The 68,346-nt window shown below is 36.3% G+C and overlaps 6 protein-coding genes and 1 long non-coding RNA gene across 8 annotated transcripts; 3 read left to right on the forward strand and 4 right to left on the reverse strand.

The window, feature by feature from the left end:
• The first annotated feature begins 4,679 nt into the window (after positions 1 to 4,679).
• On the forward strand, positions 4,680 to 7,942 carry LOC130745995 (uncharacterized). Its single transcript, XR_009021988.1, has 2 exons — positions 4,680 to 6,243; positions 7,200 to 7,942. It is a non-coding gene; the product is annotated as an uncharacterized LOC130745995 (long non-coding RNA).
• A 3,758-nt stretch (positions 7,943 to 11,700) lies between these two features.
• Positions 11,701 to 16,702, forward strand: LOC130745996 (probable LRR receptor-like serine/threonine-protein kinase At1g05700). Its single transcript, XM_057598484.1, has 13 exons — positions 11,701 to 11,858; positions 11,994 to 12,534; positions 12,751 to 13,229; positions 13,339 to 13,477; positions 13,857 to 13,928; positions 14,058 to 14,129; positions 14,215 to 14,295; positions 14,664 to 14,848; positions 14,965 to 15,191; positions 15,279 to 15,405; positions 15,521 to 15,589; positions 15,853 to 16,042; positions 16,145 to 16,702. The coding sequence occupies exons 1-13, from the start codon at positions 11,753 to 11,755 to the stop codon at positions 16,554 to 16,556; spliced, it is 2,700 nt and encodes an 899-aa protein (XP_057454467.1). The 5' UTR covers positions 11,701 to 11,752; the 3' UTR covers positions 16,557 to 16,702.
• An 11,062-nt stretch (positions 16,703 to 27,764) lies between these two features.
• Positions 27,765 to 32,714, forward strand: LOC130745997 (probable LRR receptor-like serine/threonine-protein kinase At1g05700). Of its 2 annotated transcripts, none has more exons than XM_057598485.1 (13): positions 27,765 to 27,910; positions 28,054 to 28,594; positions 28,811 to 29,289; positions 29,386 to 29,524; positions 29,932 to 30,003; positions 30,125 to 30,196; positions 30,282 to 30,362; positions 30,704 to 30,876; positions 30,983 to 31,209; positions 31,297 to 31,423; positions 31,537 to 31,605; positions 31,877 to 32,066; positions 32,158 to 32,714. In XM_057598485.1, the coding sequence occupies exons 1-13, from the start codon at positions 27,841 to 27,843 to the stop codon at positions 32,567 to 32,569; spliced, it is 2,652 nt and encodes an 883-aa protein (XP_057454468.1). In that variant the 5' UTR covers positions 27,765 to 27,840; the 3' UTR covers positions 32,570 to 32,714. The 2 variants fall into 2 exon arrangements, with proteins under 2 accessions (XP_057454468.1, XP_057454469.1); XM_057598486.1 differs by having other exon boundaries at positions 27,768 to 27,910; positions 30,986 to 31,209.
• Positions 32,715 to 33,200: 486 nt separating this feature from the next.
• On the reverse strand, positions 33,201 to 39,285 carry LOC130745998 (vacuolar protein sorting-associated protein 26A). Its single transcript, XM_057598487.1, has 12 exons — positions 39,015 to 39,285; positions 38,737 to 38,796; positions 38,532 to 38,606; positions 38,094 to 38,168; positions 37,884 to 37,956; positions 36,853 to 36,897; positions 36,619 to 36,730; positions 36,396 to 36,462; positions 36,012 to 36,056; positions 35,361 to 35,416; positions 34,786 to 34,961; positions 33,201 to 33,836 (listed from the first exon to the last, which is right to left on the reverse strand). Exons 2-12 carry the CDS (start codon positions 38,737 to 38,739, stop codon positions 33,658 to 33,660), a joined length of 906 nt encoding a protein of 301 aa, XP_057454470.1. The 5' UTR covers positions 38,740 to 38,796; positions 39,015 to 39,285; the 3' UTR covers positions 33,201 to 33,657.
• Positions 39,286 to 43,058: 3,773 nt separating this feature from the next.
• Positions 43,059 to 49,176, reverse strand: LOC130745999 (polygalacturonate 4-alpha-galacturonosyltransferase-like). Its single transcript, XM_057598488.1, has 10 exons — positions 48,809 to 49,176; positions 46,524 to 46,558; positions 46,370 to 46,429; positions 46,147 to 46,269; positions 45,955 to 46,021; positions 45,817 to 45,863; positions 45,042 to 45,376; positions 44,573 to 44,930; positions 43,808 to 44,395; positions 43,059 to 43,698 (listed from the first exon to the last, which is right to left on the reverse strand). The coding sequence occupies exons 1-10, from the start codon at positions 48,900 to 48,902 to the stop codon at positions 43,423 to 43,425; spliced, it is 1,983 nt and encodes a 660-aa protein (XP_057454471.1). The 5' UTR covers positions 48,903 to 49,176; the 3' UTR covers positions 43,059 to 43,422.
• Positions 49,177 to 51,326: 2,150 nt separating this feature from the next.
• On the reverse strand, positions 51,327 to 54,930 carry LOC130746000 (histone deacetylase complex subunit SAP18). The gene is made up of 6 exons (XM_057598489.1): positions 54,704 to 54,930; positions 54,583 to 54,615; positions 54,389 to 54,499; positions 52,790 to 52,885; positions 51,690 to 51,761; positions 51,327 to 51,605 (listed from the first exon to the last, which is right to left on the reverse strand). Exons 1-6 carry the CDS (start codon positions 54,812 to 54,814, stop codon positions 51,570 to 51,572), a joined length of 459 nt encoding a protein of 152 aa, XP_057454472.1. The 5' UTR covers positions 54,815 to 54,930; the 3' UTR covers positions 51,327 to 51,569.
• A 1,362-nt stretch (positions 54,931 to 56,292) lies between these two features.
• Positions 56,293 to 60,673, reverse strand: LOC130746001 (uncharacterized). The gene is made up of 6 exons (XM_057598490.1): positions 59,590 to 60,673; positions 57,938 to 57,993; positions 57,618 to 57,848; positions 57,199 to 57,490; positions 56,888 to 57,084; positions 56,293 to 56,801 (listed from the first exon to the last, which is right to left on the reverse strand). Exons 1-6 carry the CDS (start codon positions 60,541 to 60,543, stop codon positions 56,648 to 56,650), a joined length of 1,884 nt encoding a protein of 627 aa, XP_057454473.1. The 5' UTR covers positions 60,544 to 60,673; the 3' UTR covers positions 56,293 to 56,647.
• Positions 60,674 to 68,346: the final 7,673 nt, after the last annotated feature.

Below are 68,346 nucleotides of genomic sequence, written 5' to 3' on the forward strand. Positions count from 1 at the left end.
TAAGGATTGTATCGAAGTCGATTTAAGTTATAGCACGACTAATATTCGCATTTAAAACCTAGGACAAGAACCTTAGGAAACAAAACTATGTTCCAGCTTTGGAACACTATAGGAATATAATTTCCAACAAACTTCCAGCTTTGGAACACTGTAGGAATTTAGTCCAAAAATCTTTAGAGAAATATTAGAACTTCTCTTTTTCCATATATCACAATCATTTCGAGGCGAAACTCTAGGATCTACGAACGTCCGATTTCAATCATCGGAAGTTTGCCGAAACCGAATCCCTAGTTTTTCAAAACCCTAGAATCAACCGTCAATGAAGACTTTTTCTATTCAGAGCTTCAAATGAAGATTCTACACGCGTACACCCATTTCTCTTGATGATTTCAATCTTTCTTCAGAAGGAAGTTTTCCATTCCGACATTCGATGCAAAAAGTAACTTATCGGGTAAAATAGTTTTACACCGACTTTGCATTAGTCACCTAAAATATAAGGAGACCTCATTTTAGTTTTGGAATTCTTTCGCCAAAACCTATCTTAGAATTCATGGAGAATGAAGCCGGAAAAATCAGATTCGCGAAACTTTCATTTTACCGCGTTTTGCCAACCTCTATATATAGCCAAGAAATGAGAAAATATCACAAATTTCCACCATTTCTCTCCAAAACCTGCGAATTTGCTAAGAGGAAGAAGGAAGAAGAGCTTTTGTTCATTTCTTGCTTGATCGTCGATCAATCAGTTGCTACTTCAAGGCTTCGAGGTATAGTCGCTAATCCTTACCTCTGATCGCTTTTTCCATAGCTTTTCTGTAGAGTTTTCTGAGCGGATAGTTTATGGGTTTTTGCAAAACTATCCTGAATCTTTCATTTCTGATTCTAAACCTCTTCCTTATGCGCCCAAGATCACTTCTGCCGGATTAGATTTTCCGTTATGTCGCCGGAATCAATTTGAGCCTAAAATACCCATTTTTGGAGTTTTTGGTGTAAAGCTTCAACCTTTAGGCTGAAAACTATCGCCTTAGCTTAGTGATAGTAGGATTAGTTGTCATAAACGTCGTTGGTGACGTCCCTGCAAAATTTTATTTTTGGGATTTCAGTTTTGAAAATCCTAAGTTAAAAATCATGACCAAAATACCCCTGCGACAGTTTTTGATCCGATAATTTTTCCGAGTTCAGAATACCCTTAGTTACGGCTTATGAAAGCATAGGAACCAAGTTTGATCGAAGAAAAATCGAGCCCCACAATTACCAAAAGTGGCCGAGCCCTATAGGGGAGGAGGAGGAAAATTTCCTTTTCCGAAAACTTGTCTTTCGCGCTAGATTATCGTACCTTAGAGTATAGATTACTTCGAGTAACCTTAGTAAGTATCGATAACTTAGTTTTCGATAGATTCTGATAGTATTTCTGTGGTTTTGCTCTAAAGGTGATTTTGAGGAATTCCCAGAGGAGCAAGCCTTTGATTGTGAACGAGTGTTAGGAGATCGTCCTGGAGAATCTACAGGTGAGGGCTTCTCACTGAATCTCTAGTTAATGCTTAGGGTCGATGTTTCGACATTGTTTACTGTTTATGCACTGGAATTGTGTGTGATTGGAAAATGTTTTCTGAGGCTTCGGCTGACAATGTAGATGATGCATCTACTGAATGTTTTTGATGAGTGAATGACATGCTAAGTGCTAATTGGGTAATTTAGGATGTGTGGTGCATGCCTTATATGCTAGGTGCTATGTGGTTATTGCTTAAGATATTGACATATGACATGTTGATTGATTATGATGAGTTAATTCTGCTTTTGCACTATAATCTGAGTTTCTGAACGGTGAGAAAAGCGGGCAGGTCATGCCGATTTTATTTTGAGAGTTTTGAGAAAGCTTGAAAGGACGAATGAGATTCGGGCCTTGTTGTGGTGTTGTATGGATCGAGACATTCTCTGGAGTCATTTGGGGATTAGGAGATCCCGAGAACTTATAGGATTCGCGATAAGACTAAAAGGATAATTATTTTGTAAAGAAAACTCATAAGACATTAAACAACCTCTAAATCTTTAAGTAATGGTAATAATCTCGGAAGGAAGCTTTGGATGCAAATCATAGTTTTGGAAAACGAGAAGTGTCGTCGGATCCCAGCATTGAGAAAGTTGAGGGGCTTCGAGTATGTAGATGTTGTGGTGCTGTTGGAGCAGCGTTTGTTGTTGTGCTGTTAGAGCAGCTATTGTGGTTGTGCTGTTGGAGCAGCTATGTTGTTGGGTGTATCTTCGACTTTGCGGCGCGAATCCGTATGTCCAAACCCGACGGGTTGGGCCGATTCGGCAATAATTTTCGACACGCGCGAATCCGTATATTCAATCCGATGGATTGGATCGATTCGGCGGTAGTCACTCAGGAACGCGTGAGTCCGTATGTTCAATCAGAGGGATTGGATCGATTCAGCGATTGCCATTTTACCTCGCGTGAATCCGTATGTTCAATCCGAGGGATTGGATCGATTCAGCGACAACTTTTCGACACGCGTGAATCCGTATATTCAATCCGATGGATTGGATCGATTCGGCGGTAGTCACTCAGGCACGCGTGAGTCCGTATGTTCAATCAGAGGGATTGGATCGATTCAGCGATTGCCATTTTAACTCGCGTGAATCCGTATGTTCAATCCGAGGGATTGGATCGATTCAGCGATAACCCTTCGACTCGCGCGGATCCGTATGTTCAATCCGATGGATTGGATCGATTCGGCGATAGTCATTGGACACGCGCAATGTCCGTATGTTCGACTCTTTTGAGTGAACCGACTTGACGTTGTCATTTGTTGCGTGTGCGAGTCCGTATGTTCAACCCAAGGGGTTGGATTGACTCGACATGCCTAATTGTGGGAGTTGCGTGTGCGAGTCCGTATGTTCAACCCAAGGGGTTGGATCAACTTGACATGCCTAATTGTTGGGCTATCCTGGGGATAAGTCCGGGAAACCGGTAGTTTCCGAGTATGTGATACTCTTTGCTTGTTGAGCAGTTGTGACCATCGGTTTGAGATGAGTCGGATGATCCGGAGATCATCATGAGTTACTATGTTGATGTGAAGAAGTGTCTTTTGTCGCAGAATCGACTTTACCTTAGGGTAAGCTTTTAGAGACTTTAATTTACCTAGAACACGTGGCGACGTGTCGAGTGAGAGTCGGAGACGTTGTTTGACTAACCATCCTGCATTCATGCATACTGATTTAGTTGTCGAGTGTGATTGTTATTTGTTAATCCTATTTGGAACATGTTAATTGTTATTATTGCTGTTAAGTTCATTATGGAAAATGCAACCCTAAGATGTTATCCCTAGCTATAAGCCTAAGTGGCTATTCACTTATCTATATCTATTGGTGCTATTATTTATGTAATTCTTTGGAGTTGACCCTCGCGTCTTCTGTGTGTGCTTTGGCGGACAAACGCCCTTTGTCAGATGTCTTTGGCGGACTGGTTCACGACGGTTCACCCTTCGGGGGAAACTAGAGTTGGGATGCTGGAACAGGAGCCCATCGCGATAGCGAGCGGAGGACGGATGGTGTACATAGACTAGGTCGTTCTGGATTTCGAATTCGGACGACGATCATGCCAGCATGTAGGATTGAGTGTTAGTGTGAGCTCCTCGAGATGGGATTAGTGTAGGAGTAGAGTCTTAGCTCTGAACATTATTTGTTTCATTCGGGACAGGGTAGTTTCCCACCTATAGCTTTTTGTGTGGTTTCTTTACGGGAATCACAGAGAGTTGGTTAGACTTAGGAGGTCTTGTTTCAGGCCGATGGGCCAGCTTATTCTCAGTTTTGAGGGATAGTGTTGCGGACACTTACCTTTAGATTTGGTTTGTACATTTTGCCTTCGGGCGCTACACTTTTCTTTCCGTCACTGGAGGTTACTCGTGACGAGGTTGTTACTTACAGCGGGGGCTGTTTATATATTTTATATTAGCTCTATTACTTTTCGCTTTTGGGTTTTAATTAATTTAGTCTTGTCTTAGTTATTATCGGAAAAAAAAAAATATTTCACGTTTTTCCGCATTAAGTTTACTTTTGGTTACTAAAGTGACGCCACCGAAATCGGGGTGTTACACCACCTGGGTAGGTTTCTCTATCAAGTTTTTGGCGCTGTTGCTAGGGATAAGTGTTTTAGGTTTATTTAGAATTTATTGTTTTTAGAACAACTTTATAGGGTTTCTTTCATGTCTGTTGATGAGCAGGTGCTACTAATTGTTTATGTCTACGTGAGCAATGGCAGGTACCGAGACATTAGCAGAGATGGAAGCCAGGATCATTGCCCAGGTCCTGTGATGCATGGGTACGACTGTTTTGGCCGCGTACCCGGTACGCATACGCTGTGGATACGTACCCGGTACCTACCCGTTCCAAAAAAAAAAAAAAAAAAATGGTTCCTGGCTCAAAACGACGACGTTTTGCCTTTTTTTTTTGCATAATTTATTTATATTTAAATATTATGTATATTTTATTATATATTATATTTAAAAAAATATACATATATCTAACATACCCGTACCCCTATTTTTTCAAAAATCGCGTACCCAATACCGTACCCGTACCCGTACCGTACCCGTACCCGTGCAACACAGCCCAGGTCACTATGGAACTAAAAGCTCGATTTGAAAGAGAAAGATTAGAGCAAGAATTGAGGGCAAGGATCCAAAAGGAGGTTGAAGCTCAGTATGCTCTGCAGAGCAAAGGAACAGGAATTATTACAATCAACTGGCAAAATATTACGCAAATCGAGATGGATGGATGGATGTTGAGACATGGGCTGAAAACACAACAGATCATGGTATCTTGACTTATATTCCCACCCCAATCAGTATTCATGTCGCCTCAAACGATGTAAGTACTGAAGTTAAAGATGATTTGACGATTCAAGTAGTTGAAGACAAAGAATCCCCAAAAGGAGACGTTGTCACTAATCTTGAGTTGGAAAGCAAGGAGACAGGGGAAGAATTACTGGAAGAGAAGCCTGAGTTATCCCATGTTGATGGAAGCTGGAAGCTGAAGACGGAATTCTGAGTCTGAGCAACTTTATCTGTTCTGTTCCTATGAGTTCAAAGCGAGAGCAAGGATAGAATCTTCTCCGATCTTCATTAAAATCAAAAGGGGAGGATTTTCTTAGTTATTATCTTGATAAATTAATCCTCTTTGCTTTGCTGTCTAATATTGCAGGTACTGTGTGGAAGCCACTGATTCAGAATATGCATCCTCTAGGTGATTGGATGCATATAGCTATAGACCCTGGCTGAAATTCTGAAACTGAACAAGTCCATCGAAGACTTTAACATCGGGCTTCTTGGGATACAACCCAAGGAAGGTTTAAAAGTATTTCGTGCTTTCTAGTAGTCTTTAATTCAAGGCTTAAATAAGTTTTTGGTCCCTAACCTTTACTAAATGTTTGGTTTTCGTCCCTCGTCGGAGTAAAGGTGAGTTTTAGTCCCTAACCTTTGTCAAAAGATTTGGTTTTGGTCCCTCCGGAGCTCTAGGTCAACGCCGGAGCTCTGGGAAGCTCATGTGGCATGACCACGTCATTTAATGAGCTGAGGTGGATTTTTTTATTTCTTTTCATTTAAAAAAATAAAAAATAAAAACACTAATTAACCTAACCCAAATCTTCAAAGAAAAACTCAGGATTCATCATCTTCATCTCAGGATTCATCATCTCTTCTTCTTCTTCTTCAAGCGCATGATCTCGTCTCTCCGTCAGGCCCGCACCGCACACCGTCTCTCTGTTCGCCGTTCTGGATCCACCTCAAAACCCACTACCCACTACCCCTAAGAACCCAAATTTCCCAGATATACGACCTCCACCACCCAAACTCTGAATAATCTTCGTTTTCGTCTTCAACCTTGAAGCGTGAACGCTTCATTCAAGCTCTGGCAGAACTGCGTTTTCGTGCTCTGGCAGATCTGGGTGGAGAATGTAGGTTTTGTGGGTGGAGAAGAGAAAATGGGTTTGAACATTGATTTCACGATGGGAGCAGAATCAGGATTCATTCGATTTGAAGAAAGTGAAGCGGCTCAAACATCTCGTGCTGCTGCTGTTATTTCAGAGAATGGGGGCTTGGTTGTGAAGAATTACATTGTTATGCTAGATCCAGTGACTGGTGAGGCTGAAAAAGAATACTGTAGAATAAATGAGTTGGGGGTATTTGTGTTAGAAATGGAACCAGAGCACTGCCAACACTTGTGAATTCCACCGTGAATGCAATAGAGGTATTTTTGCTAAGGCTGATTGTTCTTTGTGATTAATTGAATGGAATGTTCACAGTTTGGTACTGAACTGTCCAAGATTGCAAAACCTCTTCTGCTGATTTTTGACATAAGCCGCATCTGCTCTCTTTGTGTTTTCTTGGATTGCTTTAGTAGCTTGTAGGGATTTTACAGCTCTGTTTCTTCCCTCCGCTTCATTTTTTCTACTGGGATAGCACCTTGTATAGTTTGTAGCCTTTGTATAGCTGCTGCACTATTTCCTCTGTAAAAAAGAATCAATGGTGAAGAAGGGGTTGGAGATGGAGTGTCTGTAAATTTCTGGGTTTGGGAGTGTAAATGAGAAGAAGATGAGGAAGGATGATGGTGTAGATGATGAAGAAGAAATCTGGGTGAGGGTTTTAATTAATTAAAAATGAGGTTAATTAGTGCATTGTGGTGAGGGATTAGTTTAGGTTAATTGAGGTTTTTAATTAGTGAGTTAATTTTCTTTTTTTTTTAAAAAATAAATAAATAACACCGGCGTTGACCCAGAGCTCCGGAGGGACCAAAACCAAATCTTTTGACAAAGGTTAGGGACTAAAACCCACCTTTACTCCGGCGAGGGACGAAAACCAAGCATTTGGTAAAGGTCAGGGACCAAAAACTTATTTAAGCCTTAATTCAATAAATTAGTAATTTAGGATTGAGTCTTAATTAGTAGTGTTCATTATCTCATGTATGCTATGCCCCTATACTACACTTACTTGATGCATGCTTAGTTTTAGTTGAAGCTAGTCTTTTTGAATGATGAAAAGCATGATCAAAGTTCTTCAAAGTTGTGCACATTTTAATTACTTGGTGAAATAGGCAATGCATGATAGAATTTAACTTGAGTTCAGAAAAGGGTGTAACATCAAACACACCCTACTTTTGTTGTGAGTGCTGAGAGTTGTCTAATGATTCCTGACTCATTTGTGCAGGCCTAACTCTGTTTTGACATACATGTTGAACTTGGTAAGTTTAGTTGAGCTTAGAAGAGACTTGGTAGGTTTTCTTGAGGCCTCATCATTTTGTTGAAAAGCATATTCCTTAGTTGCCCCCTTTGAGTCTTAAATTTATATTTCTTTCTACCTTGGAACAACTGGAATATCTAACTTAGTGAGTGTTTGTAATTTTGTGTTGAGCAGGAAAAAATTGAAAGTTGAGTCCCTTTCTACCAAAAATTATGCAAGGAAATTGTGCAGAAAAAATAAGCAAAGTGCAAAAGAAAAAGAAAAAGAAAATGACAAAAGTCATATGCGCTTAAAAAGAAAAAGAAAAAAATCAAAAGCACTTAGCAAAAGCATAAGTAGAAAGGGGGAAAACTCATATTTGTTCTTAATAGTCTGCTTGAATTGTAATGTTTTAAATAATCACTCACTAAGGCTTTCAAACAATAATGAGCCCTTTGAATTCCCTTTTCTTGATTATCCTACCTTAGCCCAGCCAAGTTACATCCTTGATTCGGTCTCACTGCTCTTTTATTCTTTCTTTGTTTGATGTGATTGATAACCAGAGTCAAGGTTTTGTACAGGTTTGTCAGATGCACCCCAAAAATGGTAAGATGAGTGCTCATGTGAGATTTGATGAACTCTTGTTAGTTTTGTTATGCTTGCTTATTATCTTTGTGAAAGATTTGTGTTCAACTAATCTCATTTGTTTGATGTGCTTTGAGTCTCAAGAATTGACTAGTTGATGCTATTGGTAAGTGTGCTTGAGGACAAGCAATTGTCTTTCCGCTTGAGGACACCTTGAATTTTTCGAGATTGAAGGTCTAATGAAGTGGGGCTTGAACTAAAATTTATCAAGCTAAAATTTGTGCAAAATTTTGAGTGTTTCTAGAGATCTTCATATTTTTTCTCTGAAATTCTTGATTTTTAAAGATGTTAGCCCATGATATTTGACTCGAAACCCGAAAACCTAATACCCTTGATTTTTCGAGATTAAAGATCTGATGAACTGGGGCTTGAAGTAAACTTTATCAACCTAAACTTTGGGCAAATTTTTTAGTTTTTCTTCAGATCTCCAATATCAAGCTAAACTCTGTGAAAAATTTATAGCGTTTCTAGAGATTTAAATTTTTTTCCGAAATTCTCAATTTTTAAAGGTGTTAGCTCACGATATTTGACTCAAAATTCGAAAACCTTGGATTTTTCGAGATTGAAGGTCTAATGAACTGGGGCTTGAACTAAACTTTATCAAGCTAAACTTTGTGCAAAATTTTGAGTGTTTCTTGAGATCTACATTTTTTTTTTCTGAAATTCTTGATTTTCAAAGGTATTAGCCCAGGATATTTGACTCGAAACCCGAAAACCTAAAACCTTTGATTTTTCGAGATTAAAGATCTGATGAACTGGCGCTTGAAGTAAACTTTATCAGCCTAAACTTTGGGCAAAATTTTCAATTTTTCTTGAGATTTCCAATTTTTTTTCCCGAAACTCTTGATTTTTAAAGGTAACCCACGATATTTGACTCGAAATCCAAAAACCTTGGATTTTTCGAGATTGAAGGTCTGATAAACTAGGGCTTGAACTCAAATTTATCAAGCTAAACTCAGTGCAAAATTTTGTGCGTTTCTAGAGATTTTCAATTTTTTCCGAAATTCTCAATTTTTAAAGGTAAAACTCCCACGATATTTGACTAAAAATCTGAATACCTTGGATTTTTCGACATTAAAGGTCTGATGAATTGGGGCTTGAACTAAACAATATAGAGCTAAACTCTGTGCAAAATTAATAGCGTTTCTAGAGATTTTCAATTTTTTCCGAAATTCTCAATTTTTAAATGTCACGATATTTGACTCGAAATCCGAAAAGCTTGGATTTTTCGAGATTGAAGGTCTAATGAACTGGGGCTTGAACTAAACTTTATCAAGCTAAAATTTATGCAAAATTTTGAGATTGAAGGTCTAATGAACTGGGGCTTGAACTAGTTTCTTGACATCTACATTTTTTTTTCTGAAATTCTTGATTTTTAAAGGTATTAGAAAAAGACCAACAAAAAAAGAAATGTGGTTTCAATTTCCCATTTGGTTGCAATGACTATTCTTTTTTCATCTACTATTCGTTTATTTGCTCTCTCATTTCTTTTCTTCTACCTCTTCTTCTTCTCTTCTATGCATTGTGTGAATGTTTTAAGGTGTTCTACCTCGAGTGCACGGATAGATCATCAACTGTGTAAATTTTGGGGGTAAAATCGACGGTTAAGATTTGCACTGAAATCTGTTGAGAATTTTACTTCAGGAAAATAACTTGCCATGATACATCATACGCCACGACACATCATATCATCATACTCTCTGATTCCTCCAACATAGGTATGCATTCACCGCGATATTCTAGAAGTTACCTACTTTGGACTCCTTTGGTGACCAAGATATAATAGAATACAAGAATATTGTCAAGATTTGGATTAAGTTTTTTAATTTACTCCTGGAGTAAATGGAGACCTCCTCATAAATAATATGATAAGAAAGTTTGAATAGAGCCCTGATAATTAAGAAACCCATAATCTCTACTTTTTATGTTTACCTTTAATAAAGCGCATAGAGAGCACATATAAGAGTCTCTACTTTTTATGTTTACCTTTAAGAAAGCGCATAGAGAGCACATCTAAATCTCAGAAGCTAATAAATTTATAAAAGTTCAAATTCAGTAACATAAAACCAATCATTCTTGTGTTTTGTATGATATTTTGTAACAATAAGAATTACTCTTAAGTCTTAATGAAAAGGTGCATAGAGAGCACATAAATAGAAAGACAAAAATAGTATTGGATGTTGCTATTTGAAAAGAGAAATATTGTTAGACAAACGTGAATGTTAACACTTTAAGTGAGAAAAGAGAGAATTGATAAATATGATATATGGTGTATTTGTGGCCATATCGAAAATTGTAAACGCTTTGTAAAACATGTTTTGTATTTTTTCGTGGAAAATCTACAATTCAACCAAGCTTGAATTGGCTCTTAAGCATTTGTAATTTTTTCTTCTCTTTTTCCTCTTGTATTGGGTTGAAGCACCCATTGTGCATCATTTCAATATATATATCCAATTACCTAAAAAGAAAGAAAAAAGACCAAGCTTGGTAAAAGTTGACTAAAGAAAAAAGAACTAAGCTTGGTAAACCCGTTTACTTTGACCCAACTATGCTCATAATACGTTGAACTTAACCCTCTTAAAGTGTGTTTTCCTTAAGAAGAAATTAAGCAAGACTAGTATGGCTTATTAAAAAAATAGATTGAGGAATCGTTATTATGTTATTTATGAACTAAATTGGTTAGTTGTGAATTCAAAGATCCACTCATATTTAAATAATGTCTATATGCATAAATTAATCATGAAATGTATTAGGAGGTCTAACTCAACCCAAAAGCTGGCTCAAGAGTTAAGGTTTGCACAACTATATATAAGCAACTTAATTGGCCACATCCCTAACTAATGTGAGACTCTAACACACCCCCTCACGCCCATAGTTGGTCTTCTTGAGCGTGGAATGAAACGGGTGACCCAAATATGATAGGTCTCCACAACAAATGGATCTAGGATAGACTCTGATACCATATTATGAGACCTAACTCAACCCAAAAACTAGCTCAAGAGTTAAGGTTTGCACAACTATGTGTAAGCAACTTGATTGGCCACATCTCTAGACAATGTGAGACTCTAACAGAATGGAGTGTCGAACTAATGATGTCTAGAAAGTATTTTTGTAGTAATTTCTTAAACAACAAGTACTCTAGCAAATTATCATCTTCTTATTTAGAGAATAATTTCCATGTATTAACAGTGAAAATAAATTTTACGCAATCATCCAATCACATCCTCCATTAATAATAAAAAGATTTCCATGGCATCTTGGCTCTTGTTACATTTTATTGATAAAACAACGCAATTCATAAGATGTAAAAATCCGGTCCACACATCATGCTTTTACTTTATTTTTATGTGATGAATCATGTGGGCTAAGGCGAGGCGGAAAAAAAAAACAAAAATTACACTCTTTTACTATATAAATGGTATAAACAATATCTAACAAAAGTGAAACAAAATTATAAAGAAAGTAAGAAAATAACTCTTACAAAAATTACTCCGCTTAATAACATTTTATAGATGATGTTTTAACAAATTTAGTCATTCAATTAAAAATTTCAAATGAGTAAATCAAGTTTACAAAATTTCCTCTTTCAGGAAAAAAATTTACAAAATTTATAAAACTTTAGCAACTTGTAGATAATACACATTTTGAAATAAAAGTAAATATCGACTATAAGATTATATACCTAAAGTTCTGATCGATTTAATCAAAATTTGGTATGCAAAATTATGATTATCATAATATTATATAAGTCAATGGTTCAATTTGTTGAATAAATTTGCTAGGAAACGTAGGGGACAAAGAAAGCCTCTAAACAAAACCATCAGGCAAATTGACTAAGCTGCCAAGTAAACTACTACGTAATGAGACTCTAGCACTATAAATCATCTTACTACGTAATGGTACTCACATCTTGTCCCCCTAAACAAACAAAGATGGCATTGTTTTTGCATTTTCTTCTGGTATTGCTTGGGGTCCTCATGGCAAAAGCTGAGGATCAATCAGGTCTGATTATCATCATGTGAATGTTGCCTAAACTTATCTTACATAGTTATATGTTTCCAAAAAGAACTTCTCTTTGATTCAGTCTCTCATAGTTATAGTTATATAACTGAACCTCTCTTTGTTTCTGTCTCTCAGGATTTATCAGCATAGATTGTGGGCTACCTGAAAATTCAAGCTACACTGAGAAAACCACAGGCATAAACTACATTTCAGATGCTAAGTTCATAGATACTGGTGTAAGCAAGAGCATATCACCAGCAGAGAAAGTCACTCTTCAACAGCAACTAGCATATGTAAGGAGCTTTCCAAGGGGAGTGAGAAACTGTTACAGAATAAATGTAACCAGGGGTACTAAGTATTTAATCAGAGCTTCTTTCTATTATGGAAACTATGATGAATTAAATGAGTTACCACAATTTGAACTCCATCTTGGAGCTAATATTTGGGACACAGTGACATTCCCCAATGATTCACTCACCACAATCAGTGAGATTGTATACACCCCATCACTATATTATATACATGTGTGCCTAGTTAACACAGGCACTGGGACTCCATTCATTTCAGCCATAGAATTGAGACCTTTGAACAATGGTACTTATAACATTGACTCAGCTGGAACATTGGCACGCCTCCGGAGATACGATTTAGGTTCCATCTCCAACTCGGAGTACAGGTGAGAGTCTGTTGTATTGAGTCAGATTATAGGACATTTACATTATTTTGAGAAGTCTTGCATTGACATAGCTAAGTATGTCCTTATAAATGGTCGAACAACTCTCACCTCACCTGAGCTAGTTTTTATGGTAAAGTTAGGTCTAACCAGAAATTTAAAATGATATCACAGCCATATGACGAGTTAGACCCGAATTCTAATACATTGTGATTACAGGTTCAAAGATGATGTTTATGACAGAATCTGGGCACCTCTTCCTTTCAAACGGTGGACACAATTAAGCACTTCACTAAGACCTGATGATCTAGCTCAGAATGATTATAAACTACCAGCAGTTGTTATGAGCACTGCCGCGACCTCAGTGAATGCCAGCGCTCCATTTCAGTTCTATTGGGATCCAGATAATGCAAAGGAACAATACTACATCTACATGCACTTCAATGAGGTTGAAAAGCTTGCACCGAATGAAACTAGAGCATTCAATATCACCTTGAATGGTAAATATTGGTATGGACCTGTGGTACCTCAATACCAGGTAATAAATACCATATATAATCAAGCAGCTTTGACTGGAGCCACAAGGTACCTGTTTTCTTTAGTTCAGACAGAGAATTCTACCCTTCCACCCATCCTCAATGCCTTCGAGATTTATATAGTAAAAGATTTCTCACAATCAGAAACAGTACAAGATGATAGTAAGCCCTTTATCTGAACATATGCTTTTTTGTGTCATTTGTGATTTAAACTATGTAGGAATTGGCTTGAAATTCATTTGATCATTTTTTTCTGAATATGAAATGCTAGTTGATGCTATCACAAACATCAAGAACACTTATCGGTTGGCTAGAAATTGGCAAGGAGATCCATGTGGCCCTGTAGCATACATGTGGGAAGGCCTAAACTGTAGTTTTCAAGGCGATAGCTCCCCAAGAATCACATCCTTGTAAGTGTGTTTTAGATTCCCTGTTGGGAACCTGAGACAATTCCATAGACTAAAATTAAATTTCAATGACAATATAGATGTTTGGAAGTCGTTTTGAAGAATTGATCTCAATCCCAAATTCATTTAGTAGAGTAGCTTTTGTATTCAACATAATTAATTATGAGACTTTACAAGCTAGATTTCACAATATTACCCTACAAGAAGAATTTTTTTCATAAATGTATCCAAACATAAATCACTTCACTTTTTCCATAACCACTTTTGCCAAAATCAATTGTGACAACGCATATCCAGACACGCACTAAGTTTACAATTCTTAAAATCAACCATGTATATATTCAAGAACTCCAGCCTTCAACTGATAGTATTTTGCAACCAGGACTTTGTCTTCAAGTGGATTGACTGGGCAGATAGCATCTTCCATCTCCAAGCTCAAAATGTTACAGTACTTGTGAGGGACTAATCTCATTTGGTTAATGAATGATGGAATCAAATATATTCAATTCCTAATTTTTCCTCTTCTTGACTTCTTGAAGATTCAGAATTGTAATACTTCACTTTAATTGCGTGCTCCTTTCAGGGATTTATCAAACAATAGCTTAACCGGTCCAGTACCTGATTTTCTGACACAACTGCAATCACTGAAAGTCCTGTAAGTTAATCCTATGTCGGTTCATCAATGTAATTTTCTTAGTTATAAAAGAGAAAAAGGTGTCTCATTTGTCTTGTTTTAGCAGAAAGTTGGGGAATAACAACCTTACAGGTTCAGTTCCCAGTGGACTTGTTGACAGATCAGAAAAGGGTTCACTATCATTGAGGTATGCCTCATATTCAAAGCTATGAATGAATACACAATATATTTATTAATGTTGAAGATCAGAGTATCTTACTTTCTTAGTTATAGAATTATTATCATGTTTGGATCAACTTCTCTTTCCTCAGAATCAATTCTTAAAACCAGAAGTTACTCAAAACAGCTTCTCCCTAGAATTATTCTGCTGTTAGAATCAACTGTAGAAAAATTTCCAAATATAGCGACCCCTGTTAATGGCTTTTCTTACCAAAATTACTTTCTAGGAACTTGAAATTAAGTATCAACAACAGCTAATGATATATGAAAATATGTGATGGTAATAATGATCTAATCTAACTTTATACTCATCATATCTCATCTATATGATGCTAGCGTGGAGCAAAATCCAATTCTATGTGAATCTGGTTCATGCAACCAACAGACAGATGATCAGAAGAAGAAAAAGAAGAAGAAAAATAATTTAGTTATCCCACTGGTAGCATCAGTTTCTGGGATTTTGGTGTTCCTAATCGCAGTAGCAGCTATCATCTGTGGACTTAAAAAAAGAAAACCAAGAGGTAAAGCTGCTGCACTAACTATTCTTCAGTCTTCACAATCTTTCTAGCTAATCACACACTTTCTGATTTTATTAAAATCTTCAAATGACTAAAATATTTTCCCACAAAATTGGCAGCTGTGAACAGTCATATAGAGCCTAATACTCCATATGGGTCACATTTAGAATACAAGCAAAAACAATATACGTATAATGATCTTGCTATGATCACCAACAACTTCACTAGAATTATTGGTAAAGGTGGATTTGGAGAAGTTTATCATGGCCTTATTGATGACACTCAAGTAGCTGTCAAGGTCCTTTCTCCATCATCAGTACAAGGATATCCACAATTCGTAACAGAGGTTAATTAGTGCCCATTACTTGCACCAAGGTTTATGTTCAATCAAAATTGTGTTCATCATGACAAAAAAGTGGCTTTTGAGATGCAGGTTAAACTTCTGATGAGAGTTCATCACAAGAATCTGACTTCTCTTGTTGGCTATTGCAATGAAGAAAACAACATAGGGCTCATATATGAATATATGGCAAATGGAAACCTGGATGAGCATCTTTCAGGTATGCATATTCATTTTTCACATCACAACCTTATGAAACATTATTTTTCTATGAGATTCAATCTAACTTAACCAAAAAACTTTCAAAAGTACTAAATATTTATTTGATTGTACAGGGAAAAATAGCCCAGCAAAGTTGTTAAGTTGGGAAGATAGACTCAGGATAGCAGTTGATGCAGCCCAAGGTTAGCAAGGAAACTAATTATGTAAAGGAAAATGATTTATAGATATATACTTAGTGCAGACACCCACCAGTTACGAAAAATAAGAAAGGAAGAGAAGAAAGATAAGTAATGGATGTGATATGATGAATGTGATAAGAAGAGAGTGAGAGAAATGAGGTGTCTGTCATGTGTTTGCACTGTTTGAATGTATCATTACTAAAATATAAGTTTTCTTTCAACCATTTGATTCTTTTCATCTAATTATGTTAAGAATTTGATATCAGGACTGGAATATCTGCATCATGGTTGCAAGCCACCTATAATCCACAGAGATGTGAAAAGCGCAAATATTTTACTAAATGAAAACTTTCAAGCAAAATTGGCTGATTTTGGCCTATCCAAAAGCTTCCCTGCTGATGAAGGCTCTCATTTATTCACTGTTGTGGCTGGAACTCCAGGTTACCTGGATCCTGAGTAAGTCCTTCAATTAAAACAAATTTTATTTTATTATAAAAATCACTTTCTTTGAAAAGATTTTGATGAGAAATGTACTAAACTTCATGATATGCCTTGCAGGTACCGCTCATCAAACAGGTTGACAGAGAAAAGTGATGTTTACAGCTTTGGAGCTGTTCTTCTGGAAATAATCACAAGTAAGCCAGCTATAGCAAAAACTCCTGAGAAGACTCACATAAAAGAGTGGGTTAGCTCTATGCTTTCTAATGGAGATATAAAAAACATTGTTGACTCAAGATTACAGGAAGATTTTGACACTAGCTCTGTGTGGAAAGCTGTTGAAATAGGAATGGCATGTTTGTCCACCAATCCTGTAAGAACCAGGCCAAGCATGAGTGATGTAGTGATAGAGCTAAAGGAGAGTTTGGCTTCCGAATTAGCTCGAAAAAGGACTGGTGGTGAGATTGAAAATGATTCAATGGAGTTGGTCTCATTGAATCTGACTACTGAACTCAGTCCCCCAGCTAGGTAGTACCTTTGGATAATAAAGAAACCTACTAATTTCTCTACGCCGCGGCGTGTTTCGATTTCTGTTTGATGTACCTGAATGTATTGGAATTTGTACGTTCAATTCTCGCAGTTTGTTGATACAATGCACAAGTTTATCTTTTGTTTTAATCTGGTGTTTTGTTTATTGTACCATGATCATAAATCTGTAAGTTAATTTGCTTTGTATTGTTTCTCTTTGTTCACAGCCATGCATACTGTGTATATTTCTACAAAGGAGTATTATGTGAATTGCACTATTGCTATTGCTTTTACCCCTCGCTGAGTTATTCTTTGAAGCAGTTGATGATGGCTTGTTGGATTTACAACCAATTATTGGCATTTTCGTAAACTTAATAGCTACCTTATAACAAAATGAAATGTTTAGTTGACTGTAGCAATTACTATAAAAAGAAGTTTAGAGATTGTTCGTTCAAAAAAAAGAAGTTTAGAGATTGTATTAGGAAAATCTTTGACTCAGCACTAATTTAATGGGTAAATAGCTAAGTTGGTCCCTGAAAGTATCCACCGCCTTCAATTTCATCCCTAAACTTTTAAAATGACGCCCGTGGTCCCTGAATGTGCCAAATCTCCCTCATCAACAGTCCTTGGGTTAAAAAAAGTTCACAGCCGTTAACGGAAGGCTGAGTTGAAATTTTTTTTTGTCAAGACTAGACTTATGTGGCATTTGAATGTTGTGAAAGTTTTTAAAATTTCGATTTAGTCCCCACGGTTAAAAAGAAATCCTTTTTCTCCCCATCTTCCTCTACCTCTCCACACCACCATCACCCTCCCTCCATCTCCATCTTCTTCATCCAGATTCAATAAACCAAACAAACCAGCCACTCATCCAAAAATAATACAACACAAAGCTCAGCCATTTTTTCTCACCTAGACAACCTAGATCTGAAACGAATTAACCCAGATCTAGCAGTTGTTCTCCACCTTCCTCAGCCACTCATCCAAGCCACTTCTCCGTCCCTCTCCTTTCTTCTACTTCGGTACCCATCGGTGACTGAGTGCCTGGAAACCAATTTATCCCTAAAGCAACCATTTTACCAATTAATAAAATTACAAACACGTTTCAGATTCAATAACAACACCAAAACATTGAAAATTTCCAAGCTTTGAACGAAAAAACCAAATATAGCAAGAATCCACAAACCAAAACATTCAAAATAGATGAAATTTACAATACCCACGGTTGAGGAACGCAGACATGGACATTGTAGAGGCCTTGTTGAATAAGAGCTTCAACAAGGTGCGTGAGGCCAGGTGATTCAACCCCATGACTGATGTTCCTGTTCAATTTTTTTGCAAACGCTTTCACCAACCAAACAAACATTCAGAGGATTCAGAAATACAAAAACTGATTATGAGTTTTATTCATCAAATCAAAAGGGGATCGGTGGAATTTGGCTTGTGAGAAAGAGGAACCCCATCGAACCCACCCATCCCCAGAACCCCATGGAATTTGGCTTGTCTCTAGAGTTTGGGGGTCAACAAACATAGAATCCCATAACACAAAATCGTGAACAAACTCAGAAACTCATGAGCAAACCCAGAACACATGAACAATCCCAGAAAAATCGTGGACAAACCCACAAAGTCGCCCCCAACCCCCTAATCGCAGCAATCAGATCTAGCAATCCACTATGGTGGTCGTTGAAGACATGTTCGAAGTAGAAGAAGAAGGTTAGAAGGGAGGAGATGGTGATGAAAAAGAAGAAGATTAAGTGATGATTTTGGTTCGTTTGTGGAAGTGTACTGGGTCCCGTGGTGGTGTTAGGTGGAGAGAGAGTAGATGAAGGGAAGAGAGGAGAGTGAGAGATTAGTGGATGAGGGTGAGAAGAAGAAGAAGAAGGATGAAGAAGATGGAGATGAAGAGAGATGATGGTGATGGGGAGAGGTAGAGGAAGATGGGGAGAAAAATAATTTCTTTTCAACCATAGGGACTAAATCGAATTTTTTAAAACTTTCTGAACATTCAAATGCCACATAAGCCTAGTCTTGACAAAAAAAAATTCCAACTCAGCCTTTCTTTAACGGTCGTGAACTTTTTTTAACCCAAGGACTATTGATGAGGGAGATTTGACACATTCAGGGACCACGAGCGTCATTTTGAAAGTTTAGGGACGAAGTTGAAGGCGGTGGACACTTTCAGGGACCAACTTGGCTATTTACCCCTAATTCAATCTCCGCTTTTAGAGTGTGTACCCTATCACTTTTATTTTCATATTCTTATTTTCTTTTATGTTTTTGTTTTTGTGATTATATATTAATAACAATTATCAATTGAAATTAAATTAAATTAAGATGTTTAGAGCTACAAACAAGAGTTTATTGGAGGCTAAATACAAAAACTAGAGAGGAAAATGTCGTTTTTTTTTTGTCCAAATCAAATTAACCAAGTCTCTATTTAGACTGTTTACAATGGGGCTGTTGAATAAATTATTCAACAGTTGGAGCCTTACAATGGGGCGTTGAATCACATGTTGAACATTCAGTTAGTTGAATTTTTTCAACTAGTTGAATGAATAGGAAGTGGGGGTCACTTAATACACTTGACAAAATCTCATTAGTTGTTGTGATTTCCAGATTTTTATCTCATCCTAATTATTTGGGGTCAATTATTTCGTAGTAAATTAATTTTATTTTTGTTTTCACCAAAATTCATCATTTTTTCCTAAGACTATGTACAATGATTTTTTCATTCAACACCCTCATTTTTCACTTTTTACCCTTCACATCATCTTCTCTCTCTTCCACCTAATAATTTAACACATATTCAACTTTTACTCACTACAATTGTTTTGTTTAATAAAATTCAACACCCTACCCCACCACTTTTATTTCATATTCTTATTTTCTTTTATGTTTTTGTTTTTGTGATTATATATTAAGAGTTTTTTTTTCTTTCTAGTTTAGTAATTTATTTTAGTAATTTTATTCTTGCAAGTAAAAAAAGACAAGATATAGGGATAGTCATTATTAAAATAAGTGAAATTACAAAAAACTTAAAATGGAATACAATACACTAAGCAAACAAATCTATTTAATCACGAAACATTCCAAACTTTGTCCATATGTGTTTGACTAGATCTGCTTGCAATTCGTGAAAAATGATGAATTTTGGTGAAAAAATAATAAAAAAAAAATAATTTACTACAAAATAATTGACCCCAAATAATTAGGATGAGATAAAACTCCGAAAATTACAACAATCAATGAGATTTTGTCATGTGTGTTGAGTGAGACCATTTACTATTCATTCAACTATGTTGAATGTATTCAACATGTTGAACATTAAGCACCTCATTCAACTACCTCATTGCACCCATTAAACACGGATTCAACACGTCCATTGCATATGATCTTAGAGAGATATGTAAATAAAAGCGAGAAAAGTAGAAGCTATGATAAGTAATATGATGAGAAAACAAAAGAAAAATACTGAGGAGAAAGATATACCTGAATATATTAAAAAATTTCCAACTCCTCTTAAATTTATGTATATTATGTATGTGAAAATTTATAATTTTACTATAGATTATAAATTAGAAGTTCTTTAGTCTAGGTCACCCTAAAATTAGAATGCTAGCTCCGCCACCGCCACTTGGCCTTCCCTCAACATAGGTGGATGGCCTTCCTTGATGGCCGGCTTACACAAGTCATCTTCACAGCTCTGTATCATAACGGTCCAATCCTCAATGGGTTAATGAATTTTTCTTGACTCATCCATTACAAAATCGATCAAACTCAATTATTTGACACCCCTAATTATGAGAATAGTCAGGATCCGTATAATTTAAAAACAAATGCACCACTTTGATAATTATAGGACTAAATTACACCACATATCGTGTAAAAAAAGCCTATATGTGTACCGTGCACCATTTCAATAAAAGAGACATATATACTACTCACGTATAGCAAAAAAAAATTGGCGCACTTCAGCCCAACCTCGATGCAAGGAAGTTGCTTGGCGGGTGGTGTCTCTTTTGCTTCCGGTTTGAGACTGGCTACGGCGGAAGGGCCTCGATGTGGATCCCATGTGCCCGTTGTGCGAAGGTGAGGAAGAGTCTGTGCACCACTTGTTTCTGATATGCCCCATTGCCCAGAACTTCTGGTTTTGCTCTCCTCTGTCAATTCGGGTGGACAGGTTCAACAAGAAAAAACACACGAATAGCTTAATTAAATGTGCATCTCACATTAAATCTTAGACATTAATAAATTTATAATAGTAGAAATCCAATACCAAAAAACTGACCATTCTTAATTTCGTATGATATTTCGTAACAATAAGAAGAATAATTATATATTCACATCCTTATCGTTGAGGTGTGAAGAGGTAGAGGAAAAGAGAGAGATAGGAAGAAAGGAGAGAGAAAGTAAAGATGCGATATGTGATTTGATTGATAGAAAAAAGAGAAGTAATAGAAAATGAAGGTGAAAAAAGAGTGGAGAGATGTGTATATATCATAACTCCAATAAGAATTACTCTTTCAGAAAAAAGAAAAAGGTACCATAGAGCGCATCCATAATATATAGAAATAGGAATAGTTCAGGGTCCCACCATTCCAAGTGGCATTTCACTAACCTATTTTCACCATAATCCACGTGGCAGATTCCAGGGCATTTTATTTTTCCTTTTTTCCTTTTTCATTTTTTACTTTTTCTCTCCCTCTCCCTCTCTCGATTGTGAAACGTTCAAACGCTCCAGTTCAGGTTCAATTCGCGTTCTTTCTTTCTTTCTCTCTCTGTATCTCTCAACTTTTCTGCTTCATCCTCATATTTTCACGTTCTCATGGCTGCGCATCGTCCCTCACCATATCTGTTCCTCTGCATTCTTCTTCGTCTTAGCGCGGCGTTAAGAAACGCAATCATCAAATTCGATCTAATTCCAATGCCATCGCTCTTTCCCTGATTCTCAATTCAAATCCCTTTCTCACTACCGCAAAACTTACCTTTAGCGACAAACTTGTAGCGGCAATCACTCTTTTGCCCTGTGAAAACTTCACATTTCACTTTGTTTCCTTCTATCTTGATTAATAGTAGATGTTTCAGCTTTAATTCCTTTTTAAAATCGAGTGAGTGACTAATCATTAAAAATGTATTTTTAGTTTTAGTCCCTTGAAGCTTGTCAATTATCCCTATGCCATTTTGTGCTTATAAATTGTGTGGTTCGGAAAATTACAACTCTTTTTTATTACTCTTATGACATGTAGTCTTACATTAATGGTATGTATATAGATCGGTAGAGATGGTTTATTGCTTCAAAGCAATGGTTTTAGTTCTAGTTATTTTCGGGGGATCTTTGGTTTTGGCAGCTATGAAATCAATTTCTGGCGGTCTAACACGGCCACAAACGGCGACAACAAAGACATTGCCTACTATGACATTTAGCGGCAATAATAAATGTCGGCAAGTATGTAGGATGATGACTTTTCCCGGCCGTTCCCGACGTCTTTACCGGCGCCCGGTATGTGTTTGGCGATAAAGGCAATAGCAACAATATTTATTGCCGCTAAAGGGAGTTTTTATTGCCGGTAAAAATCATTTTTGTTGTAGTGTCTTCACTTCCGTTGCCTGCCATCTCACTCGCCGGATGTTTCTCAGTCTCATGCACCGCCACTGGAGCGTGCCATCTCAGTCGCAGACCGTCTCAGTCACCGCCGCTTCTCTCTCTCCCCTAATTTTGACCCGCCGTTGTCACGTGCTCTGTTACCTGCGTCAGTAAATTTCTCCACAATCACTCCTTCAGGTAACTCAAATTTCTCTATAATCCCTCAAATTTCTCTTCAAATTAGGTAATTTCTCCCTTAAATTTCTCTTAGTAATTTATCCCTTAAATTTCTCTTCAATTTATGTCATTAATTTATTCCTTAAATTTCTCACTTAATATCTATTGTGTGTATTGCAGTGTGATCAACAGAGATATTTGTGACCTGCAATTCAAGTTCAAATTTAAATTTGAATACAAGATTGAATAATTACTAAGCATAAAATCAAAATCAAATATGTTAAAGCTTCAAAATAGGATCAACCAAATTATTCATCACTAGAATTATAATGGATTTACTTTACTGGTGAACCAAATAGATGCTTTCTCAAACTTCTTTGACTATCTGTGTCTATCAATGCTTTCACATACTTATATTGTCTTTATGTGTGTTTGGACTTTGGATACCATTAAATGAGACATCAATGGACTTTCACCTTAATAGTGTGTTCTAACTTCTAATGATCCAATGACGTTAGGGACACGATGAGACTATTGTTCATATGATCAAAAAGAAAGGTATATTATGGATGAGGAATCTAGCAAGGCAGTAGCTTACTGATCTGGCTTAAGGTATGTCTGTTGTTTCATTATCTCCAATGCAGAAATGTTGCTCTCTCTGATTGTTGTCGTCACTGCCAGTTTTTTTTGTATAATGTGTGTTCTAGTTTTATAGGCTTTCTATTTCTTTTGAAACTTCATACTGATTTAGATGTTTTCATTATATTTGGGCGCTTGGTTCATTTTTTCCTATGTTGCTTTAAGGTATGCATAATTTTCTGGAAGTGAAAAGGAAAGCGGATAAAAAAGAAATGCTCAGTTGCTTCAAGAATCTGAAGATTGTGGTGATGAAGATGACATGAACTTTGGTAAACAGGTATCGTATCTGTCTCTACACATACACATAACCATCAAGGGGTTTTATTTTTAAAACTAAAGATTCTCATGTATCTAGAAGAAAGGGACTAAAATAAGATACTAGGAATAAAATGTAATTACTAAAAATATGTTAACTGAATACCAGAATATAAAATAAAAGTTAAATATCAGTGTAGTTGTAAATCTATTAGTCATAAACAATTACGGACATGGAAAGGAAAGGCTTCTTTGTATATTAGTGTCAGCCACCTAACTAAATAACTGAATACTTGAATTTTAAAACTTATGGGGTATATCAAGATATACTTAATTGTATTGTCAGTTTCACCTTCTATATGTTGATTTTCATGTCATCTATCTATGTTTCTTATTCTATTTCAGTATCAGCTTCTCTGAAGTGTCTTGATCGGGAGGAGTTTGGAAATGGTTGTAAAAAAATTAATCGCAGAAGATATAAAATAAAGGACATGTTCAAGAAAGAAGGTGAGGGATCAAATCTAAGGTACTTCCAGGTTTTCGCTCTTGATAGTTTAATAGTTTGAGAAGCTATAATTTTACTTGACTGAGGGTTAAAATAATTACTCTGAGTTCAATATGCAGTTCCTGTAAAAGAGTTTACTACAAGATACTACTCAGCTTAATGAGTTTGTTGTGTTTCATGTTAGCTGCCTATTAGCCTAACTACTTGTTGCTGTCTCTTAAGTTTTTTTGCTCTGATGAATCATTATTTGTTGAAATGAGCTCATTTGCTCATGCATTATTTCTCAAAATTTGTCTGTTGCTCATTCTCACATTTGATTTTATGGGCTCCTCGGAACAAGATATGTTAAAGGAATCAAGATGCAAAATATATTGGAAAAGAAGAACGATAAAAATCATGTCAAAGGGATTTGAGCTGCATGTAAGGCTGATGAGTCAAATGTTGATTTAGGGAGTGATGATTCTCTCACTGTTTATTTTCTTAATCATTCTTTCCTTTGTTTATACCTGCGGATTTGACCCTATCTACACCCGGAGCCAATCTCCTATCGATCCTGCCACCACGCCGCAGTATTTCAGTTATTCATGTTAAAGTTCCATAATTCCATGCCTATTCTAATTTGGTCCTTTTCTATAGCCTACCTCCAATTAAAGTTAAATATATCCAAAATAGGAATTTAATTAACAGATTGAATCTCAATTCTCAAGCACATAGATCAATTTGTCATAACCAGGTTCTCAGAAGCAAACTGAGAAGACTCGGATGCAATCTAATCAATGGAGGTAGGCTGTAGAAGATTTTGCTGATATGGTTTCTGCAGGGAACAATCGGAAATGCACTGAGATATTTGTTTTGGGACAATATACTTTGGTCTTAAAGGTGAGCATCAATATTTAAAGGCTGCTTTTGCTATTGCACCTTGCTTAAAGGTGTTGGTTCGTGTCATCTTTAAGTCTTAGAATTGTTAGAGTGTCTAGTATTTCTTTCACTTTGTTCATGATAGACTTTTTATCTAATGGTGTTGAAGAAGTTGTGCTATGTTTTTTTTTCACATTTCCTTGAGCAATACATCAGAAAAATAGCAATTTTTCCCCTACCCCAACAAACTTTCCTTCTACCCCAACAGGGGCCTTCTAGAGTAGTGGGGGGTTTATGCTTGTTGATTGATCTGTCGTGTAATGACAGTGTTTTGGGGAGAATATTGATCTGTTGTGGTGTAAAATCATTTCTTTTGTTCTATGTATATTCTCTATGTATTAAGGATTAGAGTACTTACCCTTTAATGAATCTCTTTGGCTTATAAGTTTTTTTGGATTAAGGTTATCTGATTTTGATGTTCTGGGTTGATGTTGTGTTCTGGAAATTGAGTGATTTTAGATTAGGGATTTTATTAAGTTTTTTATTTTTTATTTATTTATGCTTTAATATGAGTTGGAATTAAAAAATAAAGTTTTATAATTTTTTAATTAAAAAAATTATAAAAGTCACGTGTAATTGATAATTGAAGTCTAGCTGCATTTGGCCTTAACTGAATTAAAAAAAAAATTTTAGAGACCCAATTTGATGCAAAAATTTTACAAGTCCTGGAACTGATTCCTTTTACAGGGGCCTTCTAATCCAGAAAAATAGCAACTTTTCCCCTACCCCAACAAACTTTCCTTTAATCTAACAGTAAGGAATCTCATAATCTCATAGCCCCCTCAAAATTCAACCCAACAAGACAGGGGTATGTCAAAGCAACCTAACTCAAATCCCCAATTTACAAACTAACTTAACCCAACTCAAAATCAAAGAAAAAATTGAAACTTTAACAAAGATGAGGAAGATGGTTCTGCCATGTAAACGGACCGAGACGTTGTTCCCTCTGGTTCAATGGTTATGTGGGTTTCAGGATCCAGTTCTTGGGTCTTCTCTCATATCTCCTTCCTCAACTTTTTCTTTGAAAATCATCTGATTCTTCTTTGAAGAAAGCATGGAATAAAACCCAGAGCCACTGATAAGCAAAGAAAAACACAGACCTCTTACAAACCTTGCAAGACCCAGCCGTACCCGAGCCAAAGTCACTGTCGCGAGTTTGAGCCCAGATCGAGACCACTACACCTTCATCTCTTTCTTCTGATGTTGGGTTTGCTGAGGGTGGGGTGGGTTTATGGATTCGGTGGTGGCTTTGTTAAAGGCACCACAATCATTCAACCATGGCCTTGGGAGAAAGAGAGGAAAAGAAAGAGAAAGGGGAAGATGAGAGAAGGTGAGGGGAGAGGAAGGGGTGGCGGCTGAAGATAGAGAACTAGGGTTCTGGGGAGAAGATGGTTCTATCTTCTTCCACTCTAGGGTTGAAATTGGGGTTGAATAATGAAAATGAATTGTCAGTGCTTAATTTGGGATTCTTATATTAGATTAGGGATTAGTATTTGATTAGAGTTGGTTTTTTTTAAGTTATTAGGTTAGATTAGTTTTTTTTTAAGTTATGAGTTGGAATAAAAATAAAGATTTGGAATTAATTGTATTAAAAAAACGAAAAAGCCAAGTGGAAATGTTGAGTGGGTTAAAAATCGAGCCACATCACCAGTTGGGACACTTTGGCCTTATTTGAATTAAAAAAAATTCTTAGGGACTCAATTTGATGCAAAATTTTTACAGGTCCTCGAACTGATTTCCTTTACAATTCCAGGGGCCTTCTGATGTATTAAGCCTAATTAAAAGGTATAAACAATATGACTTAATTGCACATTTAGTTCCCCACTTTTACCTTTTTATAATTTTGATTCTAACAAAAATCAATTGAGGAACACAAGAAATTGGGAGTGGTCTTTGATGGTGATGACGGTGAGCCGGTGAGGTAGTGCGCAGGCTGGAGGTTCAGGTCAGGCAAAACCATTCTAATTTCTTGTAGCTTTTTTCTTCTGAAGAGGAGGGTTTTTAAAAAGCATATTGCTGCTCTGAAACCTGCGTTTTTTCTTATTCAAGAGTCAAAAATTGGGGCAGCTTTGTGGTATCTATGGCTATTTATTTTGTGGATTCATGAATTGCAGAGGGAGGCATTTTGGCTTAAACTAGCTTGTTGCACAGGGAAGAATTGTTTTGAATTGGGGTAACGTATTGAAGGCTTTTTTAAAGGAAGGTCAAAGTTGCTGCACTTTTGGTTTACTTTTCTTTGTCGGGTTCTTTGTGTCACGTCCAAGTATTTGTAACTTTGTTGGGCATTTGGCACTTGGCCAGGATTTTGAAATGAGTGGTTATTTCTTGTTAGCTCTCTATCTAGCGTATGTTGTATTCTTTTTTCTTCATAGGACTTTTATCTTAAATGAGTTTTTATTTTAAAGTTAAATCAATATATAGATAAGAAATGTTGAGAAACATGACTTCTTCTCAACATAGGTATAGTAACCTATCCAGCAAAACCTTATTAGTAACCTTAAATGAGTTTTTCTTAATAAAGTTTTAATAAGGCTCCTACCGTAGAATTAAGAGTGCGGATTTAAGGTCTTTTGTTCAATGCACTTCCGCTTGTACTCTTTCATAAAGTATCTTTTGTTGTTAAAAAAAAAATAAGTAAATATCAACTATAAGAATATATACTAATTTAATTAAAATTTGGAATACATAATTAAGACTTTCAAATGAGAAAACTAAGTCCACAAAATATAATAAAACCTTAGCAACTTCAATCTGATAGATAATACACATATTAAAATATAAGTAAACATCAACTATAAGATTATATATGACAAAGTTCTAATTTAATTAAAATTTGGTATACGCAGTTAAGAGTTTCAAATGAGTAGACTTAGTTTACAAAATTTAATAAAACCTTAGCAGCTTCAATCTGATAGATAATACACATTTTAAAATATAAGTAAATGTCAACTATAAGATTATATACGACAAAGTTCAAATTTAATTAAAATTTGGTATACGTAATTATCATTATCATGACATTATTATATAATTTAATGGTTCAATTTATTTAATAAATAGGCTAGGAAACGAAGGGGACAACCAAAGCCTCAAAACCAAACCATATGGAAAGTTAACTAAGCTGCCAAGTAATTTACTACGTCATGAGACTCTAGCACTATAAATCATTATACATGGTACTCACATCTTTGTCCCCCTAAACAAACAAAGATGGCATTGTTTTTGCATTTTCTTCTGGTATTGCTTGGGGTCCTCATGGCAAAAGCTGAGGATCAATCAGGTCTGATTATCAAAATGTTAATGTTGCCTAAACTTATCTTACATAGTTATATGTTTCCAAAAAGAACTTCTCTTTGTTTCAGTCTCTCATAGTTATAGACTTATAGTCATATAAATGAACTTCTCTTGGTTTCTGTCTCTCAGGATTCATCAGCATAGATTGTGGGCTACCTGAAAATTCAAGTTACACTGAGAAAACCACAGGCATAAACTACATTTCAGATGCTAAATTCATAGATGCTGGTGTAAGCAAGAGCATATCACCAGCAGAGAAAGTCACTCTTCAACAGCAACTAGCATATGTAAGGAGCTTTCCAAGGGGAGTGAGAAACTGTTACAGAATAAATGTAACCAGGGGTACTAAGTATTTAATCAGAGCTTCTTTCTATTATGGAAACTATGATGAATTAAATGAGTTACCACAATTTGAACTCCATCTTGGAGCTAATATTTGGGACACAGTGACATTCCCCAATGCTTCACTCACCACAATCAGTGAGATTGTATACACCCCATCACTATATTATATACATGTGTGCCTAGTTAACACAGGCACTGGGACTCCATTCATTTCAGCCATAGAATTGAGACCTTTGAACAATGGTACTTATAACATTGACTCAGCTGGAACATTGGCACGCCTCCGGAGATACGATTTAGGTTCCATCTCCAACTCGGAGTACAGGTGAGAGTCTGTTGTATTGAGTCAGATTATAGGACATTTACATTATTTTGAGAAGTCTCGCATTGACATAGCTAAGTAAGTCCTTATAAATGGTCGAACAACTCTCACCTCACCTGAGCTAGTTTTTGAGGTAAAGTTTGGTCTAACCTGAAATTTAAAATGATATCACAGCCATATGACGAGTTAGACCCGAATTCTAATACATTGTGATTACAGGTTCAAAGATGATGTTTATGACAGAATCTGGGCACCTCTTCCTTTCAAACGGTGGACACAATTAAGCACTTCACTAAGCCCTGATGATCTAGCTCAGAATGATTATAAACTACCAGCAGTTGTTATGAGCACTGCCGCGACCTCAGTGAATGCCAGCGCTCCATTTCAGTTCTATTGGGATCCAGATAATGCAAAGGAACAATACTACATCTACATGCACTTCAATGAGGTTGAAAAGCTTGCACCGAATGAAACTAGAGCATTCAATATCACCATGAATGGTGAGTATTGGTATGGTCCTGTGGTACCTCAATATCAAGTAACAAGTACCATATATAGTCCAACAGCTTTGACTGGAGCTACAAGGTACCTGTTTTCTTTAGTTCAGACAGAGAATTCTACCCTTCCACCCATCCTCAATGCCTTCGAGATTTATATAGTAAAAGATTTCTCACAATCAGAAACAGGACAAGATGATAGTAAGCTCTTTATCTGAACATATTCTTTTTTTGTGTCATCTATGCAAGAATTGGCTTGAAATTCATTTGAACATTTTTCTGAATATGAAATGCTAGTTGATGCTATCACAAACATCAAGACCACTTATCAGTTGGCAAGAAATTGGCAAGGAGATCCATGTGGCCCTGCAGCATACATGTGGGAAGGTCTAAACTGTAGTTTTCAAGGCGATGGCCCCCCAAGAATCACATCCTTGTAAGTGCACATCCTTGTAAGTGTGTTAGATTCTATGGGAACCTCAGAATCAATTCTGATAGAGTAAAATAAAATTTCGATGACAATATAGATGTTTGGATGTCATGTTGGACAATTGATCTCAATCCCAAATTCAAATATGCTATAGAAGCTACCGAGAGTAGAGTAGCTTCTGTATTGAACATAATTAATTCTGAGATTTTACAAACTAGATTTCACAATATTACCCTACAAGAAACATTTTTTTATAAATGTATCCAAACAGAAATCACTTCTGCCAAAATCAATTTATAGAAAATGAATTGTGACAGCGCATATCCAAACACGCACTAAGTTTACGATTCATAAAATTAACCATGCATGTATTCAAGAACTCCAGCCTTCAACTGATAGTATTTTGCAACCAGGACTTTGTCTTCAAGTGGATTGACAGGGCAGATAGCATCTTCCATCTCCAAGCTCACTATTTTACAGTACTTGTGAGGGCCTAATCTCATTTGGTTAATGAATGATGGAATCAAATATATTCAATTCCTAATTTTTCCTCTTCTTGAAGATTCAGAATTGTAATACTTCACTTTAATTGCGTGTTCCTTTCAGGGATTTATCAAACAATAGCTTAACCGGTCCAGTACCTGATTTTCTGACACAACTGCAGTCACTGAAAGTCCTGTAAGTTAATCCCATGTCGGTGCATCAATGTAATTTTCTTAGTTATGAAAGAGAAAAAGGTGTCTCATTTGTCTTGTTTTAGCAGGAAGTTGGGGAATAACAACCTTACAGGTTTAGTTCCCAGTGGACTTCTTGACAGATCAGAAAATGGTTCACTATCATTGAGGTATGCCTCATATTCAAAGCTATGAATGAATCCACAATACATTTAATAATGTTGAAGATGAGAGTTTCTTAGTTATAGAATTATTATGGTGTTTAGATTAATTTCTCTTTCCTCAGATTCAATTCTGAAAACCAGAAGCTACTAACAACTGCTTCTCCCTAGAATTATTCTGCCCTTAGAATCAACTGTAGAAAAATTTCCAAATATAGTGACCACTGTTAATTTCTTTTCTTTCCAGAATTAATTTGTAGGAACTTGAAATTAAGTATCAACAAAAGCTAATGATATATGAAAATAATGGTAATAAGGATCTAACTTTATTCTCATCTATATGGTGCTAGCGTGGAGCAAAATCCAAATCTATGTGAATCTGTTTCATGCAACCAACAGACAGTTGATCAGAAAAAGAAAAATAATATAGTTATCCCCCTGGTAGCATCATTTTCTGGGATTTTGGTGTTCCTAATCGCAGTAGCAGCTATCATCTGTGGACTTAAAAAAAGAAAACCAAGAGGTAAAGCTGCTGCACTAACTATTCTTCACAATCTTTCTGGCTAATCACACGCTTTCTGATTTTATTAAAATCTTCAAATGACTAAAATATTTTACCACAAAATTAGCAGCTGTGAACAGTCATGTAGAGCCTAATACTCCATATGCACAATTAGAATCCAAGCAAAAACAATATACATATAATGATCTTGCTATGATCACCAACAACTTCACTAGAATTCTTGGTAAAGGTGGATTTGGAAATGTTTATCATGGCCTTATTTATGACACTCAAGTAGCTGTCAAGGTCCTTTCTCCATCATCAGTACAAGGATATCCACAATTCGTAACAGAGGTAATTAGTGGCCATTACTTGCACCAAGGTTTATGTTCAAGCAAAATTGTGTTCATCATGACAAAAAAGTGGGCTTTTGAGATGCAGGTTAAACTTCTGATGAGAGTTCATCACAAGAATCTGACTTCTCTTGTTGGCTATTGCAATGAAGAAAACAACATAGGGCTCATATATGAATATATGGCAAATGGAAACCTGGATGAGCATCTTTCAGGTATTCATATTCATCTTTCACATCACAACCTTATGAAACATTATTTTTCAATGAGATTCAATCTAACTTACCAAAAAGCTTTAAAAGTACTAAATATTAATTTGATTGTACAGGAAAAAAAAGCCCAGCAAAGTTGTTAAGTTGGGAAGACAGACTCAAGATAGCAGTTGATGCAGCCCAAGGTTAGCAAGGAAACTAAATATGTAAAGGGAAATGATTCGTAGATATATATACATAGTGCAGACACCTACCAGTCACCCAAAATAAGAAAGGAAGAGAAGAAAGATAAGGAATGGATGTGATATGATCAATGTGATAATTAGAGAGAGACAGAGAGAAAAATGAAGTGTCAGTTAGGTGTTTGCACTATTTGAATGTATCATTTCTGATATGTCAGTTTTCCATCAATCTTTTGATTCTTTTCATCTAAGTATGTTAAGAATTTGATATCAGGACTGGAATATCTGCATCATGGTTGCAAGCCACCTATAATCCACAGAGATGTGAAAAGTGCAAATATTTTATTAAATGGAAACTTCCAAGCAAAATTGGCTGATTTTGGGCTATCCAAAAGCTTCCCTGCTGATGAAGGCTCTCATTTATTCACTGCTGTGGCAGGAACTCTAGGTTACCTGGATCCTGAGTAAGTCCTTCAATTAAAACAAATTTTATTTTATCATACAAATCACTTTCTTTGATGAGAAATGTACTAAACTTCATGATCTGCCTTGCAGGTACTACTCATCAAACAGGTTGACAGAGAAAAGTGATGTTTACAGCTTTGGAGTTGTTCTTCTGGAAATAATCACAAGTCAGCCAGCTATTGCAAAAACTCCTGAGAAGACTCACATAAAAGAGTGGGTTAGCTCCATGCTTTCTAATGGAGATATAAAAAACATTGTTGACTCAAGATTGCAAGAAGATTTTGACACTAGCTCTGTGTGGAAAGCTGTTGAAATAGGGATGGTATGTGTGTCTACCAGTCCTGCAAGAACCAGGCCAAGCATGAGTGATGTAGTGACAGAGCTAAAGGAGAGTTTGGCTGCCGAATTAGCTCGAAAAAGGACTGGTTGTAAGATTGAAAATGATTCAATGGAGTTGGTCCCATTGACTCTGACTACTGCACTCGGTCCCCAAGCTAGGTAGTACCTTTGGATGTTGGAAAAACTAATAATTCCTCTAAGCTATGGTATGTTTCAACTTCTGTGTGATGTACCTGGATGTATTGGAATTTGCATGTTCAATTCTCGCAGTTTGTGGATACAATGCACAAGTTTTTCTTTTGTTTTAATCTGGTATTTTGTAAAGAGCATTGCTAAACAGTACGGAAATGAAAATAACGGACATTTACAATTATGCTAAAAGCAGATCAAGTTATTAATTTAAGAAATCAAAACAGGACCAAGTCATTACAAATCAACAGCTGTAATGCATTTGGCTGTTTCGTTAAAAAATATTTTAGACTATTAATCATTATCCTTTTGCAAATTGTACCAAGCCACTGTACCATGATCACAAATCTGTAGCTTAATATGTTTTGTATTGTTTCCTTTAGAAGTGAACCTGTTCAAAGAGGATTGCAGAACTTGAAAATCTTATAAATACCATTTTCTTGTACTTTCACGTAGATAGGAGTACATATCAAGAATATCCATGTGATGGGCATGGATGAAAACAGGATGGTGCATGTTTGGAATCTTAGGCTTACAAAGGTTAACCTTCGTCCCCTTAGGTTTATGATTTTTCCCGATATTTTGAATGAGTGGGAACGCAGGAATGACAAAAAAAAAGCAAATTCAATGCATAAACAAACCAGAGTCCTGCATCAGATTCAGTCTGCTCAAAATAAACTGAACAATGAATCATTATGTTCGTGATGTGAAGCAATGCTGATAAGAAAAACCAGAGAACTAAGGTATCACAATTCACATTCAAGTACATAGTTGGTTACCAGTTACCACATTCTCATGGATCTTAACAATCCAGTACAGACAACAGATGCTTCCTGCGATGGTATGTCTAACAATTATAGAGCAGTGCCAAGGCACGAATATGAGATCAGTCAATATATATCATTGCAAGTTTTGAATTTCAAGCATGTTGGAATACCAAGCCATTTTACCCCTTTGAAAACAGGACTCGCATGATTCATTTCCAAATTCAAGAGCTCACCGTTGCAATCTTCTTTTATTTTGATAATCAAACTTAATATTCATTCACTGTATGATAATTAATCACGAAGTTTCTTGCAGCCTGTACATTGTGATTTCCTGCTGCTTGAAGTACCGCCTGTCCTCTTCATCAACCAACACAAGATTTAAAAAGTACTTCACACTGAATTTGTTATTAATGTTATGGTGGGTTGGTGTCAGCTCATAAGGACTGAGGAACAGTCTGATTGGGATTGATTCACCTGTAAAAACAAAAAGTGAAACTTTTTTATATAGTTGAAGTCCTGCGGCCAAAAAAATTGCCTCAACTAATTTGAGTTGCTAATGGCAAAAACAAGATATAATCCTCCTTCCTAACTTTTGTTTTTTTTTGCTTGCTTAAGTTCTCTCATTTTAAACGAAGGTCATTTATATATGCAATATAAAACGCAAAACCAGTGCAACATCTTCACCTCTCTGGTAAAGGAGTGAGAACACAAAGGAGACTATGTCTCATGAGACCCCTAATCTTTATTTCACAAAACTGTTTTATATGAAATTTTTATTGATGGATCCAATATTTACTATTGCTCAGACACAGAAAATTTATTTTATTAGTTTCCCCAAAAGGATATCAAAACATAGATGATAGATCTAATATTGCAGGCTTAATTGCATTTTTTGTCCCCTTAGTTTGGACTTTGGACCGTGTGTGATTTGAGCCCCCCCGAGTTTTTTTCGAGTTGATCAAGTTCCTCTACTGTTAAAATTAAGAAAATTTGATCATTCTCTGCATAAAATCATAAAATCTTCATTTTCTTGTCAAATATTGCAGGATGAGATTAGGGTTTGAAGAGAGGAGAATTGAGAATTTTTTATTTTTTGTTGAAATTTCATACTTTGACTAGTGAGTTTTGATGGGAATAACATCTACAATGATTAAATTGATTATAATTTGTGAAGATTTCTCTTAAAATGAGAATCTGGGAGTTTTAAATAGAATAATAGTGACAGAGAACCTTAATGGTAACAGTTGAAAATTCAAGGGGCTAAATCTGCTCAAAAATTTATTGGGGGGCTAAAATAACATAGTCCAAACTAGAGGGATCAAAAGCCCAATTAAGCCAAATTTTTATTATGGGATCAAAATTAATATGTATACAGAAACTACAAAATCAATAGTTTACTCATCCAATTTCAAGGTTAGCCTACCTCTGACAGGAGCACCATCCATCAACTCAAATTTAGCCAATGTTTCTGTCTCAACATGGGTGTTGGTCCCAGATCCTGTTGATTCTCGACGTCTAATCTCAAGATCCATGTTTTTTATCTTGATTCTGACAAGTAAGAAATATATCTTACCAATAATGACATCTTTCAGATGATACCTGAAAAATTGAAAATCCAACATATAATGTCTGATCTAATTCCCTTTCACATGTAAAATATAAATTAGAGTATGTCAAAAATATTCTTTTCAAACCAGTGTATAAAAAGCCTACAGTGTTAGTTTTAGACAAATATACTTCTGGCACAGATACCTGCCTAATTATCTAGGGATTATTGGCTATACTCAATACGTAACACGCAAGTTGGATTGGAATTAGAAATTTCCAGGCCAGTACAACTAAACAAGATTAAGCTACAAATATATTTCATATCTGAAGCAGTAAAGAGAAACGGCATAGAACACAAGTTGGTAGCTGATAAGATAAATAACATGATAAAAAAGGACATAAAAGTGGACATAATTCAAGACAAATGTTCAACCAAAACATTCAACTTACTTGCTTTTGTTGTATTCGAATTCAATGTGTAGACAATCTTCAATTCCAACTTCCATCTGTACAAGGTAATAATATCATGATAAATTTAATAAGAAATAGAAGCAGCCAATAACAAAGTAACAAGGCAAAGCACAAGTCAATAAATAAATGTGCCTGCAGAAACGATGCGGACCCAAGCCCAAAGTCACTTAAATGCATGTGAGGAGGGGGATAAAGGTGTGATGCACCTGATCAGTTCTAGGAGGGAGAATAGCATAACTAACTGCCTAGTTGCCAGGGGGAGTGTGTGTGTGTGTGTCTGTTACAATGAGGGAGAGAATAAAAGCAAGGGAGAAAGCCGTGCACTCTCAAATTTTCCTAGGAGGCTCGTTTTCTTTTACACTTGTATGCAGACCTATATCAAGCCCTGAACTCAGTTGATTCAGGCCTATAGTCAGTTAATACAGAACTATCTTTCTCAAGATACCATATTTATGAGTAATTGAAAAGAAGGTTGGTGACACAAGTACACCTATTCATTGGATAGGATCACTACTGTTTTAATTCATGGAAAGTAGTGAGCATGAATTACTATCTCTATGCAGCTTATATGATGGCAGTGAATTTGAGCTAAGCAGCGCTAAAATTTACTTGCCATGTTATTGAGCTCACCTTGATGCTATTGTTAATTTGCGGGGGTGGAGAATAGTTGCGGACCTGACCAATGATGATAAAGTAAGTTGATGAAATAAGATAATAAACTATACCAATGAATTTAACATATACGCACGTGAACAGACTTTGTAAAGGGGTGATAGGATGGTACTCAGGGGAAAATATAAAATTATAGGTGTGCCAACTGGAAATTAATTTAGGAGTGATATGATCATATAAACAAGCTTTTTTGGGTGTGGGGATAGCCATCTCTAAGTAAAAGTAGTCTCTACAACTACATCCAACACAGTATTATCCAAACGGATTGATTTGATAAAGTAATATTCAACCCAATATCCAAGACCATAAATCATAATTCTATGTTACCAATTGACAACATACCACAAAATCCTGGTACTCTACTATGCTTCCTGCATAACCACGATTAATGGTCACTTTCAAGACATACCTGGAAATCACAAAGGCAAATAAACTTCACATTTATATTGTATTCAAGCTCCCCATTTCTATTAATTGCAAAGCAATGTTCCAGAATGACAATAAACAAAAAAGCACATGCACAAAACTTTAACTGAGAAGTCCATGGATCTTCGAGATTTCACACCTAAGCCTCACATTCACCCCATTGTATGTCTCATATGGCATTTCAACAGTAGAAAATTCAAAGGGATATGTTTTCCTTTCATAGATGTCTCCAGGAACATCAAGTTCTCGTACTGCAAAAGACAGCAAAATAGAAATTATTTCCTAGCAGTAAGTGATTCAGCATTAAATGAAAGGTTAACTGCAATCACGTAGAATACTTTAATTTAAGAATGAAAGTGACAGAATCAGTTACCGAGGGAAGTAAAGTCATAAAAGTTTCCTCTGTCAAAATACATCTCTGCAGAGAAAAACAAAATTTAGAATGAACTTTGTATCAGTAATGAAATAAAAAAAGATAAGTCATAAACAGAAAAAAAATTCCAAAGTAAAAGGAATAACAATTAAATATGTTTGATGACTGGAAAATCTTTTTCCTTTGCCAGTTATTACCAAAAAAAATTTAGGTTACAGCATTGTAAAATTAAAACTGAAGTGCCCAAGTTTGAGCATGATCCTCAATGTCATGAAGATCATTTCAGTTTCATCTACAGATCCTTGAGAAAAAATGGGTCAATTGAAAGAAAACATTTTCTATAAGGACAACTTACACACGGTACTATAGGTGCTGTTAATACTTTTGCCCAATCAAAATACAAAACACGCGGATTATTACTTCCACATAAGCCATTAACTAAAATTCACTGACCCACTCCGTTAAATCCCCTCTATCAACACTCGCCACAGTTTTCAACTCCATACATACCTCCCAATGAAGCTGTTTTTGTTTATCAATGGTCAATTTAACAACCTAACTTAAGCATACAGGGACTGCTTCCGCTGCAGTGTTACAGTTAAAATTCTCAAATTCCTTGTGTGTATTAAGAAATAAGTTCTTCTGCCTTCAATTATTAGAAATTTCAAGAAACACGCTTGAAATCAATATGTAAGAAGGGAGGGAGGGGAGACCAGTAATGAGCTTCATGATACAAAAAGCCAAACACAAAAAATAATATAATTAAGAAAAACTCCTTTCAGAAGAAATGGAGAATCATATACTTGGAATGACAATTGATAAGGTAAACTACTAAACTCCTTTAAGCAATTACACCAAAATGCTATAAAGTAGAATAGAACAGTGCCATCATAATATGCTCATCACAAAGTATCCCAGCGAAAAAAGTATTAAACAATAATCTTTTCTTCTCCTCCTATCTATTTACCTCTACTTACTTGAGAGACACACAAAACACATTGAAGAGATAGAAAGATTAGTCAAGTACAGACCTATCTGTCCAAGGAGCTCAACTTTTATGCCATTGTGATCAATCTTCTTCCCTTGCATTGGTTCTATTGTAATCTAAACTTGGTAGAAAATACACAATTAGTCAATACAGTAAGTGTCACAAGACACGATATTTCAAGCTATTGCAACAACAACACCGTGTCTTTAACATAATAATAAATTATCACAAAAATTAATAACTAAAAATATACCTTCCCAGCAATGTTTTCTTGACTTTGGAAAAGTGGCACTGAAACTGCTTGACCATTTTCCTTTTTAAATGGCACCTACAAACCACAGAAAGGATATCATAAAACCGCATAAAACATATACAAATCACTGTAATGATGCGGCAGAAAGCCCAAATAATTTAGATTTGAAATCATTAGTAGTACAATGATAAATATCAAAAGAAGTTAGAACTATGAACTTTCACTGGCATCGTCCTTGCACTGTTGCTAATCGCGGGTCATGGAAAATAGCGGAAAGCCAAACATCCACCATTTCAAGCCCTCATGGCGGAAAATAGTGGAATAGCGATAAGCCCTCATAGCGCTGCAATAACCGCTATTTGACAACACTGTATCCTTGACAAAAATCATGAATGCAATTGCCATAATTGGGGATAAAAAAGGGGAATGGGGGTTCACCTGCTTCCGGTTTTTCCCATCGTTAAACGTGATCACGACATTGCATGCCGGCTTGAAAGCTCCAAGAAGGTAATTCTACAATTTCCAAAAAAGGTAAATCCGTGCGGACAGTCACAGCCATCACCATATCAAGAAAGCACAGGTTAGAATTCATGCACAACAGGTATAGAACCAAAACATGAACACCCAACAAAACAACTCTCACCATGCTGTTGACAATTCAGTACTCTTCTTTCTTTCTACCTCAGAACACACACAACCACACCTGTGAAACAAAAATTTCACACTATAAGCTCAAATTCAATAGCATTCACATAAACCTAAGCTCCTAGCCACAGATCTCAACAGAAACACCCGCAACAAAAAAGAAATCAAAATCACATACTGGTCAAATGGGTATCAGAGATCATACTCAAAATTCAAATTTTTTTCCTAAATTACCAAATCCTAAAAACCGAAAATTGAACGAAATTGAACCGATACCGTTTCACGCGTGCGCGATCACGGCGATAATTTAGGTTTCGCGGATCAGCTAGAGGAAGCGATGGAGGAATTGGAATGGTGATGGGGTACGACGTCGTTTGATGTGATGAGAAAGAGATCGAAGAAACGCATAATCTGAAGCTGAGAAAGCCCTAACTAACAGTAACACGACGGAGGAGGAAGAAGAAGTAGCGGTCGCATATTCTCATTGTCCTGTATTTCCAGAGGTTAAACGCATCGTCGTTTCATTCACTATTTTTCTCCAATTTCAAACTTATTTTTCTCTTGTTTGTTGTGGGTTTGTATTTTAATTTAATTACATTCACTTAGAATAATCTCAAAAGCTCTTGTAAAAATAAAAAGAATAATCTCAATTTTAAACTTGAGAGGATCATAATTCATTGAAATGTTCAATAATTTCATTTCGGTACATTCACATTCTGTTTTTTTTTTAAATAATGAAAGTGAAAAACAAATTGCATTAAACCAACACAACAACACAAATCAGAAGCAAGAAAAGGACTAAGCTCTACTAGGAGCAAGAACTAGATTAGGTTTTTTTTTTGGAAAGCCTAAGAACTATATCAGGTGAACAAACTACCAGCGCAAACCACTAGAAGCAAGCTTACCAGCACACGTATTATCCTCTCAACGAATATGCTAGAAAGACATGCATCACGATCGAGTAGAAATATTAACAATCTTCATCAAAAAGCTTACAGATACGACGTCAAATGAGTAGAGTCCAACATTGTAATAGCATTCAGCGTGATGCTCTTACAAATGATTATGTCAATAACCCAAAAGTGAAGACCATGCTTAATAGCCAAAAGCTCAAACAAAACAACACTTCGTTTGAATATATATGTGAAAATGAGCGGAAAGAATATTAGTGAAAATAATATAAGAGAAAAAAATATAAATAGAAAATAGATGATTTTTATGTTTTTTTAATGAAATTAAAAAGAGTAGAGAATGAAATGAAAAATTATAATTAAAATAATTAATAATTCATGTTAAGAAATAAATAATTAAATTTATTATTTATCATATATATCAATTAAAAATATATATTTATTTTTGTTAAAAAAATTGTAATAACTTGGATGGAAGAGAGCCCTGGGAGTGAGAACAGAACAGATAGTCAGAGAAACATTAGCTTTGAAATATAAGGGCATATCTGTAACAATGGTTTGATATTTAGTTTACTTCTCATGTATAGCGAGAAATAGTATGGTTTTCCATTCATGTATTTTTCCATTATCAACCAAACGAATAAAAAATTACTTTTCCTGTCATTTTACTTCTTCTCCATTTCAAAAAAATACTTCTTCTCATTATCCATTCACTCATATACTGTCTTTGGATAAACGAATATTTTTTTGGATTGCAAGAAAAAGAGATGGAAGATGTATATGAGCAAAGACGTGCATTTTATCTGAAAGACTATATTGCCCTTATCATTTATGTGTATTCCTTTCTCCCTTTATGCCTAGAGTAGTAATAATGACTACGATAAATAACAATATAAATACCTTTTATATTGTAGATCTCTACTCTTTAAAGGTATTTTAAGAATAGCTGACATATACTTCTTGAAAAGATGGACTAAAAATGCAAGGTCGGTAATTTATGAGCACATGCAAGCATGCTTAAAAGAAGGTTCTAGCGCTAGCGGGATTGATTCAAAGAAGAATGGCGATGATGCCATTGTTCTTTATCGCAATGCCATTATGAAGTCATTCTATAATTTGGTCTTGGAAAGTCAAGAACACAAAGAAGCGCAACAGATAATGTGGAATTTGCTTGATGTGGGAGTTGAGCGTGTGCATGAATGTCTTAGTAAGCTGAATTTGAATTCAAATGTAATGGTCAATGAGAACACGAGTCCTCAGAATGAGGATGCTGAGCATGTTGCAATTTCCAACCCTCTTTCTGCCAAAACTAAGGGATCATCTAGTGCTCGGAAGAGAGGGTTTTTTGAAAAAAAATAAACGATCAACGACAAAAGCAAAGCAAAATAAAGGTGATGTTTTCATTGGTTTTTTTATCAATTTTATTCTATATATCACCTGTACAGCTTTGCTAATTTTCACTTGTTACATAGCAACGAAAACAAGACAATTTTGGTGCAATTAGTTCTTCCATGAATGGACCTCACAATGTTCCTTGTACTTCTCCATATGCACCTATACATGTTTATATATTTTGACTTTCTTATTTGTTTTATATTACAACACATGCTAACAAATTTCTTTTTATATACCCTATAATAGGAATATCGTCCCTCAACTTCGGTTTCAAATAATGCCCCAATTTCATTCACTAGCATGTTACAAGGAGCGTGCACTACTGATTATTTAAGTCAGGATTGGTTCCCCCCAAATTTTACTTGCCAAGATAGAAAAGAAACCAGAAAAAATTAAGGAATAGTTGTAACTATTCTATGGTTATGGCTTGTTTTTATTTTTAGCTATTTTTCCTATTTTCCAAGTGTTGAATATGTGACTGGACAAGTATTGATTTTGATGCACTTATATTGGCTTATGCAGGTTTGCAAAGCACTTAGAAGGCCCCATAAGTGATAATGCAGTTGGAGAAGAATTTTTATGCAATTGGAATCCTTTGTCAGCTTGTTGATATTTTGGTGCAGTTAGTTTTGGTGGAAAGTCAATTTTGGTGGAAATCCTTTGTCAACCTGTTGATATTTTGGTGCTGTTAGTTTTGGTGCAGTGTTAAATTTTGGTAGAAATCCTTTGTCAGCCTGTAGAAGAATTTTGGTGCAGTTGGAGAAGAATGTTGGTGCAATTACTTTTGATGCAGTTATTCCGATACACAAAACTTGTTTTTGATAGAGATGTTTTTGTTCCCGTGTAATTTCACTTTGTTTCGTTAGCTTGATATAACATTCATTCTCACTTGGTTTTAACAGTGATTTCTTGTTTTTTCATTACCATTTTCTTTTAAAATCCCCTGTTTTGTTAGCTTCCCATAATTCCATATGAATATAATAACAAATATGTGCTGAAAAGTAATAAACATAGTGATAAACAAAAATTATGGAGGTAGTTTATTGAAACACAAGTCATGTTGCCACTACTAGCTTGTTACAATTTATTATAGGGAAACCGAAGCCTCCTACGACATAATAGAGCCTAAAAAACTATGGCATATTGTCATCATTTTCCCCAAGTTTAGTTTTTGGATGCCAAGACTTGTATGCACACAAAAATCCTATGACGAAAAATTGTTTCATGGTAGAAAAACAGCACATGGGCATAATAGAATCTCGTTTGGGAAAAAATCAAACACTTAGAAGGCACCAGTCTTGAATACACACAAAAACAGAGTACCATTGACTGTTCTATCCAAAACAGATTTGCAGCAAGAGAAGAGAGGGAGGCGAAGAGTGAGAGTGAGAACAACTTTGTCATCGAGATGCAACCATTCATTTTTTACTCCCACAAATCCTAACACATCTATTCTACCGTGGGTTACGAGTGGCATGCTGCGAACGGAGATGCGGCGGGCGTGCGATGCAACGTCAGAGACAGAAGAGATGGTGGGGCGATTAGATCTTAAAGTGCACGGCAGAGACTGTGGAGAGGACGAAGATCTGAAAGTGCTGCCCAGATGAAGATGATACTGTGAAAGAGAAGAAAGGTGAAGATGAAACGGGAAACAGGAGAGAGAAGGGAGAGAAACGTGGATCTGACTTGGAAATTGAATTTAAAAACTGATTTCATAAATTCTAATTAAAATGAGATGTAAATTTATTAGTGGTTGTGCTTAAGAGTGATGTGTTGGGCGTGTGTCCACCCAAGAATTTCTCTTAAAAGCATAACATTCAATGTACTTGTAACTTAAAAAGTCACATCTTCCAATGAATATTTTCAATTCCTTAACTAGAGTCCTGCCTTAGAAATAAATCACCAAACCGGCAAACTCAGGCATGTTCCATAACAAGACAAATATCATTCTTGGAAAGTCCATGATTGAGAGATAAGAGTTGGTATATGCAAATAACAAATAAGCTCTCAAAACTAAACAAGAAAAGTTATTTTTCAAAGAATACAGAAGTATGATATTTAAATTCTAGATCCTCTCTGAGCATCAGAATATTGTACAATGAGGAATTTTTTTTTTTTATAGCAAACAAGGTATCCTGCTTCTGTACCTTGTTTCAAATGGGTGAGAGTGGTGTAAACAAATTAAATGAATTGAAAGTAAAAATCTAATATGGAAAGAGATGACATGAGAAGCAAGTAAGCATTGGCGCTTCTAAGTTCCAAGACAATGATCACCATTCTAGCAAGACACGGTTAGTTGAAATAGCCAAGCCAGAAAAGGTGTAAGAAAACAGGGGAGACCGGAGCAATTTAAGGAAATCTTCTTTGTATATTGAAGACTATTCATTTAACTTACAGTTCCGAAGATAGGGATGATTGTATTTGACATATTTAGTCCAGTAACGCCGATACTTTGTCATCGCAATATCTAACCACGGCTTCATATTACCATTGTAGTGCACAACTGCTGCATTCTCGATATCTTTTCGATCAACATTAGGATTATAACCCAAACCAAGTACATGCCAAGATTTTTCTAGCGGATGTGTCATCCCATAGAATGTCATTAGCCCTGGAGGTAATGTTCCCAGCTTCCACAGCACCCTATCTTCATTCTAAATCAGACAGAAAAAAAAGCTATGGTCAGTGAAAGATTTACTGTACTCGTCTATTTGTGGGAGAATAGACACTTGATGAAAACCAATGCTATATTCAACTGCTCACCATATTCTGCCACTTGTGATATATGCCAGTGATATCCTTCTGTTTCCACACCTTCAGATCAAACATGTTCATCCCGTATGCCCAACCACAAGCATTTGGATCAAAATTTCTCGCAATATGCGGATTTGAAAAGTTAAGATACTTGTCAAATCGGTGAAAGCTCTCACCACATGTTTCAACTGCACCATTTACTTTCCCCTGAAGATTCACCCTCCACAATCCAGTTAAATCCTTCTGAACAACAATGTCATCATCCAGAAAAAGGATTTTATCCAATTTTGGATAAACTTGTGGAAGATAGAACCTGAGATGGTTGAGCATTGAGAGATATTTTGGGTTTCTATATTTCAGATTGGAAGCACCAGAAGAGAGTGTGGTTGGATGGCCTGCCTTGAAATAATACTCTTTCATTGTTGCAGATTCAAGCTGCCGTAGGACAGGGCAGTAGGATGAGTTCAACCACTTGAAATCATCAACATTTTCAACATTGATTGTAGCTTTTCCAGGAGGGTTCAAAAGAAACCACATGTTCATGGCTCCAAAATTTAGTTTATCGGTAACAAGGTGAAAAACATGCTTTGAAGGATCCTGCAATGTTGAAGACAACAACATAAAGACAGTGACAGCTAGGTTTAATGATATAATTTATTAAATCATGTAGGTCCTAGAGTTGAGGCACAAATTATTTTCCATCTATTAAAGGAAATAATGCACATGAAGGAACAATGCCCAAACACTGTTATGGTAAAAAAGAAAGTCAGTCACCTTTGCATTCATAATAGTGGAGTTGACAACAACAGATGCGGCCAAGACATTGTCTGAAAACAGTGCATAATGATAAAGACTGGGATTCTCCAAGTTCTCAATCCTAGGGAACTTTCTCTTTTCAGGAGGAAGAAGGTAGTAATCTATGGTGAGGCGCATAGATAAGCAATGAATTCCATTTGGTATGGTCTTGGCAGCCAACTGACTGAGGAATGTGCTCTGTTTCTTCAAGCTTCTAACTTGCTCATCAGCGGTTTGCAGCATTGCTCTCAGTTTTTCAGTGACCAACTTGCAGTCATACAATTGCGTTCTTGCTTTTGACAGAACTTGGCCCATAGCCTTTATTTTTTCATGTGCACTAGAGATAATTAGATTAGACATTCAATTAGTTAAAGCAGAAAATTCAGAGAAAGGCATTCCAGATGCAGATAAATAAACCTTTAGAACATCATTACACAAAGCTTAGAACCTGTGATTTAGATCTGCATCAGAACTTGCATCACCTAAAGCACGTCGACTCTCTTTGAGCCGAGATTGCAGTTCTTGGTATAGTCCAAGCTTGTTCTTCATCTTTGCAATACTCACATATACCTTAGCCATAATGATCTGGTCCCGCATCAACCGAACAGTGGAATCAGCATTCTCATTTTCAATTTCTTTCCTCCAAATACTGTATTTACCCAGAACAGCTGACTCAACAGATCCTGAGCGTTCAATTGCTTCATTTTCAAGTTTTACAATTACTTCATTATCCATTTTCACCAATTCAAAAGCACGCTTTTCCCGCCTTTTCTCTAATAATTGCTGCATAAAATAATTATAAAGAACATGAAACAAGTTAAATTCCATATTTTCCCGGGGGGGAGGGGGGATTACTCAGTCAAAATGCATTTTTAATCTTAGGGCACAGGAAGAACTAGTTGTGTTTAGAACATGCGACAAGTAATTAACTAAAATGAGTTTATTTTGAATAGCTTTGGGTAAAATTATAGTTTAGAGTAAATTTATGAAAAGAAAATAAATAGTTTGACTAAAATTATAAAATTCCAATGTGTGTCAAAATCTATTCTGGACAAAACGTTCTCCTAGTTACGTTACAGATGAAGCCATCCATGACAGAAAAGGAAGGCAAAAATGTGCCAGAATGCATAAGCACAATACAAACTGAAACTAAAACTAACCTAAGGTAGACCAAACAAGTTATATGTGAGTTCAAACATAAAAAATGCCAAAGAAATGCTCACCCTTCGGACTTGCTGTACTGGACTATGTGTCCACTGAGCCAGACCATCTGCGCAAATTGAAAAAAAAAGGAAATAAATAGAGAGTGGATTAAGCAAAAACATAGACATATTTTATAATATTATATAATAATATGATACCATCTGAAGACTGGCCTTCCGTCACCTTTGGTTTTCCTTGTCTGACATATGTTGTTGGTTGGTTTAGCTTTAATAAAAAATTAAACACGGATTAACGTTTAGCAGAAATAAAAACAGTTATGGAGTTTTTTTTTTCAAAAAAAAAATACAGGAATTGAAAGTTCCATGAAGAAGTACATCAGTCTTCCAAACCTCATATGTAGCATTTGAAGTCTCTGATCCAACAACTCTCCATGAAGCAGATAATTTTTTTCTGAAATTGTCAAGACTCAAAGGCCCCATATCATCTGTGCTGGATGCAATAAGATCAAGAACCTAAAATATAATATTTATTAGAAACCAATAAATATCCTTACGTAAAAAAAATGAGATGCCTAATATGGATCAAGAGCAAATTTTATATGAATGTGCTTGCCTCTTTCGAAAAAAGTGATTTAAGGTCTTGTAATGTCTGCCATTCTCTCCATTTTGCAACCTGAGGCGGCGGTCAACAACTTAAAATTGAGGCAACAAGGGGAGAAGATAGGAGAAGACAGAAGCTATAGCAAATAATGCACAAAACAGGTTACCTGTTTACTTGGAACAGATGAAATATCATCTTGATCTGCACAAACCAATTGAAGTAAATAGATTAATGTCATGCCGTGTCAATATAAATATAATATATTATCAAATACTATAAGAAAAAATAATTTTTTTTAAATAAAGGAGAGCTTTGGAAGCCCATGGCTTTTGTTTAAGTAGATGGTGTGCATGGGGTAGCACTTATTGTGAAAAGGATTGTAGAATTTTGCATTAGGTTGATAAGCATATCAAATTAAGCATAAAACTTGCTAAACTAAAATGCTGTGAACATAAAACTCCAAAAACTAAAATGTGGACATGAGTGTCTTACATGATAATCTAACGCATTTGGTTCAGGTAAGTGACCAAATCGAAAGTTTCCATGCTTCTATTTACAATATAATAAAATGTCAATTAAATCAATCCTGACAAAGAGAATGCTCCACACTGTAAACCTCTAATAACAACAGCCCATAAAATTGGGAAACAAGGATGAAAACTACAGTAGAATTCTTAGAGGAGATACATTGATACAGCATAAGTGATGCAAACCATAACATCCCAATTAACCATTGCAGGATGTCCTTTTTTTTCAGGTTACTGCCATTACTGGAAGTCATATACCTATGAAAATTGATCCTACCAGTAACCCATACATATGACCAAATCCAAAACAAGAAGGGGAGTATAGTCTGGGCCCTGTAGGAACTCGGAAGAGAAAGATGTTAATCATTCATTGGGGGTCAAGGGCCTACATTGCATCCTGTGTAAGCCAAGACAGACCTATTTACAAAATAAATTTGGCCATTGCTTTTCTAAAAGCCTATTTAGCTAAAAAAAGACTGTGTGTAAAAACTTCTAACATATCAGAAAGACTTATTTAAGTAAATTAAAATAATATATCTTAATAATTATTATTCTTTTTATGTTAGAATTTTATTATAATGTCTTTGAAATTATATATTTTTTGGCCTGTTTCCAGATTTGAGCATGTTGACCTGTATAAAGATTTGAGTCTAAAGCTTATTTAGAAATATATTTACAGCCTATTTAGATATAGGCTTTATGCCTATTTAAATACCTTCATCAAATTTAGGCTTTTGAAAAAGCGGCCTGAAAAATTTTACTTACAACAAGCTAACAGGCTAAGCTTAGATATTAAGTTTGGGAAGCAGCCTATGAGAGTGTGCTGTAATAAAGAAATATGTTATTCACAATAAATAGTAGTGCCACACTCATAGGAGTAAATCCCGGATAGCGGCGCATGCCGCATGGCGGCTGAGCCCAAAATGAATAGAGCCATAAAGCGCATAGCGGAATGACCACTATGCTGAGTTTTTTTATAAAGATTATATAATTTAACTATTTACACATATAAATACTCAAACTGGACAAAAACTACTAAAAAATCATGGCACTCATAATTAAGTAATTAACAATAAGCAAAACATACAGGTACCAACAAACAAAGGTCAATGTAACCAAGGAGTCTAAGCCTCTAACCTTAAACTTAACTGCCTAAAAACATGAAAATTCAACTAAAAGTTTCGTAAACAGGAACAATCAATCAATAATCCTCTTTTAGATCCAACTCTTCCTCTTTATCACTTTCGCTACTATCACAATGCTATATAACTTCCTCAAACTGTATCCTATTCAGTTTGTTTCTGAAGCAAAACCCCCCCAAAATACCCCTCCAAATATACCTTACATTACTTTTTAGAGGGTATTTTTTCGTGTTTTTCAACCAGTTCCACCAAATAGCGGCGCTATTTCCTCTGCTATAGTGGCCGCAATCGCTACGCTATAACTAGAAGTGGCAAAGGGCTGCTACGCACCACTACAGTGTTATAGTGGCTTATTGACAACTCTGCCACACTTAAACAGGATATTTAGATTTTGAGCATCCATCTCTAGCATAAGAATCAAAGATCTAAAACAACATATTGAGTGAGATTCATGCATCAGTAAGCATTATTGAGAAATATACCTAGCATGTCATAAGAGCATAGTTCAAAGGTCATGCATGACATTGCATTAAATCGCCGTGGCATTAGGAAGGATGCAACAATCTTCCTTATCAGAAATAATTGAGTCACATTGCACTTCATCTGATTGCTAATCTCACAAAGCCCTAGGATCTCCAAAACTAGGTTTCTTGCCACATTTTCTTATCTCCCAAATTTTAATCAAAAAATAATAATACTACCCCTACCTACTTAAACCTTGCCCTTACAAAAATTGAAAACAATCAGTAAATTGCTGAGAGGGAAATAAGCAGTGAACTGACCAAAAGCGTGAAGCCCTGGGCCGAGGAAGAAAATCACTGACGCAAAAACGCAGAGGAGAACGAATCCCTTGTGAAGCCCTCGCTTTGGCGACATTGAGAGGAATTGAGAAATCGAAGTAGCAATTAAGCTTGTTAGGGTTTCAGGCTATTGAAAATCGATCATCTCAAGGATAGTCACAGTGAGTGGTTGCAAGTTCCAAACTGCCACCGTCACAATCACAATGTGAGAGAGAAAGCGACGGTGGTGGTGGTAACTTTCTTTTTCTCGTGAGTTTCGTTTCGTTTCGTTTCTTGCTTTCACTGTGTTCCTTTTTCTTCACTCGTCTTGTTCTTTGCTTCTTTCTGTCGCTTTCTTTCTCAGCAATCAAATCAAATTATGCGAGGCAGGTAATTCTTATTTTAATCCACGCTGTTTCTCAATCAGATTACGGCGCTAATGGAGGAAGGAAACGACGTCGTTGTCGGGTGAAACCAAAGATATGGAATGGAAGTTATTATGAGATAATCTTATGGATGTTTTTATCGTTAAATTTGAAATTGAGATAGAGAAGGAGCATGTTATTAATGGGTTCCATGAATAATTTTCTATAATTATCTCGTGTTAAATAGTGGTCTTCATATTTTGTTGCTTCAACCAAATAGATCCATAGAACCCTAGTTTGGGTACGTCTCTCAAGACTAGGGCATCCACTCGATGATGAAAGCATCTCTCTTGCGACTGAAGTCAGGACATGAATATCGGTCAAAGTAGATGGTGACGAAAGCATCTTGCTGACGATAGAGGAAATAATGGTGGTACCGCTGCTTCCTAGCCGCATGTCCATAAAGAAGATGATGATAACCCTACGCAACGAAGCAAAAAAGGTGGTGATTCTAGAATCATTGGAGAAGATTCTATGATGATAATCAACAAGAAGATAAAAAATACAAATGAAATGATTTAGTAAATATATTTTTCGAGGATCTACATGGTGATTGAATAGTTATTTCAAAATTTTCATAAAGAAAAATCTCGTGACAAACGTGACACGCATAAGACAAATTTCATTAACATTAAAAGTCAAGGAAAATCATAGATTGCTAATAAACAATGATACAATTCTATTACTTATAAGTCCACGAAGTCTGCTGATATGGTAGGACTAGGAGTTAATGAGGGACAACTCCACATAGATTTTGAAGAGGTTGACCTGTTACGAAAATGTCAACGTCAGGATGGCTCCAAGTCAAACATGCCAAAATTCACTCTGTCGCCAAGCTTGAAGAAGTTTTCTACTGCGCAAAAGGAAGCCATTGCCTCCACCCTCTAGATAAAAAGAAGCAAGAACTTGTGGTTATTAATAAGGTTATGCAACCAGCTTAGGATTCTAGGGGCAAAAGAGTTGCTTAAGCACATGTGGCAATACGGACCTACATAATGTTAAATGGCCAAGCTCTAGGAACGTCTTTAGTAGCTAGAAACCTATCAACATTGTTGAAGCGAGGGTCCATGGTGGTGGTATTTGGATAATTGGATTCTCTTGCAGGATAATCTCAGTATCTCTACACAAGTTGTTGATGTCCATTACCGGTTTGTTGTTACCTCTATTTATAGGGCTGCCAGGAAGTGGAGTCGGAGTTTCGTTTATGCTAGTCCTATCTTGGTTACTTAGGAGGAGTTATGGACTCACCTTTGTAGCATTTGCAATTCTATCAATTGTTCGTGGAGCTTTATGAGTGATTTCAATGAGATTCTTTTCCTTTTTGAAATGTCTAATGGTTCCTTTTATAAAAGAAAGAGTAACCATTTTTTGTTTATGCTCGGTTATTGATCTCTTTTGGATCTTGGAGCTAGTGGCAATAAGTTCACATGGGTCAAGAAAACACAAGTTTGTGTCTCTGTGCATAAATGCTTGGATCATGTGCATTTTGATTTGGACTCGAGAGTTGAGTTTCCCGAAGTTGTTGTTGAGAGTTTGAGGCGTTCTCATTTTGTTCACTCTCATTTGCTTCTTCGATGTGGTGGTATGCCTCATGACTAGTCCAATAAGACCTTTCAAGAAGCTTGGATGTTGCATCCAGAATATGGTACAGTGGTTGATAATGCGTGGAGGAAAGTAAGCCATAATGTCGTTGATGCTCTCTCTAATGTTAGAAAGGATTCTCTTGAGTTTAATTCTGATATCTTTGGAAATATATTCTAGAGAAGTGGATTCAAGAATTTTTGTGTTCTAGAGAAAGCTATGCGTAGGTCTCAAAACTTGGTTTGTTTTGAGAGGAGTCTACAGAAAGAGCCCTGTGTGGTAATGAAACAAGAGAAGCTCCTTTGGCTTCATAAATCTTGAGAAGAATGGGTTTGGTTTGTGATGAAAATACAAGATTCTTTCACACTGCCGTGAGGAGGAAGTGTAACAAAAATCACGGGTTTGAGTTGGAATCACAAAATTCAATTACTCTTTGCTTATTAACTTGCATTCTACGCATCTTTAAATTCTCCATTTAACATTAACCTTTTCTTTTTATCTTATGTAAACAAAAATACAGTGAAGAGTCCATGATAATAGGCATTAAGGCTGTAATTGTTTCTTTTCTGCCACAGCAGAGAGGGCTAATCAAATAGCAAATCTCTCATTTTTTGCAATCAAAGAAACTAGACCTATTTTTTAGTTCATGTGACATTAAAAACTAAACATTCAATACATAAGTCTTTTAACTCCAAAATACAAGGGCCTTCACACATACGCAGCCCAAAACACATAGTTACAGATGCAATCATAATAACCTACACAATAATAGACACATCCAAGTAATCACCAATCTGCATATTCACGAACAAAGTCAGAAACAGAATTTGAAATAATCAAGTAAAAATGCAAGAAGAAGAAGAAGAAGAATTCTTTACCTCAAAACCAAGGTCAGCTAAAGCCTTGCCATCATCTAATCTACCAGTACCAAACGATAATGTCTTGCCCACCTTCATCAAGCAATCAAGTATGAAGACAAAGTATGAGATTGATTCAAAATGAAAGTAAAAACTCATGATTACAACAGTCACTTATAAGAGGTGATCTTGAAGGGCAGTACTTTATGGTTTGCGAAAATATTGAGGTTTCTTTGCATTAAAGACTTCTCTTGGTACATTGGACAGGCTTCAAATTAGTATATAATTCCAAAATGGAAACTTAGGGCAAAAGTTTAAGGCACCATTAAGAGAATAGAGGGCTTTAGCTTTTTAAGATGATTTGAAAAAGAAAACAGTAAAAGGAGCCCGTTGGTATACGGGGTTATCTACTTGAAAAAAACAATAAAAGTCACTAGTTGAAAAACTAACATTTGAGACGTAAACAACTTCTTATTTATATAATTATTTGTGTATGATTATAAGATTAACAGTGGACTTTCCGATATATGATCCTAATTCTCACTTTTTACTCTGAAGTGAATCTCTTACTTTAGTGTGATCATTATCAACAACGTGCAACAGGTATGCATCACCTGAACTGGCTGGACCAGAATGGTAATCAACTATGAAGTAAAGTTCACAAACTTAAGTGAATTGGGAATAACTTTTAACATGTTGGTCTTAAGATAACAAAATCAAAGACAGGTTTTTGTCACAGGTTTCATTCATTATTAAACCAATTCGACTCATTTACCACTCTTAGCGCACACAAAATCTAGATTGTCAAGAACTCACTCTTAAAACCCAAATATATCGCATGAAAAAAAAAAACCATACTATATGTGTAAAAAGAAAAACATCACAGTAAGGTTAAAGTAATAAGCAAAAGACACATAGGTAGCGATTGACAAGCGAACAAAATGGAACAAAACCTTTTCTTCTTATCTCTTTAATTTCAATCTTTTAAGGAGAACATAAATGGGTGACCTTTCTTATGCATGTTCTGTTTTGTTTTTTATATGCATCAAACATGAAAATGAACTTATATATTAGGTGACTTTCTTGTATTAACAAGCCTATTGAAAGTTGAGAAGAGTTACCTCTTGAACTTTGAAACGGCCATTTTTATCAGGAAACACAAAGGCAAATGAAAGCTTTGCATTTCTCCTTCTTGCAGCTGGAGCCACTTCTTTGACCTGTACAAGATATACAGACAACCACAAAAGCATATCAACCAAACAAAACAAAAAAACATCATTTCATTCAAGAAATTACAGATAATGGAGAATATTAAGGCCCAGTTTCTTATGTTTTCAATTCTTGTATTCACTGATTCCGAGTGAACAGAGATGGGAGGAAAAAAATCTTGATAGCAGAATTTAAACTGTTCCATGGATCAACTGAGCGCTGCATACAAGCTTACATAAATGAAAGTAACCATAGTGAAAATGGCCAACTGTAGAGGAACAAACTGTAGGAAAAATAACGAAGTAACTAACTCCTACCAGCTAACTGAGTTAACTGCCTCTCCATCTCCCTTATGTGAAAATGTCCACTATACCTATGTTGCAGCAAATGTAAGAGGGAGCAAGGCCATGGTGAACCCATGGCAATTTGGTTATATGTGGAGAGAGGAAGAAACCGCATGAGACCACTATGTGCCTTCTCGCGAACAATGTGTCAGTCACAAGATGCTTGGCCCAAATTGGATGATATGTGACAGGCAATCCAGTTACAATAAAGCATTGCTTGAGATTGCAATTTACAAGCAGCTGAAGCTAGGGTCTTGTACTTCGCTTCAAAACAGGATCGTGCAACGGTTGTTTTTCTTCTTCTTAGATTTCCCGAAAATGAGAGAATTCCCAATAAGAAATACTCGAAGACAGACTGCCGAGTGTTAGGGAAGCCACCCCAATCAACATTACTAAAGCCAACCAATATGACATCATCAACACATACAAGGAGTGGCGAGAGTGAGATTTCTTAAATTTAAGTGAAGAAGTATGCCAGAAGAGAACTGAGCATACCCCAAGCATATGCCGTATGTGAAGAAGAGATGTGTCCACATGAAAGATAACTAGACATGGAATGTGCTGTGGAGTGGGTGCTTAGGTAAGGTAGTGCAGAGACAGTGCTACAGCTAAGGGTGTGGTTTTGAAGTTCTGCTAGAATGGTTTTTAGAAGTGGCAACGCGTAGGTAAAGAAGTGTTTAAAGCGTTGTAAGGGAAAACCTGCTCACGTAAGTAAACCACATCTCGGGACACAAAATATGCTGAGAATGCATGTCAATGACTACATAACCTTAGATTCCTTGTCTATAACCTAGGAATGCACATTTCCTAGCCCTCAGATCAAATTTTAACAGAAGGCATTAGGCGGTTAAGATGAATTCATATAGTGATTTGTTAATCAGGACTCGAGTAGGGATCTTGTTAATGAGGTTCGCTGGATGCAAGTCTGCATGAAACCATTTGAAAATTTTCCTGAACTAGGATTTGTCTAGCTACACCTAAGAGATGCTAATATATATATTCTTCAAACTTGTGACCGAGTTAAGTAGTTAACTACCTCTCCTTCAACAAAAAAAAAATCTCCCCATCTTCATCAGAATGTAATTTCCTATATAAATAAATTATTGAAAAGAGAAAATAAAACAAATGTTTAAATTTAGTTATGAGAAGGAAAGGATGGATACTAACGAGATCAGTTAACTCTCTGAGAGTAGCGTCCTTCCAGGTATAAATCTGAACCTCGTCCTTGGGCTCTTTCCCTCTGACAGCGAAATCTTCCATTGTATGATGACCTCCAATCTAACACATCAATATATATATATATATTAGGTCATTCCATTCCATTCGCTCGCACATAGAAAAGAAAGCGAGAAGGAGGTTACCTTAGTGAAGACTCGGAGCAACAAAGGGCATGTCTGGAATCAAACAAGAAGAATGTTACTGCCATGGTTGACTCCAGAAGAAGAAGAAGAAGAAGAATAGGGAATAGAAAGGGGAAGGTACCTTTTCGCGATCGACGGGGTCGGGGCGAGGTCGTGAAGCATGGGGAGGAGGGCCTCTTGGAGGCGGAGGCAACGGCCTCCCACCTTGTCGTTTTGCTGCGGCCTCGCTCATGTCTTTCTTCTTCCTCTTCCTTCCGCTGGTTTCTGTGAATGATTATCAATTTGTTTCTCTCTCGCTTCCTGCTTTCACAAACCTCACCTCACTACTTCTTGGGCCTGTCTGGGCTTTTTGCGTTTCCCATCTTCCTTCTCTATTACTCCTGCTAAACCCACAACTTCCAAAACCCTTTTTTCATTCCCCTTTAATTAAAATATCTTTTACACCTAAGCAAGGTTATAGTGGACATTTTCACCAATTTGCTCTTCTAACCCTTGTTTGTTCTTTTCTAATATATATTGATATTGATATTGATTAGACGAGCTTATTTCAACTTATAATATACTCCTAAGTTACAAGTGTTTAAGAGATATTATATAAATAGTTTATGATCTACCTATAAATTATTTTGACCTTATTTTCAAAAGTTGTTCAAACTAGTTAATGGTTAATGAATACGCTTATATATCTACTTATAACAAACTTTCTAACTTTCTCTAGCACCCTCAATTTCGAGATCAAACTAGCTTCTTTTCCTCCGAAACATCTCAATTTTGACCATTGAGCCACACATAGGCATCCCTCACCGTATATCTACCCTTGCTATCATTGTCCTAGGCCCAAATGTCCTCCTTACTCAGCACCACCTCAAAATGACGAAAGAGAAGAGATCCAATACATTTTGTGACAACATGGTATTAAGTTGATCCAAGGCCCAACTATTATCACGAACTAAGTCATCCAATTTTAAGTTTGTATATGAAATATTGATGAAAGGAAGTCGGGGTGTAATCGGCCTAGTACCACTCCAATCCACGCACGAAACATATGTGTTACCATCACCCAAGTTGAATTTGAATCTATGTTTAATATGGTCCCTGACCTTGACAATTCCTTCCCACACCGTTTAGTCATTGGGCTGCTGCGAGACACTGATTATGGAAGATCGTGTTAGGTATTTATGCTCAAACACATGAACCCATAGTTTATTGGGCTTCTAATCCAAGTGCTAAACTTCCTTTGCATTACGTAAGTAGAAATTGGTGCAATAACAGATTTCGTCAGACAAACTCTCCCCGCCAAGTTCAACATGCTAGTCTTCCAATGGGACAAATTTTTCTGAGTAATCAAATATGCTCACACTCTCATGATGTTAATTTTTCTATTTATAAAATTCAAATGTGGGATCTTACTGAAATAAATAAATCAAGCTTATTATCATTTAAAATAAAAAGAAATGAGGTTACATAGAGTATAATATTATTTTATCTTTAAAATTGTGGATGAGGTGATAGTGTCCGAGTTAAATGTAGAGAAAATTGTCGGTCTCAAAAAACACATCAATATAATAGATAGTGTGAAAAGAAATAAAGAGATAAATAAAAATAGAAAATGAGTAAAAATAAAATACAAAAGAAAATTGGATGTGAATGTTTGAAATCCTTTCGCAATAACATGATTAACCTAGTTACCTAGACATAACGGCTCACAAATTCAGTGACAATTTCAAGCTTGTATAAACTTTAGCAGTTGACGAATTAACAAAAGGGTAGCATGAGACTCGAACTCTGAAGCAGTTTACAATATCATCATAGTCAATTTTATATGGAATCTGTTCCTACTTCCTACCTAAGAATTTGTATTATCAATACCCACAACCTCTTCTTTTGAAAATAAAAATCTTAATTTAAATTGTGTGATCTAGAGTTTCTGCGCAACAATGGTCTACAAACTTGGTTTGCAACACATTATGAACTATCCACTTTGATCTCCTATCAAAATTCTCTCCCTTGGCTGGAACTAGATGCAAGAATTTGGGACACAACCAAACCAATTTGGTTTACAATCTCAAGAATTTATCGACCAATCAAAATTTTGGTACGATATATTAACAGGTCCACCATCACCTAAGAGATGTGTCAACAGACCAGCTTTATTTGGATCCGAGTAATTAATTATCCACTTTAAGATGTCTTTCTCAGTTCCAAAATCTCCACTGAACCTGCCAATAAATATTTCATTAGAAGGGAGCTAGAAATTGAATTGCATTAAAAAAAAACAACAGAAAAGCTGGATTTGCTTGCTTACAAGTTGAAAATTCGAGTGAGATAAACCGTTCTCTTCTCTAGGTCCACTTCAAAACCATCTTTCTCAAAGAATTCTCTTGCAGCACCTCTTAATTCATCAACAACTCTATCAGAAGAGAAGAACCTCACATTTGGGCTGGATTTTGTACCATTACAAAGTCCAAAGTGAAATAACGGATTAAGCTTGACAAGAGCAACCTACAGTTTGAAAACACCAACAAACCCTGTTATACACTCCCTAATTATATCATACTTTCTATCAAGTATACAAATGAATTCAGCAAGATTCAAAAGTTCATAAGATCTATTTACCTCTAACCGCCTGTCTCCTGCACTAAAGGGCTTCAGCAAGGAATACGGTGTCCTCCGATTGCATCTGAGGACACCATTTTTAATATCAGTGAGGGAATAAGGATGTCCTCCAACCAAATACAGGAAATCATTGAAGAATGATCTCCTATCAATCAAACTTTCTGGGCACCCTACCCTGATGACAGCATGGATGACCATGGCATTGTACAAATTTAAGAAGAACGCAAGCTTGTCATTTTCTGATAGTTCCAAGAGATTCACTCGCTGCAGATCCTGGGTCAGATTAACATACCTGCAGTTATATGTTAAACAGTAAAATATTTATAATTATATGTTAGGCAACAAATTGAATACTGAAGTATAATAATAATAATGTACAATTTCTCTGGTACACATCAAAAAATGAAGAGGTTTCATACCTACGAAATTCTTCGCTTTTGCTAATGGCTTCATAGTCAACATGTTGCCTATCATCAGAAGCATAAGACTCAAGGATGGCAGACATGATCTTGGTAAGCCTTTCACAAATTTCAGCTACAGGCTTTGGCTCAGAATCTTTTGTGGCGCCGCAAAAATTATAGCATCTGGGGATAAATGGTTCTTGCTCAAGGAAACGATATAAGTGATTTCCCTCCTCAAAATCATTTTCCCTGCCGAAGAAAGTTAACAATGTCGATCGATAAGCAAATTACCAAAAGATTGTTTGGAGTTCATTAGGCTCAAAAAGCTCTATAGTTACCCGAAAACATGATGGATGAAGTGCTTCCTGGATAACCGTCTTCCAATCTCGATTGCCTAATCAATTTTTCAAGAATGCAAAACAAGAGGACAAATCAATTAATCAATTATGATCGAGCTAATAGAAATCATGAGTTTGGGGAATCGTAACACCCGCAATAAGTCAATTAATCACCATTCAATAATACTAACTAAATAGAGGAAAACAAAACAAGCATCTGGGCGCTAAGGTGTGGTGAGACTAATTCATCATCCAATTGTCAGACCGCGTTAACTAGTAAAGGACTGGTCAATAATTTTTTCCATTTACATAAATTGAATATCTAACATTCAACCATTTACTTTAGCTTTAGTGATAAAATTCTACCCACTTGATTTATTTTTCGCCCACCTTGTGATAAGTTTGAATGCACTACTCCTGCGTAGAATGTGAATGGTAACCATTTCAATTTTTTTTTCTTACATCAGAAATATAAACTACAACCGTAGAATGTGAATGGTAACCATTTCAATTTTTTTTTCTTACATAAGAAATATAAACTACAACCTCTAGAGTTAAATCTTAAACCTTATACTCTCTCACTCATATGTTTATCCGTTCTTAGTACTTGAGTAAAAAATCCGCAAACAATTTTAATTAATAATTACTGACGCAACCCAAGTGGCTTACGATCATAATGCCGTGCCGAAGGGGCCAAGCGTGACAATGCTGGGAAAACTTAAAGAAATATTTTTTGATAAAACAATTAAGAACATCCCTTCACATTCCGCAAAGCAAAGTGAAGTAACAAAAAAAATTAAAATAGAATAGAAAATTTCAATTTTAGTAACAATCTAAAAATTGACCTCGCTCTAGTCTCTACTGTAGCTTAAAACTTTGTCGTAGAGCTGTTTTGAACTTGGCAGTGACCGTAAATAAAAAATACACATGAACTGGGCGGGACACCTATACAAGTGAAAGAACGGCGACACAATTATCAGAAGAACGAAGTAAATGATAAAGGTAGGCGACGAAGCAACGTATAAAGACATTTCGACTCAACTTACTTAAGCCTCATGTCTTGAGGGCATGTGGACTGGGCTGGATATAAGTATCCCTTATTCCCGCCCAAATCAAGCATTTAGATGAACGAAAGCAGCCATGGCGGGATTATGGAACAACGTCGAAGCCCGCCCGTCTTCTGGATGGGTCCACGCGCCAGCTGGAAGATTCCTTTAGTTTTGTCTTATATGTATAGAGGCTTGGGCCCCGGTTGTCAAGCCCAAGTACAGTGACAGTCCATGTTATGATCATTCCCTCTATAAAAGGAGAGGTCAACCCCTTGTAAAAAGTACCTTTTAAACATTTAATGAGAATATTCCTTTTGTGATATTTTTAGTACTCTACTAGGGTTTACTTTTTGTCAGTTTCCGACGTCAGAACTCCCTAGTACGGAACAACACACATGCCCAACCATTTTAGAAACCGAATCATATACTTCCCCCATGTGTGTAATTATTACAGTTCATGGTGCAAAACCAGATACTTGAGCACAGTTAAAGTTGAACTGGTCATACGATTACTAGGCACGCGTATACAGTGACAATAGCATTAATTAAACAATAAACAAAGTAAAAAAAAATACGTAGGTTTATACGGTCTACGAAGCGTACCTCGTTACGCGCGCAATTGAGATGCTGAACCACAACCGCCACCATCTCATTCCCATCGAAGCAGTTCTTAACAACCTTCATCTTCTTCCACCGATCCTGAACAACCAATCTCTGCCGCAAAATTCCAACGATCCCCGCCATCTCGTCCGTCCGAACCTCCTCCGGAGCATCATACCCGTACACCGGCGGCGCTGGTGCGTCATCGCCGGGGAGATTCTCCGCCACCAGCTCCGCCACCTTCTGTTCAAACTCGCCGTTGTTTCGTAAAGTGTTCAGCTCCACCAAACCTCCAATCAGCTTCTCGTTGAAGAAAATCTGCGGCACCGTAGCGCTTCCTGTTCTCTCTCGCAGCTCCTTCTCCCTCTCTCTGTACACGTCGACGTTGATCTCCACGAACTTGAGTCGTTTCTCCCTGAAGAATCTCCGCACCGCCGTGCAGTCCCGGCAACCGGACCTCGAGAAGAAGCTGATCCGCCCTTTCACCGTAGGTTCCTCCTCCTCCGGTTTCACCTGCACCACGACCTTGACGCCGGCGAGGCTAAACTCCGTCACTTCCGGCTCTTTCTTCTTCGCCTCGTCATCCTCCTCCTGCCGGAAGGATGAGACTCGCTTTGTGATCGCTGCTGACAAGTCGTTGCTCCGCTGGCGCAGGTAGCTTCCGATGGACGGCATGGTGGCGGCGGCGGAGAAGGTTGGCGGAGCGTCGGAGATTATGGTGGCTCTGAAAAACTCCGGTGGCACCGGAATCGGGAGAAGTAAATGGGGCTGAACGATTACTGGTTTGACATCGCAATCAGCATGAATTCCAACCCCGTAACTAACTGGTTTGTTAGTAACGGCTTCATAACTGTTAGCGCGATTTTCGGGTGAATCAATATCACAGTGAAGTTGGTTATCGGGTTGGTCCGTTTGCGTTGGCTTCTCGTTTTCTGTGAATTCCCCTTCAGAACCCATTATGGTGATGAAATGGAAAGAGAAGATAAGGAAGGAGAAGGAGTTATTATAGGGAGCTTAGAAATTAATTAGAAATTTGAAATGATCAAAATATATGAGATCATACAATCATATTAACAAGGGTAGTCCCGTCCTAAGACTAAGTGCAATGGATGTTGAAAATTTTTGTTTAGAGTTGTTTAGATGGTGCAATGGTTGTTGAAGGATGTTGAGAGTGATGTGGAGGAGAGAGAGAGGGGAGAAATGTTGAGGAAGCTCAACATTGTTGAGAGTCGTCCGGGACGCCACATGGCGCCATCTGAGTGGCCTCCGTCAGGCGCGTGGAGTGCACGGCCAGACAAGGCGCGTGACGCGCCTGGGAAGAGAGAGAAAAAGTCAGATTCTGCAGGGGGAACGCCACGTGTCTTAATCTGAATGGGTCGCCGGATTTCTTTTATCCTTTTCTTTTGAACTTAATTATTTCATAAAAAAAAAATTCTGAATTTTTTTTTTTACCAAAATTCATGATTTTTTTTCTCTCTATAAATAGAGACTTGGTTCGTTTGATTTGGACACAGAAAAAAAAACCAAGTTTTTTCACTCTCTTATTATCTCTCTCACCATCTTACTATCCTTCTATTAGCTTTTGTTTTGAAATGGATCACAACAATCACCATTTAATTTGTTAAGTGTTTATTGTTTAATTTAATTTAAAACAATAATTGTAATTTTATGTAAATAATAAAAACAAAAATATAAAATTATATAAAAATATGAAATAAAAAAGTGGTGGGGTAGGGTGAGTGGTGGGGTAGGGTGTTGAGAGAGAAAACCATTGGAGTGGGTAATTGTTGTGAGTGTGTTGAATTGGAGAGAGATGATGATGTGGAGTGTTGGGAAGAGAAAAAGTGGTGTTGAGAAGGGGTAAATTGTTGAGACCATTGTACATGGTCTAACAGGAAAAAAAATCATATTAAAATAGTATTCAAATGTTATATTCGCCCCTTACATTTGTATATTTTCTTCCTCACTTGGTCATTATTAATTTTACTTCGTGTATGGAACATTTACTCCCTTACTTATTTTTTTTGGCTTCGTACTTGAGTTTAGGACATCAACTAAATATTTAAAGAGCTTAGTTACCTACTAATTGTTGTTGGTGGAAGATGTCAAATAGTGAAAGAGATAATCGAGAATCTTTTTGTTAAAATATAATGTAAAAAGTTCAGAGTCCAATCCTTGCCGCACCCTATTCTTATAATAAAAAGTTGAATTTCAACACATGATATGTGATCTTGTGCATTACCCACGCTTCAAGCCCATATGGCTCTGGGTGTGACAGCGTGTTAGAATATAACATAGAACCAAAATTGGTTTTGTTGCGATGATAAAGGCGGTTGGGTACTCGGGTTGTTGGTTTTGCTGCGTTTGAGCTAGGTGTGAGTCCCTAGAGGATATGGCTTTACAAAAGAGTTTGTTGCCTGCCGTAACTTGGAACCGAGGTTACAGATAAATCATCTGTGAAACTGATTGTGGAGAGCTACAAGTAGCTACCTTGGAGGATCCAGACAATGCGTGCTTCTTCCTGGTGGCTCAGGAGATTAATGACATGATGGCGAAGGATTGACTGGTGTCTCTACGACATATCCCACGTGAATGTAAGGCTCGAGGGGTTTGCACTGTTAAGTTTGGAGCCCGTTCGTTTGCTATAGGGATAAGTATCTTGGATGTTCGCTTCTTTGAGTTGGAGACTCTAATATTAGAGCATCTCCAATGGAGTCCTTATTTTGAGATCTTAAAATAAGATTCGGATCTTATTAGATCCAACCATTGAAGCTATCCTACATGGCATGAGATCTTAGCTTTTGCAAGCTAAGATCCGTGCCTGAGCTCAATTACTCTCAAATCTGGGATCTTAAATAAAATAATATTTTTTTCTCTCTCATTCAATACCAAAACCAAAGTGAAAAATAGTGAGGGAAATAAATAGTATAAATATATTGGTACAGTGGGTTCAGTCAAAAGTAAAATAAGATCTCAACCACTAGAGTGAAATGTGCATGGGGAACTCATGAGTGTCTTAAATCCTATGTGGCAGTATGAGCCCACAAAAAGTGAATTAAGTCCCAAAATAAAATCCCATATCTATTCCTAGTTTAATTTCTTATTTGCTTTATTGTAATTTTGTGATGAATATATATAAAAAGTCATATAGCCTATACAATAAAGAACTCTTGGAAGTTGGAACATTTCTTATGAGGGGGAGAATAAATCCTTCTCTTTTGAGCTCTGACTTATTTTTACATATATATCTAATATTAATTCAGATACAACTAAATGGAAATATATAATCTATATGAAGGTGGTGCACCTGTAAGAAGGATTCTTATATAAGATTCAGAAGCCTCGTAAAAATGTAGCTTCACATCAAAAGTGATTCTAGCATCAAAATTGATTTTGGAAAGAAAAATCTAAAGAAAATAACTTTGTAAGGAATTAAATTTGCAGGCATTTAAAAATGATTATAGTGACTGAAACTCAAATCCAAGCATCAGTTACGTGTGAAGTAGATTTAAAATTGAGTTTTAGAGTGACCAAAGGGCTCAAAGTGCCTTTTGTTGATGATATTACTTATTATACTTTCAAAAAAAAAATGATATTACTTATTATACAAAATAATTAAAAAGAAATTCTAAATTGACTTTCAAAATATTATCTCGAAACACAATCAGTGATGCTTATTTTCTTCTTTTATGAAATTTTGTCAGTTAAATAATATATTTTAAAAATTTTCAACAATTACTTTTTTTTACACCAGAAAGATAAATAACACCCACAATAAATCGATCCCGCCTTCATACTCAACTCATATGTGCCCAGCTTCTACCACTTGAACTATCATACGAGGACTTTACAACAGTTAGTTAAATTTTGAAAAATATTTGAATTAAAAATCATATAAAGAAACTAAACAAAACAGGTACCGTGTGAAAAAAGAAACTAAAAATGCCATATGCTGGTGTAAGCTACATGTATGTATGTATGTATATATGATATCCATTTAATGTTTAATGATTTATGATTTATTCCAACACGCAAATTAAAATGGATGGAACACGCACGCAGGGAAGAGAGGGACAGGCGCGGCATGAAGGAAGCAGCTAGTGATGCCGGCACCCACCCACCCAGTGACCCAACAACAAAAATATCACCAGGGGATAATATTGACCAAAATGACCTTTTTGTAATTTGTTTTTCTTTAAGCAGCTTATGTGCGTCAACATCAATAGTTATTAATTCCTTCATTACGGATACTTACATTAAATAATAGGGTTAATCGTCTACTTGGTCCCTGTTTTTGTCTCGCCGTCTGAAATTAGTCCCTTCCCGGAAAATTTACAAATCTAGGTCCTCTCGTTTGCAATAAGTTTGGAGCAGGTCCTCGTCGGAGCCCGGAGCTCCGACGAGTGATGAAGTGGCACGCTGACTGTGTTAATAATGCTTACGTGGATTTAAACAAAATTAAAAAATAAATAACAAGTCATATTTATTAATCAAATTAACTAATAATAAATCTATTAACAAATCAAATCCTAATCTAATTAACAAAATCAATTTCCCCAAATAAAAAAATTCCTAAATCAATTTGGGATTTATCAGAAGCATACCCACCCAGAAAATCAACCATAACCCAGAAAAACATACCCACCCATCAAGATTCTTCTTTATCAATTAATCTCTCCACTCACAAATATTTCTCCCTCCACCGTCCACCCCTTATTTTTCATTCTCTTCCTTCTTTCTCAAACCTCAAGATTGCCTCACCCACACATGCTCTTCTTTCATTGATTTTCCTTCTATCTCCAAGAAAACCGAGACATCTCCAACCTCCCTCACCCTTCATCTTCTTCCTCTCAACAAATCAGAAACCCAGAACCACCGAAACTCGCGCCTGCATGCCCACACCACCACCTCCGTCCTCCACCGCCAAGATCCACACACGGTTTCTAGATCTGAGCATCGATCTGTGAATCGTCTTTGTGTTTTTGTCCTAAGCGATTTGTTCTAGGTCCTTTCAGAGTTGCGAATCGTCTTCCACCGCCCAGTTCTGTTGCTGCATAATTTGGAGGAGCTCTTGGGGTGGCGGCGTTGGTTGTCCTGGGTGCGCATGATGGCGGACATGAGGGAGTTAGATACTGAAGGGTCGTAGTCTCCGCCGTTGCAAGGGAGACACCGATCTGAGTCTCCTGAATTTTCCTCCTGAATCTGGGTTCGATACTGGGTACGGTTTTCTGAAATTGAAAGAAGAAGAAATAAATTTGGGTTTGTTGGCTTTATGAGTTTTTGGTTTGGGGTGAGGTTGGGGTTAAGGGTGGCGGTGGGGAGTGGGTGGGTATGGTGGGAGAGGGTGGAAGGTGAAAAGATGGAGAAATCATGACTTCCCTGCTCTCGATCTCTTCTCTCTCTGTTGGACTTCTGGGTTTTGAAAGTTTAGAAATTTTGTGTTTTGTGTTGTGTTCTGGGATGTTTTGGTGGTTTGGGATTTGATGTGTGAAATATGGTTTCTATAGGTAGATGATGAAGATGAAAATGATGAAGTATATGACTTTTGAGGGTTTATTTTCTGGGTTTGAGGAGTTGATTTTATGAAAATGGTGAAGAGCTTGATGAACATGGAAGGATGATTTGCTGGTTTCTGCAACAGTAAGGCTGAGACTATTTGTGCCATGCCGTGTGTGCATTTTTTCTTTTCCTGTACCTCTTTTTCCAATTAAACTGGGTTTGTAGCACCACTGGTGCATCTCTTTATTAAACTTGGAATGATGATTATTGATGATGTTGGGGGCTTGGGGCCAACGTATTCTGGGCAATTATTTAGCCATTGTGTTTGCTTTTTCTGGCTGTGGGTTGCTCTTCATGTGGGGGGATTTGGATCTGGTTTTTGGTTCTATGTGGAAATGTTGCTTCATAGTTTATTGGATTTATGTTTTTTAATTGGTACCTGTTTCGTGTTCTGATAGGTTCTAGATCTTAATTTTTTTCAATTTGGGTATTGTAAAAGGAGGATGAAGATGATGAGATGGAGAATATGAAGATATTTGTGAGATGATAAAGATGATGAACAAGGAGATGAAGATTTTTTATTTTCTGGAAATAGAAAAAAATTATGATGTGTAATTTAACTTAATTTAGTTTGGGGTTTTAACTTAATTTAATTTAATTTAATTTTCTGATGTGTAATTTTTATTTTTATTCTTTAAATCCACGTAAGCATTATTAACACAGTCATCGTGCCACTTCATCACTCGTCGGAGCTCCGGGCTCCGGCGAGGACCTGCTCCAGACTTATTGCAAACGAGAGGACCCAGATTTGCAAATTTTCCGGGGAGGGACTAATTTCAGACGGCGAGACAAAGACAGGGACCAAGTAGACGATTAACCCTAAATAATAACGACTCACCATAAAATGCGATTCTCATTCATGATGATCTTACTTTGCTCATTAAAGAGAAAGTATAGTACATGTCAAAGAGTATGTTTGTTAGCACAAAGTAAAATTTGGATACGCTTTTGATTTTCGGAGATGAAGAAAAGCCACATAATTTAAAAACTGGTTGACTGGGTTTGTGATTTTGTGGTGATGTTGACAACTTGACATGATCCAAGAGTCAAATGGTCTAGCCCTTGTGAATATTTTAAAATGGTATGGAATTTTCTAGGCTTAATTACAAATAATAAACCTTTAATAAACTCTTAGATGGTGTATTTGTTTTTCAATTAATTTGGAAAAAAATAAACTCTTAGATTAATGAAGTGAGGGGAGGCATTTACTGCTGCAGTGAAAGCAACAGACGTACAGTACAGTTAATTAATGCTGTCGAAATGCTTCAGATTATCAGTTTCAAAGCCCATTTCACTGTATCCACCCAATACTGTGCATATATACGTGATGAGCTGCCGAACCCATAGAGAGATATTGGGCTAAATGGGCTTTATGTGAATACTGAATAGTGAATACTGAGTGACTGATGTGTATTGACAAAAAAAAAAGTGTGACTGATGTGTTTTGTTGATCCAAAAAATAGTCATCAAAATGCAACGTATTGTAATTCAGCAAAAGTTGGTTTTACTTAAATTCATTATAATTAAATTTGGTTAATACTTAATATCATTGCCCTCATCACAATATTAATACTAAACTAAGTTTAAAGTTGTTTAGAATTCAAGTGTGGAGTTGGAGTCTCACATTAATTAAGTATGAGTGGGGAGAAAACTTTATAAGAGATGTGACTCATAAACCCAATGTATTAAAGTTGTGGGTTAAGTCGTGACATCGATATCTTTTAATGTCTTACTCATCGGCTCATGACTCCCCTGTCTCTCCCAACAAAAGTTACTAGTAACTAAAACCCAAACCCATCAAAATCAGGAAAATCTGCTTCTTGATATGAGTGTTTTCAATTAATATATCTATAGTGAGATCATGAAGATTTTCAAAATGGGTTTGTTGGCACACATGTAAAAAATAAATATTTCATACGTATTTGTTTATAAGTTATTTTTTGAGAATTTTTTTTTTGTCTCAAAATATAAGTTACTTTATAATATTGGGCTAAATCGGCTCACCCTTGGGCCTCATCTCCGCCTCCATTGTCCACACATCCCACCTTCAACAACATATTTGGGCCATCAAACCCTAATTTTTTATAGGGACCAAACCACAAATTATAACAAACTAAGTGGTGAAAGTAGAATTTAATAAGACCACTTCATGTCTTCACTGATCATGGTAGCCGTTGCACACAATTTCAACCGTTCATTATAATCCAATAATGTATAAGATGCCTTTTACCGATGAAATACTTATGTGATAACTCTCATAGAAAATACCAATTTCATAAATATAAATTTATGTACAATTACTACTAGTTGTATAAAAGTTTTATAAGTAAAATTTGTCCTTTTGCTTTAAACAAGTTTGGTTGAAATTAAATTCGATGAATTTTTAATATTAGCTTTTAAAACTAATCCATAATAGAAAAATTTCTTTATTTACTAGTTTTCAATCTTCTATGTTTTGAATTGATTCTTCCATATAATTTTTACATTGTTTATAATGATTTTATAAACATCTAAGCCCACGCAACACGTGAGCTGCAGTGCCATGAAAGTGGCCCATTTAAAGTTCAACGCTCAGTGCTGGCGATAAGCCATGAAGTGTCAAGTCTCTCAACTTTGCATTCCCACCTAACTAATATCCATAGCCACTCATGTTGCAAGGTAAAGGGAAAATGAAATGAAAATAAATTTAATTTTCAAATAAGAGACAAATTGCAATTCCAAAAAACTGCGTACTCTTTGTTCCTTATTCACTGCAAGGAAACAAAGGCCAGCAAGCTCAGTGAGAGGACTTGAAAGCTCTACTGGCTGATGGCTACTGTGAGGGACCACACCCAAAAATGGAAAGTTGCATTAATGTGCCTCATACACCCATGAAAGCTTTCCCTAAATAGCAAGCCCTACCCACCCCACCTCTAAGCCTAAGGGTAAATTATGGGTAATTTTAGGGTTGTTTGGACCCCACATCTACAGAAAATTATGAGTGACTTTAATGTCATGTGACTTTCTCACTTTGTTTACTTACCCCCCTTGCATCTTTTTCAACTCTTTTCCTATTCTCACACCCTTTGTGGTAAATCATTCTTCTTGGAGGATGTTGGTTTATAGCGTTCTCTCACCCATAGGAAAAAATCTTGTTTATGGTCATGCCTATTTTGCAAGTCCACAGCAAATATGTCCCAACCATGTGACACCCCATAAAGA

This window comes from Lotus japonicus, chromosome 3 (assembly GCF_012489685.1).
Source record: "Lotus japonicus ecotype B-129 chromosome 3, LjGifu_v1.2".
Lineage (NCBI taxonomy): Eukaryota > Viridiplantae > Streptophyta > Magnoliopsida > Fabales > Fabaceae > Lotus > Lotus japonicus.

Coding starts and splice junctions, on each gene's coding strand:
- LOC130745996 (XM_057598484.1), top strand. CDS start 11,753: ATGGTACTCACATCTTGTCCCCCTAAACAAACAAAGATGGCATTGTTT. Junction 11,859..11,993: donor AAAAGCTGAGGATCAATCAG/GTCTGATTATCA, acceptor TCTGTCTCTCAG/GATTTATCAGCATAGATTGT. Junction 13,478..13,856: donor TCCCCAAGAATCACATCCTT/GTAAGTGTGTTT, acceptor TTTTGCAACCAG/GACTTTGTCTTCAAGTGGAT.
- LOC130745997 (XM_057598485.1), top strand. CDS start 27,841: ATGGCATTGTTTTTGCATTTTCTTCTGGTATTGCTTGGGGTCCTCATG. Junction 27,911..28,053: donor AAAAGCTGAGGATCAATCAG/GTCTGATTATCA, acceptor TCTGTCTCTCAG/GATTCATCAGCATAGATTGT. Junction 30,197..30,281: donor CTGCAGTCACTGAAAGTCCT/GTAAGTTAATCC, acceptor TTGTTTTAGCAG/GAAGTTGGGGAATAACAACC.
- LOC130745998 (XM_057598487.1), bottom strand. Junction 36,898..37,883: donor TGAGCTCCTTGGACAGATAG/GTCTGTACTTGA, acceptor TTTTCTCTGCAG/AGATGTATTTTGACAGAGGA. Junction 34,962..35,360: donor TTCGAATACAACAAAAGCAA/GTAAGTTGAATG, acceptor TCAATTTTTCAG/GTATCATCTGAAAGATGTCA.
- LOC130745999 (XM_057598488.1), bottom strand. CDS start 48,902: ATGTCGCCAAAGCGAGGGCTTCACAAGGGATTCGTTCTCCTCTGCGTT. Junction 46,559..48,808: donor CCCAGGGCTTCACGCTTTTG/GTCAGTTCACTG, acceptor TGGTTTGTGCAG/ATCAAGATGATATTTCATCT. Junction 45,864..45,954: donor GGAAGGCCAGTCTTCAGATG/GTATCATATTAT, acceptor CAATTTGCGCAG/ATGGTCTGGCTCAGTGGACA.
- LOC130746000 (XM_057598489.1), bottom strand. CDS start 54,814: ATGAGCGAGGCCGCAGCAAAACGACAAGGTGGGAGGCCGTTGCCTCCG. Junction 54,500..54,582: donor TGCTCCGAGTCTTCACTAAG/GTAACCTCCTTC, acceptor TTGATGTGTTAG/ATTGGAGGTCATCATACAAT. Junction 52,886..54,388: donor TCAGAGAGTTAACTGATCTC/GTTAGTATCCAT, acceptor TATCTTGTACAG/GTCAAAGAAGTGGCTCCAGC.
- LOC130746001 (XM_057598490.1), bottom strand. CDS start 60,543: ATGGGTTCTGAAGGGGAATTCACAGAAAACGAGAAGCCAACGCAAACG. Junction 57,994..59,589: donor TCAATTGCGCGCGTAACGAG/GTACGCTTCGTA, acceptor AAAATTGATTAG/GCAATCGAGATTGGAAGACG. Junction 56,802..56,887: donor CTCACTCGAATTTTCAACTT/GTAAGCAAGCAA, acceptor ATTTATTGGCAG/GTTCAGTGGAGATTTTGGAA.